We start from the raw sequence: 72089 nt of genomic DNA on the forward strand, positions 1-72089 counted from the left end.
CTCCAATCTGAAAAACAATCGTCCACTACCACTCTGTCTTCTCCCACACAGCCAATTTCGAATCCAGTTTACAACCTCTCCGTGGATACCTAGTGTCTGAACCTTCTGAACTAACCTCCCATGTGGGACCTTGTCAAAGGCCTTACTAAAGTCCATGTAGACAACATCCACAGCCTTACCTTCATCTACTTTCTTGGTAACCTCCTCAAAAAACTCTACAAGATTCGTTAAACACGATCTACCACGCACAAAGCCATGCTGACTATCCTTAATCAGCCCTTGGCTGTCCAAATACTTGTATATCCGATCTCTCAGAACACCTTCCAATAATTTACCCACTACTGATGTCAGGCTCACCGGCCTGTAATTACCTGGCTTACTTTTCGAGCCTTTTTTAAACAACGGAACAACATGAGCTGCCCTCCAGTCCTCTGGCACCGCACCCGTGGCTAAGGACATTTTAAATATATCTGCCAGGCCCCTGCAATTTCTACACTAGTCTCTCTCAATGTCCGAGGAAATATCTTGTCAGGCCCGGGGGATCTATCTACCTTTATTCGCTGTAAGGCAGCAAGCACCTCCTCCTCTTTAATCTCTATATGTTCCATGACTCTACTGCTTGTTTCCCTTCCTTCCATATCCACTATGCAAAAAAACTGTTTAAGATCTCCCCCATCTCCTGAGGCTCCACACATAGACGTCCACTCTGATCTTCTAGGGGACCAATTTTGTCCCTTACTATCCTTTTACTCTTCATATCCTTGTAGAAACCCTTCGGGTTTACCTTCACATTATCTGCCAAAGCAACCTCATGTCGTCTTTTTGCCTTCCTGATTTCCTTTTTTTAGTATTTTCTTACATTTTCTATACTCTTCAAGTACCTCATTTGCTCCTAATTGCCTATACCTGCTATACACCTCTCTCTTTTTCTTAACCAGAGCACCAATATCTTTTGAAAACCAAGGTTCCCTATGCTTGTTAACTTTGCCTTTAATCCTGGCAGGAACATGCAAACTCTGTACTCTCAAAATTTCGCCTTTGAAGGCCTTCCACTTACTGAGCACATCCTTGCCAGGAAACAACTTATCCCAATCCACTTCCCCTAGATCCTTTCTCATTTCCACAAAATTGGCCTTTCTCTAATTTAGAACCTCAACTCGAGGACCAGACCCGTCCTTATCCATAATTAACTTGAAACTAATGACATTATGGTCACTGGACCCAAAATGCACACCTACGCATACTTCTGTCACCTGACCTGTCTGGTTCCCTAATAGGAGATCAAGTATTGCATTCTCTCTCGTTGGTACCTCTATATATTGATTTAGAAAACTTTCCTGAACACATTTGACGAATTCCAAGCCATCCAGCCCTTTCACAGTGTGGGAGTCCCATTCAATATGTGGAAAGTTAAAATCCCTTACTATCACAACTTTCTGTTTCTTACATCGGTCAACTCTCTCACTACAGATTTGTTCCTCCAATTCTCTCTGACTATTGGGCGGTCTATAATACAACCCTATTAGTGTGGCCACACCTTTCCTGTTCCTCAGCTCCACCCATATGTCCTCAGTAGACGAGCCCTCCCGGCTGTCATGTCTCCGCACAGCTGTGATGTTTTCCCCGACTAGCAATGCCACTCCTCCCCCTTTCATCCCTCCCCCTCTATCACGTCTGAAACAACGGAACCCCGGGACATTAAGCTGCCAGTCCTGCCCCTCCTGCAACCAGGTCTCACTAATAGCAACAATGTCATAATCCCACGTGTCAATCCACGCCCTAAACTCATCTGCCTTACCTACAATACTCCTTGCATTGAAATAGATGCACCTGAGAACATTTCTATCACGTACAAACCTTTGATTTCTGTTTATACTTGCAGTCCTCACATGACCTTTTTCCTCCTCCACATCACTATCTGCTCTACCATTCTGGTTCCCCTCCCCCTGCAAATCTAGTTTAAACCCCCCGGAGCAGCACTAGCAAACCTACCCGCAAATATGTTAGCCCCCTCCAGTTCAGGTGCAAACCGTCCTGTTGGAACAGATCCCACCTTCCCTGGAACAAAGCCCAATTGTCTAGAAACCTGAAGCCCTCCCTCCTGCACCATTTCCTTAGCCACGTATTTAGCTGCATGATCCTCCTATTTCTAGCCTCACTAGCTCGTGGCATGGGTAGCAACCCTGAGATTGCAACCTTGGAGGTCCTGTCCTTCAACTCTGTACCTAGTTCTTTAAACTCTCTTTGCAGGACCTCCTCCCCCTTCCTATCCACGTCATTGGTCCCAACATGGACCACGACATCTGGCTGTTCACCCTCCCTCCTGAGAATATCAAGAACTCGATCCGAGATATCACGGACCCTGGCACCAGGGAGGCAACAGACCATCCCGGATTCTCGATCTCTCCCTCAGAACCTCCTATCTGTCCCCCATGACTATCGACTCCCCTATCACTACTGCTCTCCTCTTTACCCTCCTTTTCTGAGGGTCCCATCTCAGTGCCAGAGATGTGACCACTGCAACTTGTCCCTGGTAGGTCGTCCCCACCAGCAGTATCCAAAACAGTATGCTTATTGTTGATGGGAATGGCCACAGGGGTGCTCTGCTCTTTCTGTCTATACCCCTTCCCTTTCCTGACAGTCACCCAGCTACCTGCCTCCTGACTTTTAGGGGTGACGATCTCCCTGAAACTCCTGTCTACGTCTGCCTCATGAATGATCCGAAGTTCATCCAGCTCCAACTCCAGTTCCCTAACTCGGTTTGTCAGGAGCTGCAGCTGATGCACCTTTTACAGGTGTGGTCATCAGGGACAAGTGTGCTGTCCCTGACTTCCCACATACTGCACACAGAGCACACGACTGCCCTAACTGCTGTCATCACTACCTACTTCTAAGTATTTAAAATAAAGAAACTTACCCGGCCTTACCTCTCTGGGTGCAAGCTCTTCCTCAGCCTCTGCTCGCTGAAGCCTCTCGAGCCAAAGCCTCAAGCTCCACTCCTACCCTGAGCCACTGACACACTGGCCGCTCCTCTTCAGTTACCCCTCCTTATATTTGTCCCTGTTGATTATCCCTCTAATTAACCAACCAACACTCTGTTTTAAATAATCAGCCCCTACCTGCTAGAGACCTGCTGCTCCAACGGCTCCCGGGCTGATCCCGTAAGGGAAAAGCCCGCGCAAAAACTGTTTAAATAATCAGCCCCTACCTGCTAGAGACGGTGCTAGAAACTTCTCCAACACTGTGGCTGATTTTATTGCCAGCTTTTATTCCAAATGATTTAATTAACAGAATGTAATTTCTCCTGCAGCTGCAGTGGGAATTGATCTTACTACCGGATCAGTGAGATAACTAGTACCCTACTACATCTTGTGGCAAGCCTCGTCTCATTCCTGCACCACTCTCCACAACAGTGTAACCCCTGCCAATGTTACAGTCCAACTTGGCCCCCATGCAGAACCACACAAAATATGCTACCTGAATGATGCAGAAGTTTGGCTGAACACATCACGGTCATTTACTTCCACGAAGAATATAAGAGCACAAAAAATAGCACTGGATCAGGCCATTCAGTCCCTCCTCCTCCTCCTCCTCCATTCAATGCGATTATGGCTGATCTCTCTTAGCCCCTTGCCATGTGTCCCAGAGTCAGAGAACAGAAACAGGTCATTCACCCCAACCCATCCATGCCAACCGAGATACCCATCCAAGCTGGTCCCATTTGCCCATGTTTGGCCCATATCCCTCCTATCCATGTACCTGTCCAAGTGTCTTTTAAATGTTGTTAATGTACCTGCCTCAACCACTTCCTCTGGCAGCTCGTTCCATATACTGACCACCCTCTGTGGAAAAAGTTGCCCCTCAGGTTCCTATTAAATCTCTCCCCTCTCACAAACCTATGCCCTCTAGTTCTTGATTCCCCAACCCTGGGAAAAAGACTGAGCGCATTCACCCCCATCCATGCCCCTCATGATTTTATACACCTCTAAAACATCACTCCTCATTCTCCTACGTTCCAAGGAATAGAGTCCAAGCCTGCCCAACCTCTTCCTATAACCTAATTAGCATCTCAGCAACATCCTCGTAAATCTCCTCCGCAATCTTTCCAACTTAATGGCATCTTTCTTTTTGCAGGGTTACCAAAACTGAACATAACACTCCCAAGTGTGGCCTGACCACCATTTTTTATCACTTAGCTTCCACAAAATCAACCTGTCTTGAACATATTTCCATACAACATAAAACGAGACCATTTTGTCCACGAGTCTACGCTATCTCACAGCGCAATCTTTTCCCCCAGCAATTTTCCTGGTAACCTTTTCTCCCCTCATTCCCATCAACTCCTGCCCCCCCACCCCGAATTCTACCCCTCACCTACACACTAGAGGCAATTTACAGTGGCCAACTAACCAACCAACCCGTACACCTTTGGAAAGTTCAGTGAGGGAGCTTCCACAGAGCTTTGGTAGAGAATTATAAAGATTGACCACTCTCTGGGATAAGAAATTCCTTGCCATCTCTGCCCTGAATGGCCAGCCCCTTAGGTTGTGTCTCAATCTCTGGTTCTAGACATCTCAGCCCTGCATCTAGTTGAACAAGCCCTGTAAAAATGTTCTGTTTTTGAATACTTTGGCTTAAACTCCCTCTTGAGATTGGATATTTGTTATGTTAAACCACTGTTCAATATTAAATATGTATATGTAGATCATGTTTCTGGAAGTTAAAAAGTTTGCAGTTAACTAGCATGTTAAATGAAGCACATCTTCCAGTCCAAAGTTAAGGTATTGGAGAGGAAAGACTATTGCAGTTAAGGGGGTCAGGTATTCAACACTTACATGAGAGAGAAGGTTCAGCCAAGGAGCGTGCTTCTGAAAAGGTTAGACCCAAGCTGTTCAAGTTGTATTGTGTGAAGGTGGCTTGTTGCTGATTCTCCACAGTCCTTACAATCAGCGCGTTGCCATGGCAAAATGGAACACACGCAGCTGGGTTTATTTTTACACAGCAGCTCATGGGCAGTTAGATCACTCGCCATAGATGGAATAAATTTCATACACAGAGTAAACATCCATTAATGTTGTGTACACTGCATGTTCTAATGATAGCACAGCTTTCTCACAATTCCATAAATAAATCTTACTGCAGTTCCTTATTCATGATTTAATAACTAACAGTGAGTCATCATTTCACCATTGAGCAAGTCTATGTGCAGCTGGAAACAAAATTGGTAACAAACAGAATCAGTGAGGAAATACTGCACAAAGTTTGTGTCATTTTCATCTGCAGGTCCACCTTGGTGATTTGTGATTAATTAAACGTCAGTTCACTGTCTTAAACTGTGTCAAGTTTTGGACAGACGATCTAAATAAATATTTCTGGACTTCAAACTGCAGCCTAACCTTCAAGGGCACTGCATGGTAAGGTGATAGCGGTGACGTTATTGCAATCGTAGCCCAGAGCATGGACAACAGATCTTGATGAGATGCAAGTTCAAATGCCCCAAGGGGATCTGGGAAATTCAGACAGTAACTCCAGACATGAATGAGGTGCAGGAGGAAGCCCACCAGCCTGCTCCACCACTGTTGGATCAGGGCTGGTCTGATGGTAAACTCAGCTCCAGATTGCCATCTCCCCACTGCCATCTTGCACCGCCCCAGCTCTTGCTCATCAAGGGTCTACCTACCCATGCCTTAACAATACTAGAAGATTTTCTACCACTCCTTTCTGAACTCACCAGGAGAAAATATTTCACGTCAGCTTTGTCATTAATGGGCAATGCCTGATTTTTCCAACAGTGACACCAGACTAGGCTCGAGGAACATCCTCTCCCCATCAACACCCTACATGTTCACTCTCTCTTTTCTAAACCCTGCAGAACACAAGCCCAGCCTGTCCAACTGTTCCTCAAAAGATAATCTGCCCATTCCAGGTATTAGTCTAATCAATAGAAATTGACAGAAGTTTAAGATTATGAGAGGAATAGATAGAGAAGACAGCCAGTATCTTTTCCCCAGGGTCAAAATGTCCAATACCAGAGGGCAGGCATTTAAGGTGAGAGGGTGCAAGTTCAAAGGAGGTGTGCGGGGCAAGGTTTTTTTTACACAGAGAGTGGTGGGTGCCTGGAATGCACTGCCAGGGGTGGTGGTGGAGGCAGATACAATAGAGGTGTTTAAGAGGCTCTTAGGCACATGACTGTGCAGAGAATGGAGGGATATGGACATGTAGGAAGAAGGGACTAGTAGTAGGCTTTTAGTTACTAATTTAATTAATTCAGCACAACATTGTGGGCTGAAGGGCCTGTTCCTGTGCTGTACTATTCTATGTTCTATAACCTTGTCTGAATTGCTTCCACTGTATTCACATTCTTAAATAAGAGACCAATGTTCTGCGGTGAATCAGGTGTGGTATCGTGCCCAACACAACTGAAGCACAAGCTGTCTGCTTTCGTATTCAAGACTGAAACTAGAAGTCAGTATCAGTAATGGTGATAATGAAACTACCGGATCGTCATTAAAAGTCTTGTTTGTTCTACCATGGATGGCTCTAGATCCAAGAGCTCAGCAACCCACTCAGGTCAAGGCTCAATCAGCAGTCTCTACAATCACATGAAGAAATGTTAAAGGATCATTTGTATCTTGAGAATATTTAATGGTTGGCCACAAGTAACAAATAAATTACACCAGGCAGTGCTTCAGTAATTAAATCACTTAAAACCACAGAAACACATTACACCAAAATGCAATCTGTCAGTCTAGTTTTTAAAATGACACCTTCAGAAGATAATTTCTTGACCTTATGACACTTTTTCTAATACATAGAGACAATCACTACGTTTAAGGGGAATTTCGGCAGGCACTTAAATAGGCAAAGCACAGAAGGATCACAAGATCACAAGACAAAGGAGCCGAAGTAGGCCATTCGGCCCATCGAGTCTACTCCGCTACCTCACCATGAGCTAAACTATTCCCATCTAGTCCCAATTCCCGGCCTTTTCCCCATATCCCTCGATACCCTGACTAATTAGATACCTATCAATCTGCTCCTTAAACACCCCCAATGATCGGGTCTCCACAGCTGTACGTGGCAACAAATTCCATAAATCCACGACCCTCTGGCTAAAGAAATTTCTTCTCATTTCTGTTCGAAATGGGTTCCCTCTAATTCTAAGACTGTGCCCTCTAGTCCTGGACTCACCCACCAAGGGAAACAACTTAGCCACATCTACTTTGTCCAGTTCTTTCAACATTTGAAATGTTTCTATGAGGTCCCCTCTGACTCTTCTGCACTCCAGTGAGTACAGTCCAAGAGCCAATAATCGCTCATCGTATGTAAGCCCTTTCATTCCGGGAATCATCCTCGTAAATCTTCTCTGAACCCTCTCCAACATCAGTATATCCTTCGTAAGATATGGGGCCCAAAACTGCACATAGTACTCCAAATGAGGTTTCACCAGTGCCCCACAGAGCCTCATCAACACATCCTTACTTTTATACACTATACCTCTCGAAATGAATGCCAACATAGCATTCGCTTTTCTTACACTTTTCTTAATGTGGGCAAATGGGATTAGTGAAGATTGACAAAAGGGTTGGCATGGATGTTGTGGGCTGAAGGGCCTGTTTCTGTGCTGCACAACTTCATGACTATCACTCACCTTGAAAAGTGCAGTCAGCAACTTATTTATTCTGCAATGTTCTAATCATGGCAATCAATTTTTCTTTCTGTTAACTCCTAAGTTGTAGTTTACAATAGAGCCTATAATTAAATACAAATAATGTGGGTGAATCATATATTGCACCATTTATTCTCAGCAGGTATGATTTGGTCAAAATCACTAATATCACTAACAATATCGCTAATTACCTGGCTGTTATCACATGGCTACTGTTGTGGGATCCTTCTGTGTGTAAACTGGCTATCTCATTTCCTAACCACTGCCCATACATCAAAAGTACCTCATTGCTTCTAGAAGAGTGTGATAAGCACTTTACAAATGCAAGCATTCTGATTTTCTTTCACTGAAAATGTACAACCTCATTTATGAAAATAAGAAGCTGTAGACACTAGAAAGCCAAAATAAAAACAGAAAATGCTGTAAATACTCAGCAGGTCAAGCCACATCTGCAGAGAGAGAAATGAACATGTGAATATGAACTGGTTCGCTTTCCACAGATGCCGCCCAATCTGCTGATTCTGCGCATTCAGCTTTCATTACAGCCGAGCTAGCTGGATGAAGACCCATTGTTCAACAGCACCATCTTCAGGTTCTCAGCAATATTACCCAACAGCATTACATCAGGAAATGTTAACATCTCTACTCATGAAAAAACAAGATGCTGGAGGAAATCAGGAGGTCAGGCAGCATCTGTGAAGAAAAGCAGACAGTCAATGTTTCGGGTCAGGACCCTTCTTGTGCTGAAGAAACAGTTCACAGGTGAAGTTCTATTCATCTTGAGCTAATGACCACCAACAGTCCTGAAGGAGCTTGTGTACTTTGCAGATCCACAAGGCTGCGTCCTCAGCCCTCTAGTCTACTCCCTATACACTCATGACTGTGTGGCCAGATTCTGCTCTAACTCCATCTACAAGTTTGCAGATGATACCACCGTTGTAGGCCGTATCTCAAACAGTGATGAGTCAGAGTACAGGAAGGAGATAGACAGCTTAGTGGAATGGTGTCATGACAACCTTTCCCTCAATGTCAGCAAAAGAGCTGGTCATTGACTTCAGGAAAGGGGGGCAGTGTACACGCACCTGTCTACATCAACGGTGCTGAGGTCGAGAGGGTTGAGAGCTTCAAGTTCCTGGGAGTGAATATCACCAACAGCCTGTCCTGGTCAAATCACGTGGAAGCCACAGCCAAGAAAGCTCACCAGCGCCTCTACTTCCTCAGGAGGCCAAAGAAATTTGGTTTGTCCCCTTTGACTCTCACCAACTTTTACAGATGCATCATAGAAAGCACCCTGTGCTGGATGTATCACGGCTTGGTAGAGCAACTGCTCTGCCCAGGACTGCAAGAAACTGCAGAGAGTTGTGGACACAGCCCAGCGCATTATGGACACCAGCCTCCCCTCCTTGGACTCTTGTCTTTACCTCTCACTGTCTTGGTGAAGCAGCCAGCATAATCAAAGACCCCACCCACTCGGGTCATTCTCTCTTCTCTCCTCTTCCATCGGGTAGAAGATACAGGAGCCTGAAGGCACATACCACCAGACTTAAGGACAGCTTCTACCCACTGTGATAAGACTATTGAACGGTTCCCTTATACAATGAGATGGACTCTGACCTCACGATCTACCTTGCACCTTATTGAACTGCACTTTCTCGGTAGCTGTGACACTTTACTCTGTATTGTTATTGTTTTTACCTGTACTACATCAATGCACTCTGTACTAACTCAATGTAACTGCACTATGTAATGAATTGACCTGTACAATCAGTTTGTAAGACGCGCTTTTCACTGTACCTCAGTACAAGTGACAATAATAAACCAATTCCAAACAGGCTCTTTGGCTCGAGACCACATAATCAACAACACATTTAAATGATTCTCCCACGTTCCCATCAACCCTTCCACATTCTACCACTCACCTACAAACGACAAATTACAGTGGTCAATTGACCTACCAACCCTCATATCTTTGGGATAGAGTCATACAGCACGGAAGCAGGCCCTTCGGCTCAACTCGTCCATGCCAACCAAGATGTCTATCTAAGCTAATCCTACTTAGGGATCTTGGGGTCCACATTCATAGATCCCTCAAGGTTACCTCGCAGGTCAAAAGGGTTGTTAAGAAGGCGTATGGAGTGTTAGCCTTCATTAGTCAAGGTATTGAGTTCAAAAGCTGCCAGGTAATGTTGCAGCCCTATAGAACTCTGGTTAGACCACACTTGGGAGTATTGTGTTCAGTTCTGGTTGCTTCATTATAGGAAGGATGAGGAAGCTTTAGAGAGGGTGCTGATAAGATTTACCACGATGCTGCCTGGATTGGAGAGCATGTCTTATGAGGATAGGTTGAGTGAGCTAGGGCTTTTCTCTTTGGAGAGGAGGAAGATGAGAGGTGACTTGATAGAGGCGTACAAGATGATAAGAGGCATAGATCGAGTGGACAGTCAGAGACTTATTCCCAGGGCGACAATGGCTAACGTGAGGGGACATAATTTTAAGGTGATTGGAGGAAGGTATAAGGGGGATGTCAGGGGTTAAGTTTTTTATTCCCACACAGAGAGCAGTAAGCGCATGGAACGCACTGCCAGCAGAGGTTGTGAGGGCAGATACATTAGGGACATTTAAGAGACTCTTAGATAGCCACATGAATGATAGAGAAATGGGAGGCGATGTGGGAGGGAAGGGTTAAATAGATGTTAGAGCAGGATAAAATGTCGGCACAACATTGTGGGCTGAAGGGCCTGTACTCTGCTGTAATGTTCTATGTTCTATTTGCCTGCATTTGGCCCATATTCCTCTAAACCTTTCCTGCCCATGTACCTGTTCAAATGTCTTTTAAAATTATGTTATTGTACCTGCCTCAACCACTTCTTTTGGCAGCTCATTCCATACACTGACCACCCTCTGGGTGAAAAAGTTGCCCCTCAGGTTCCTATTAAATCTTTCCCCTCTCACCTTAAACCAATGCCCTCTGGTTCTTGATTTCCCAACCCTGGCAAAAAGACTGTGCGCATTCACCCTATGTCCCTCATGATACACCTCTATAAGGTCACCCCCCATTCTCCTACGCTCCAATGAATAAAGTCCTAGCCTGCTAAACCTCTCTCTATAATTCAGTGCCTCGAGTCCTGGCAACATCCTCGTAAATCTTTTCTGCACTCTTTCCAGCTTAATGGTATCTTTCCTGGGTGGCCAAAACAGAACACAATACTCCACACACGGCCTCACCAACGTCTTGTACAACTGCAACGTAAATGTGGGAGGAAACGGGTACACCCAGGAGAAATCCACGCAGTCAGGGAGAATATGCAACCACCTAGGATCGAACCCAGGTCACTGGAGCTGTGAGACAGTAGCTCTAACAGAGGCATCACTGATATACATTAGTATCCTGTGCACTTGAGCTACTATATACCAGGGCTCTAACTGGATCCAAAGCACTACGTCCAGTATATTTACCTTCTTAGGGAAGTTAAAAATTGAATCCATAATACAAAACCTTATACAATTAACCTTACAGATTATTTCCAGCTCAATCACAGGGATATAATAGGCAACAGGAAGCTTATCTTTGTCACAGCAGCAACCTTTGTCCGTTGCACACTGCTGGTTGTGTGCTACTGTAGCTTAGCCAGTGGCAGCCATGATTCAGTGGATTTCACCGTCGCCTTGCAGTCCGAAGACTGCGGATTCACTTCCCTTTGCAGGAAACCAAAGCCGACAGTCTGTTGCAGCACAGCGTGTGCTGCATTCTTGGCACGGCTTCCTTATGGATGAGCTGTGAAAACGTGTCCTTTCAGGTGAAGCAAACAAAACGAAAATGCTGCAAAATGTCAAGTCAGGCAGTATGTATGGAAAGTGAAACAGTCAACTTTTCATGTCTGTAACTGTTCCAATGAAGACCCAAAACATTAACTGTTCTCCTTCTGCAGATGGTCCCTGACCTGCCGAGTTCTTCCAGCATTTGTTTATGCTTCAGATTTCCAGCATCTGCATCTCAGATTTTCATTCTTTTTTCAGGTGAATGTAAAAAAGACTTGTGTGGAGTTATTTTCAATATATTCCCCAGTATCCTTAGGTCAGTATTTGTCCATCAACCCTAAACAGATTTCCTGGTGATATTGTATTGTTTTGATTGTTGGAGGTCAATCATTCCAATCCCAGGACATTCGTGTGGAGTTTGTCAGGGAAGTGTCCCAGCACTCAACCATCTTCAGCTGCTTCATCAATGACCCTCCTTCCATCAAAAGGTCAGAAAAGGGGATGTTCACTGATGACTGCACAATGTTCAATTCCATTCACAGTTCCTCAGCAAGATGTCTGCCTGCAGCAAGATTCAGGCATGGGCTGATAAGTGACAGGTAACATTCACAACACAAAAGTGCCAGGCAATGACCATGTCCAAAGAGAAACCAATCATCTACTCATGAAATTTCATGGGATTACCATCACCAAGTTCCCCACCATCAATATCACCAGGTTACCACTGGCCAGAACTACCATGGCTGGGGTGAGTAACTCAAGCCCAAAGCCTTCCCACTACATATAAGGCACATCAGTTGGATGGAAAACTTTCCACTTGTGTAGATGACTGCAATGCCAACAACTCTCAAGTAACCCATTTGACTGAGACCTGATTCAACACTTATTCCTTCCACTAATGGTGCACAACAGCTGGAGGGTGTGCCATCGACATAATGCACAGTAGTTTCTCATCCAAATGCAGCTCCAAGCACACGACCTCTACCACCAAGGATAAGGGCAGCAGGTGCAAAGGAACACCATTGCCTGCAGGTTTCCCTCAACTTGCGCACCATCCTAACTCAGGAATATATCACCAGCCCTTTATTGTTACTGGTCTAAATCCTGGTACGTTGCCGAGCTGTACTGTGGGAGCACCTTCACCAGAGGGACAACAGCAGTTCACCCCAACCCTCAAAAGGGCAATCTGGGATGGGCAACAAACATTGGCCTTGTTGGTGATGCCCAGGTTCCATAAAAAATATGACTGTTGTAATGTTGAAATGACAATGCTTCCAAAGAATAAGTTTGCTTTGGGAACCTGAGGCTGTGAAGACAACACAGGAATATAAATTCTAAGTTTTGTTTCATACATTCTTGTAGTACACCAGGATAGTTTCTTAACCAATCCGAGGATACAGGTCATCCCTGAGTAATGAAGAGGTTCCATTTTACAGATAGCCTTTAGTCAATGTTATCATTAATGCACAAAAGTCACTCGATATGGTCACCATGCCTCTACAGTATTGTGTTGAATGGCATCAAAAACACACGACTAATAAGAAAGAGCAATTTCTAAAAGTGGGGAGAGAAACGAAACCAATTCAGTGGTCATTAGAAGGAACGTATGCATGTACGTCGGACATACGAATTTAATAATATCATGGGAGCTCATTTGTAGGTGTGTCTGTTAGTCAGGTGTTCGTAACCCAGGGACAGCCTGTACAGAAAACATGAAAAAACTGACAAGTACATATCATGTTTTAATAAACATTTTCTTTTAATCCTTTTCTTGCTTGTTCTGAATGATGTGAAGCAGACACAGGCACTAGTATTCCAGTAGCTCCAGGCCACCAACCTATTTCTCAAGCCACTGAATTAAGAACATTCAGTCCTGTTGGGCCACCCAATCCTAAACCGTGACATTTCTACCCAATCCTAAACCGTGACATTTCTACCCAATCCTAAACCGTGACATTTCTACCCAATCCTAAACCGTGACATTTCTACCCAATCCTAAACCGTGACATTTCTACCCAATCCTAAACCGTGACATTTCTACCCAATCCTAAACCGTGACATTTCTACCCAATCCTAAACCGTGACATTTCTACCCAATCCTAAACCGTGACATTTCTACCCAATCCTAAACCGTGACATTTCTACCCAATCCTAAACCGTGACATTTCTACCCAATCCTAAACCGTGACATTTCTACCCAATCCTAAACCGTGACATTTCTACCCAATCCTAAACCGTGACATTTCTACCCAATCCTAAACCGTGACATTTCTACCCAATCCTAAACCGTGACATTTCTACCCAATCCTAAACCGTGACATTTCTACCCAATCCTAAACCGTGACATTTCTACCCAATCCTAAACCGTGACATTTCTACCCAATTCTAAACCGTGACATTTCTACCCAATCCTAAACCGTGACATTTCTACCCAATTCTAAACCGTGACATTTCTACCCAATTCTAAACCGTGACATTTTCATCAAACATTTTTCCCATTTCTGCAACTTCCACACCCTACTCACCTACCAAAAAGATAAAACATTTGGATAACTTACTAATACACTGCCACACAGAGCAGATCTAAGTGGGTGCACACACGTTTTTGGAACTTGATGGGGGAGAGACGCAGAATTTTGGCGAGGTTAGTTAACTTTCTCAAGCAGAAATTTGGAGTGTTGTGGATAATTCATTCCCCTCACCTCTCTCCCTTTCTCTAACACTGCTTTGATGCTTAGGACCAGCAATGTGCGGTTGCTTCTCAGCTCAGGGCAGTTTCAAACTTGTAGCATGGTCATAAAAAAGGTACAAAATAAAGATTCTATGTATTACATCGCCACCTCCTTCCCTTCCTCACGCTGTGTGTACTTCTTCATCTAAGCTGATGGTGTGGTGTAGAACCTGATGGTCCCAGCCAGCTGTGCTGAGTAGATTGGAATTCAGAGGCGACCAGGATACACTACGAACGAAGTCCTTGTGCGATTTATTCCTAAACCTAGAAAGAATTTAAATAAAAGGATCAATTTTGACAATTTATGGGCAAGCACAAGCAGTTAAAGCAACAGATTTCTGCACAGGTTCTTCAAGTACTTACACTTCTGAGAGGTTCGTGTCAACAACGGCCAGAGTACAATCCTCACTGACTGAAGCCAATAGGGGAGAGCTGCAAAGTCAACGGATGAAACATCACTCACTCTCAAAGTGTTTCCACTTCACGTTTCTCTTAGACACTGACTGGAGACCATCTATTAGTATTTAACATTTGCGACAAAGTTCTCACAATCAACTTCCGGGCATTTGTATTGCAAGATATTAACCAAAGAAACCATAGAACAATACGGCACAATACAGGCCCTTCTGCCCACCATGTTGTGCTGCCAAACAATAGCATTTTAGGATTTGCATTTGTAGTAATAGCATTAATATGTAAATAATATTAATAATTTGCTAAAAATAGCAATAATTTGTAATAGCAATAATAACATTTGTACTGTAAAATATTAATTAATAGCTTTTCAATAATGATTACTTTAGGAGGATACTACAGATGCTCCACAGATTACAAACGCCTGACATATGGACAGCATCTGGGACAGAAGGAGAATGGATTTGCCAGCTGCTGTGAGGCTGTGGAGTCGGGTTATGACCAGTTCTCAGGAACAGAACCCTGACATAACCTGTGGAGGACCTTTAGTTACTATTGAAGAGAGAAGCTGCACATTTTTGGGATATCACCACCCTGATGTACTTCCACCTAAACTTAAATAAAGGTCAGAACAGAAAGATCTTAATCAAATCTGGTTCTGCAGAAAAAAAGTCAGAATGCAGAGATCTTAATTAAATCTGGTTGCACAGAAAGAGGTGACAGCAATTTCTGACAGCTGTACCGTTAGATTGCTTGAGCTTGTGTTCGACAAAGCTCTGATTCAGTCATTCCATTAGCTGGTGGCTTGGGCCAAAAATAGAAAGCAGAGGGAAGTGCATTACTGCCACCTCTTTCTGTGTAACCAGATCTGATTAAAATCTGTGTGTTCTGACCTTTTTAAGTTTAAGGAGCGAGTACATCAGAATAGAAAGAGCTCAAAAATGTGTAATAATGCCAGTTATTTCCAAGAGCTTGTCATCTCTTTACAATAACGATTCTTCTCTTAAAATACAAATATACCACTGCCAGTAATCAAGCCCTAGCCTTGCTTTCACCAGCACAAAAGCACAAGTTACAGGTGCTGTTATGTTCATGTTATGAATTATTGATGAGCCACTGAATACTTTATCAAAGTACCCACTTGTGAGAGGAATACTGCAGACCAGACACTGTCCGTGAATGCACCGCAGAGCTCTGAATGGAATCCACCTGATTGTGTAAACTTTTTACACCAACAATTCCATTTTCAGTCCCTGTTAAATTAAAACAAAACATTGATTAGTGTAAGTAAAATAATCATAGAATTGGTTACCCAGATCTATAAGAGGAAAATACACGTAGTGTAGCAGTTAGCATAATGCTAATAGAGCGCCAGCAAACCGGGTTCAATTCCCCCACTGTCTGTAAGAAGTTTGTACGTTCTCCCTGTGTGTCTGCGTGGGTTTCCTCCCACATTCTAAAAGTTAGGAAGTTGTGGGCATGCTATGTTGGCGCTGGAAGTGTGGCGAGACTTACGGGATGCCCCCGGCACATTCTCAGACTGTGTTGGTTGTTAATGCAAAAAGACACATTTCACTGTGTTTCGATGTACATATGACTAATATATAAATATTATTATATTATAAATTATTATAACATTATTGTAAAGCTCTCTAAACTTGTTGAATAATGTGAACTTTATTCCACTTTTTTTTGGTTGCAACTAGGATAAGAATTTTATCCAGACAGTACATGACAAGCAGATTAGCTCATTTTCAGCAACTTCACACCTTAATCAATTACTTATTAAATCAGGGGGCAATGTTTTTTATGTAACTTCATGGCAGAGCACAGACCAAGAGGTTACATGGCCTATTCCCACTTCCATTTCTTACATTTTACAATAATCATGTTTAAAATTAAATACATTTTTGTGGGTTTAAAATGATGCAGATGTCTGAAGCACTGATGGAGTGAATGGGGTTTTACAACAGCAGATTAACATTTATGCAATACAAAATCCTGGATCAGGTTTGAATTTCAATAATGCATGAAAATCAGAGTCGGGGTGCAAAGTCTGAGAGGCCCTCAGTTACAGGGGCAAAGGTGACAATATGGATGGGTGCCCACTGGTCAGTATGGACGTGGTGGGCTGACTGGGCTATCTCCCTGCTGTGTTACCCTATGGCTATTACCCCCACTGTGTTAGTCATGGGCAAGTTACTGAACTAGTATCCATAGCCCTGGAATTCAAATCTCACCTCTCAGCAATTGGTTGTTTAAAGCTAATTTAAACAAATGTTTCAACCAGCAATGGTAACTCATAAAACCACTGGATTGTACTAAATGCCCCAGAGAAGGGTAGCGGTTAGCGTAACGCTATTACAGCGCCAGCGACCCGGGTTCAATTCCCGCCGCTGTCTGTAAGGAGATTGTACATTATCCCCGTGTCTGCGTGGGTTTCCTCCAGGTGCTCTGGTTTCCTCCCATATTCCAAAGATGTACAGGTTAGGAAGTTGTGGGCATGCTATGTTGGCGCCAGAAGCGTGGCGACACTCGTGGGCTGCCCCTAGAACATTCCACGCAAAGATGCATTTCACTGTGTTTTGATGTACATATGACTAATAAAGATCTTATCTTATACAGTCTGGCCAAACATGGACATGGACGAACATCGAGCAAGGCCAGTTTCTGAGGAGTTCTGTAACTCTATGAACATAAAACCCACCGATGTATTTGTCTCTTAAAAACTCTCTGAAATGGCCCAACTAACACCTACTTCAATAATGAATGGACAATAAATACGGGCCTTACTGGAGACAAACAAATGCCATAAAAGTAAAAATATTCTCAGAATTACAGATTTAATTGTTGATTCAATCCTTCTCATCTATTCATTGAGAATGAATTTAATAGTTTAGTGAATTAAGAAAAAGTCACAGCAATGAAAATTAAAGTTTAAATGAATATTCATAAGTAGAAAGAATAAGTTTCACAGGATATTACCACTGTGACTGGTTTACTAATACACCACTTCCATTAAACCTCTAACACCCTGCCTCCTCCCTATTAACTCAGGGTTTACATGAATAAGTTCAAAAATAAACACAAACTAAAGATGTGGAATCACGTTACCAAAGGCAAAGACTTTCTCGTTCTGCGGATGCCACGTAACAGTGGTTGGACAGCAGTGCAATAATCCCATGTCTGAAACCAGATGTAACATTCAGAAAAACAAACAACGATCAGGAACTTTGATAACAGTTAAACTTATATTTCAACAAATCCCCTCTTCTACGGGTTAAAATTATCCAACTTGTTCCTAGTCAGGATCAAAACTTTTCACTCTTCCTTGCCCTTTAACAGCCGAACCTGACAAGGACTAATCAAGACTTCCCAACTTTTCCTTCAACCTGCACCAAGAACATTTGGCCTTTTCTTTGGAATTCTCAAAAGTATAATAACACCTGTAAATCCAAGATCTGGACCCGTCAGGCTAAATGGCCTTTCCACAAATTTCTATGATTTTATAACTCTCTCAGCCGATCTCCACCAACTGTGGAAAATAGTACAGTTATATTAACCAAGAACAAAAATACATACTACTTTCTGAAAGTTTGTGTTAATAGTTTCTTAATGCAAATACTGGTAGACAGGAATTCAGATCCTTGAATGTAGACCTAGAAGCTATAACATTCCCATGTCTTTTAGACACTACATACTAATATGAAATGCAGACAGCAAGCTTGAAGTTGAAATTATTATTGATCAAACACAGACATCACTAAATGGAGGCAAGATACACACCGATCCGCAATGCTGGTTTGGAATTTCTTCTGTCCCATAGTAAAAGTCTCCTGTCCTGAAAAAGGAAAATCAATCGAGAAAGAGGGATCGGTTTACTTAAAGTACTTGCTAAGTTATCATCTCTTTTGCCAGTCGGTGTTGACCGATGACAGGGATCAGGATCTACTCCTCCAATGACATGGTGTTGGTTAGTTCGATATGTAAAGGTTTCAGTCCATACCTTTGACAAACTAATATTAACACAACTCTTTATAACGGTTATTTTACTAACCATAGCTTCCATAGTTTCTACTAAGAAACAATGAACCTTTAACAATATGTTATTTGACAACTTTGCTTTATTATAACGTGCACTATGGATCTCACATAAAATCTCTGTAAATAATCAGGATGTAGCATGTACATTGAAACCTAATGCTAAATTAGAAACTGATAAGTTAGTATTATCAATCACATTACAGTAAGTACTACATGCTCTTCACAATGGGTGTTAGCTCCTGAGACATGACACCAGACATCAAAATGTCAATAAAACTATTATAGCTCAGTTATAATTTCCACCAAAAACGTGATGATTCATTTTCTCAACATGCTCAAGTTAACAATTCATACTGACACAAAAGACGGCAGATGCTGTAATCTGGAGCAACAAACAATCTGCTGGAGGAACTCAGCGGGTTGAGCAGCATCTGTGGGGGAAGGAATTATCGACCTTTCAGGTCAAAACCCTCCTTCAGTGCTGATGCAGGATTTTGACTCAAAACATCGACAATTCCTCCTCCCACCCCACCCCCCACAGATGCTGCTCGACCCGCAGAGTTCCTCCAGCAGATTGTTGATTCATATGAACAGGTTTTACATAAAGAAGTGAAATTTCAGGAAGCTATAAACGCACAGTAAAAAGCTATAACCTTTGCCAAAATATTCTCCCTTTAAAAGGAATACTTAACAGCCTGCTCAATTCATTGCCTCAATATACAGATTTTAAGTCCCTTGATGATTGCACTTATAAAGAAATATGGGTGGAAATCTGGAGCAATTATTTAGCAGAATTTGACTCCATTCATAAACATTGCTTATATGGGACTGGCCATACTAACTGGGAAGAATCCAAATCTATGCTAAGTTACTGACATCTGTCAGGACAGCAGACCGTGCAGTAAAATTAGTCTCTACCAAAAAGAGCAATGACAGAGAAGGTATCATATACCTTATATAAAAAACAAAAAAATTAAAACCTATTTTTTCTTTTAATATTTAAAAATGAATTACAATCCATATATATATAGCCAGAAAGGCTAATAAGCAGTAATTATAGCTTAATGCAGCACTAAAAACTCACTTGCACTTTATGCAACAAATCATAACATTTTCAGTGTATTTTACAGTGAATAGCACGTAGAAATCTGAAGTTCTCATCAATTCACCGATTTCTGCAGACTACACTGAAGACTACAAAACAATGCAGCCCGTGCAGAAGCAGGGAATCACTGACAACTTCTGGGTAATTGTAGTTAAACACACACATACGTAATCCAGAAGCTTGTCATCTTTAGGGCAGTAACAGTGAATATTGACAGTTTGTCCATCACTACAACTGGAAAATCTGTGCAGAATATCAGTCATAATCACATTGCTGGGTGGAATTTATTTTATGTAGACAAGTTTTAGTTAATTTTGTTCAGTATAACCGAGGAAAGAAAGAAAGATCAAAGTTCTCTGTATATTTACACTTCTGCAAGCAGAGAGATGAAGTTCAGAGAGCTACAAAATTTACTGCGCCTTTTTGTGGATTTATATATCACAACAGAAGTTGAACTTTATGAAAGGGATTTGTACTTATTACATAGTTTGCACTGTAAGGGAACATTTCTGCATAAACAGAAGACAGATGGACTTTGCAGTTAATAAGTAAATACCTGAGCACACGACAGGAACAGATTCACATTGCTGGGACATGCAGCTACACACATCACAGACCCCGAATGAGCTGCAATTACAAAACACCCAATGAGTTCACTCTGGACCAAAGCAGGTAATCGTCAATAATTTTAAATGCAGTTGCTCTTGCTCACATCAATGACACTAAAACCTTTTCTCCTAAAAATTTCAAACTAACTTTTGTCTTTTGCCCTTTATAGTTGAGCAATTTAGCCTACAACTAAATGCCTGTAAGAATTCCCTCTCCCCACCCTATGAAAAGAAACATACCATTAGAAAAGGACCCAGATCCTTAGTTTTAAAAAGAAACAAACTACAGCTGCCTGACATCCATCTAAGCACTGAATACTATATAGTGTATAACATGGTACAGCACCAGTGAGCAATATCAAATTTAGACGATTGGCTTAAATGAGAACAGTGGCTGTGGTTCATAGCTGTACCAGTTGGCAGCTGATTACAAAGCCTTTAGAAGTGATTAATATGTCAGATAACCAAGGGGTTTATAACCAAGTGAAACTGATTGAAACATGAAGGAATAAGGTTAAGATCTCAGACAAACATTAAAAACTGCACATCCTTACTCCCAGCATCAGTGATGGAAAACAATTTTACTGTGAGGAAGTTTATGCTCAATGTGTGACTACTACAGTAAACTTTTAATCTTTTTACAGGGTTTATACCAGCTGATTGAGCCTCTGTACAGTGTGAAGCTAATAGCTTCCAGCATTTCTCTCTCAGGGAAATCACTTAAGTTCACACATACCCCAATCTCATTTCAAAGAATAACCACATCCTACTACCAATGCAGTGCTAATCTTTTCTAAATCAGGAAATCTTAGAGCTGAAATAGAAACAGAAATTGTTGAAAAAACTCGGGTCATGCTACATCTGCGGTAATAGAAACACTTCAGGTTGAAAACTCCCAGTTCTGACGACTGATGATGAAGTTTCTTCGACCTGAAACTTCAACTGTTTCTTTCTCCACAGATGCTGTCTGACCTGCTGTTTCCAGCATTTTCTATTGTTATTTGAGATATTTGATCATATACAAGATCTAAAAAACTGTAGATGATGGAACTCATGATAGTTATGTACAAGGTCTTTGCCATCTAAAGGTCTGATGTACAATAAATATTCACTTTTTCATTCATAAGTAGCATCAAAACACCACCCATCATAGACATCAGCAAGAATTCCATTCAAATTAAAAGGCACATTTGAGACAGGGTCAGGAATTGCTCGGGAGTGACAAACCAGTTCATCTCACAGCTGTTACTACTCACCTTGGTAAGATTTCAGCACCATCTTCTGCTCTAGGTCCCAAACCTTCACACTAATAAATCAAAGTGCCTGGTTATTACAGGTTAAGGTAAAACTTAAGTAATTCAGACTATTTGTAGCATTTAATCTTAGCCATATTCAAATTTTCATGGTTAAATGGTGAGTATTTCACATGAATTATTGTTGTTAAACTTGTCTCTTTTTATAATCCTTTATATGGCACATTAAAAACTCATCTTCAGATTTCTGAATGCAAATTTTATTATTACAGAGATTATGCATAGGATGAGGACAAGTACATTATGGACACGAATATACACGTATTTGTTTAACACAGCCCTGCAAAAGCAGTTATTTTACATCCCTGCACGTGCCTGGTTGTTATGTGTGCAATCTGATTCTTCTTAAGTAATAAAATAAGCAAGACCTTTACATTATACTCAAAAAAAAAATTCAGTTGACTCTTAATGAATGGAACATTAAGGCAAGAAATAAACTAACAACTACTTCCATTTATATAGTGCCTCAAACAAAATGAGAAATGTCTCATGGTGCTTTACAAGTTATCAAATGAGGACTATATGCTTAGCCACAAGGAGAAATTAAGGCAGGTGACCAGAAGTGTGAATAAAGAGAGAGGCTCTATGCAGCAAGTTAGAGGAGGAAAGAGAGGGGAGAGGTGGCGGGGATTAGGGAAGAAATTTCAGAACTTAGAGCCATTGCAGTTAATGGTACGACAAGTGATTAAATATGGAGATTACCTAGAGACCAGAATTGCAGAAGCACAGACATTTTTAGGTTATAAAGTTAGGAAAGATCTTAGTATCAGTGAATGTTGAATGCCCCACAGGCATTCATTATTCATAAAGTACAACAATGAAGGATGACTGAATCAGCAAGAAGCAGACTGAGAAAAGCAAGGTTAGATGGTTCAAGGAAGATGATATTACAAACCTGCAATCTAGACTGCTGCTAACCGCTTGTGTTTCACCAGATAGCACACTCACTTTAGTGACAACGTCATCGTGTTCATATTTACAGAACTTGCTCACCATCAGCCCTTCACTTTCTGCCACCTCCCACAACTCCACAGCACCTGCACAAGTAACACAGTTTATAGAGAATCAAGTTAATACGAGATCTCTGGCCAAATGAAGATTCGATCAACATGTTTGAAATGCACCCCGTGATATCTCAAATTGAACAGTGTACAGTCAGTATAAAATGATCCTGAGACGAAACAAATTAGCTTATCATGCACCAGTTTAATTGAATTGAAACCATTTTGCAAAGTATAATACCCAATGAAAATGATCAACCTGGTTGAGTAAAACAGCTGAGGGGTGACCTAATAGAGGTCGTCACAATTCTGAAATGTTTTGATAAAGAAATATTTCCAATTTTGAGGAACAGCATAACTAGAAATAATTAATGACAAAAAATGTCACCATGAAATCCACTAGGAAGCTTGAGAGGAAGTTCTTTATCCAAAGAGCACTGAGAGTATGAAACTCACTCCTAGAGGGAGTGACTAAAGCAAATAGTACAGATGCTTTTTGGGGTGGGAAGGGGGGATGGGACAAGAACACAAGGTATTTCATTGCAACCCAGTGTAATATGACAATAAGCTACTGAGCCTGATGGACACAGAAGGTCACAGTGATAGATTTAGATGAGAAAAGACAGGCAAAGGCTCAAGTAAAGTATAAGGTATGAACTAGTTAGACTGAACAGCTTGCCTCTGTACTGTGTCTATCCACGAAAAAGCAATCAGTGATGGACAACATGCTGAAGTTGTGTAAGACGTTGGTGAGGCCGAATTTAGAGTATTGTGTGCAGTTCGGGTCACCTACCTACAGGAAAGATATCAATAATCTTGAAAGAGTGCACAGAAAATTTACACAGATGTTGCCAGGACTTGAGGACCCGAGTTATCGGAAAAGGTTGACTTGGTTAAGATTTGATTCCCTGGAGCACAGGAGAGTGAGGGGAGATCTTTTTATGTATACAATATCACGAGGGGTATAGATCGGGTGCATGCAGGCTTTCCTCACCTCTTCTCCCCCCCCACACCCCAAGGTTGGTTACAGGACTAGGTTTATAGGTTTAGGGTGAAAGGTGAAATATACATAAGAGGAAAACTTCATTCAGAGGGTGGTGCGAGTGTGGAATGAGCCGCCAGCAGAAGTGGTGGATGTGGGTTCAAATGTTACATTTAAGAGAGGTTTGGATAGGTACATGGATGGGAGGGGTTTGGGGGGGATATGGTCCAGGTAGATGGGACTAGGCAGAATATCAGGTCAGCATGGACTAGATAGGCCGAAGGGCCTGTTTCTGTGCTGTAGTACTCTATGACTCTACAACAAATGCCAGTGGTGCCGAATCTCATTAATAAATAAACTTAATTGAATACAACTTCGAAACCCATATGTTCGGATAAGATATTGGAAGACTGGAGGGTGGCTAATGCTGTGCTTTTATTCAAGAAACACCAAGGACAAACCAAGGAACTACAGGCCAATGAGCTTACTATCAGTGATGGGAAGGTTACTGGAGGATCTGAGAGACAGGATCTACCAACATTTGGAAAGGCAAGGACTGATTAGGGATAGACAGCATGGCTTTGTGCATGGCAAATCATGTCTCATGAATTTTTTTTTGAAGAGGTGACCAAAATTAGAGTCATAGAGCTACACAGCACAGAAACAGGCCCTTCAGCCTAACTCATCTGTGCTGACCAAGTTGCCTAATTGAAGTAGTCCCATTTGCCTGCATTTGGCCCACATCCCTCTAAACCTTTCCTATTCAGGACTGATGAGAGAAGGCCGGTAGACATGGTCTACATCAACTTTAGCAAGGCTTTTGATAAGATCCTGCGTGGTAGGCTAGTCTGGAAAGTTAGATCACATGGAAGCCAGAATGATCCAATTGGACACAAAATATGCTTGATGGGGGGAGAAGGTTGAGGGCTGTTTTTCAGACTGGAGGCCTGTGACCAGCGGTGTGCCACAGGGATCGGTGCTGGGTCCTCTGTTGTTTGTCATCTATATTAACAATTTGGAAAACAACGTTGTAAACATGGTTAGTAACTTTGCGGACGACACCAAAATTAGTGGTGTAGTGGACAGTGAACAGGGTCATCTAAGTTTACCAGGGGATCTAGACCAACCTGGGAAGTGGGCCAGAGATTGGGAAACGAAATTTAATTGTGACAAGTGCACTTCGGCAAATTAAACCAGCACAAGACTTACAAAGTAAATCGTAGGGCCTAGGGAAGTGTTGTTGCACAGAGGGACCTAGGGATACAGCTACATAATTCCCTGAAAGTGGAGACACAGGTAGACAGGGTGATGAAGAAGGCATCTGGCACACTTGCCTTATCAGTCAGGGCTTTGAGTACAAGAGCTGGGACATCATGTTACAGCTGTACAATACATTGCTGAGACCATATTTGGAATATTACGTGCAGTGCTAGTCGCCTGGGTACAGGAAGGATGTCATTACGCTGGAAAGGGTGCAAAAACGATTCACGAGGATGTTACCAGGGCTGGAGGGCTTGAGATACAAGGAGAGGCTGGATAGGTTGAAGTGTAGGAGACTTACGGGTGACCTTACAGAGGTTTATAAAATCATGAGGGGCATAGTTAAATTGAATGGTCAGAGTCTTTTTACCATGGTAGTGGAGTCTAAAACTAGAGGGCGTAGGCTTAAGCTGAGACGAGAAAGATTTAAAAGCGATCTGAGCAGCAAGTGGGTATATGGAATGAGCTGCCAGAGGAAGTGGTAGAGGTGAGTGCAATTTTGCTTAAAAGATATTTTGACATGTACATGGAGGGTAAAGGTTTAGAGGGATATGGGCTAAATGCAGGGAAATGAAACTAGCTCAGGTAGATCAGCAATGGACAGGTTGAGCTGAAGGGCCTGTCTCCATGCTGTATAACTCTATGATTTTAATTAGTTCAGTTTTTAGTAGCATGCATAAATTGCCAATTTAAAGTGTTCAAAAATATAGCAGTGCTCTTCATTATAGCAGTACTTTATTCATGAATTTGAGATGTTTAATTGAGTATACAGCACATTAAGGTGTGCAAAAACATACATTGGGAAGTTAAAAGAACAGGTTTTATACGACGAATTAAACCTGAAATACCTTAGCACCAATGAGTATTGAGACAGACAAATGTTCCAGAGGAAGAGAAATGTTGCAGGGCCGGTTCTCCTGGCTAGAAAGTTCAGAATCACAGGGCACATTCACAGTATGAGGTTAGAGAGAAATTTCTTAACTCAGAAAATTGAAAAATCCTTGAAGTTCTGTAGCCTGGAGGGCTGTGTATACCAAGTCATGGCTGAGATCAACAGATGTTTGGACTCAAACAGAATTAAGAGTACAGAAAGCCCATTGGAAAGTGAACGAGACAGGTGGTCACCCACAATCCTATGCACAGCTAACTCCAAGGCTAAGTCCTTAACTTCTGCTTCTATTTCTTGTCATCTTTGGTTGTTGGTTTTTTGCAATTCAATTAAAGTTTAAAAGATGATAAATACTACAGTACAGATCAGAGAAATAGGATTACTCTGAATAATGGCAGATAAAAATTTTCCACCAGTGATAACACCAAAGTCTAAACAGTCTCTTAATTCCTAACATTGAATAAAATATTAAAATTCATCCTTACCCGAATCAGATGCGACAAGGATTTCTCTGCCAGAAACCCAACATGCATCCACCACTCCTGCCTGTGTTTGGATGCCAACTGTGCAGAACTTTTCATTAGGAGCCTTAAATGGGTCTTTGAACAACCAGATAGATCCTAACCAACTGCGCCCAGATAACGTTGAGGCTCCGAGTAACAGCGCTCCATCTGTAACCAGAAGCAGATAAAGAAACCCAATTATAGCTGGGAATTGAAACAGGCAAGTTAATTACTGTGCAACAACAAACCAATGAGTAGATAATATTAAGCACTGCAAAAATAAATATTAACATGAACACTTAAAAAGAATAAGATTAATTAACATTAATGCACAATGCTTGTTTGTAAAGCTGCTGAATGTGAGGGTAAAAATAAAGCAAATATTTTCTCAACAGTTACCAAGATGAAACATTCTTATGTGAAGTATGACAGAATGAGCCCTGAAATAAAAGTATGAGTTGGGAGTTGCAATGATGAAACAATCAGAGCCATAGATCTGGGACAAAAAAATAAGTCTTGCTTTGAAAAAAGCAACTTCAGAGATGCTTACAATTTGATGATTTGAGAAATGATTTCACATTAAGTGAAAGTCTCACAAAAAGGGGCATTTTGAAGCTAACAAAAATGAAAAATAAACACTGAAGGTTGTTGCAAGAGTTTAAAATGATGAAGTAACATTTCACGCTGTTACCCATCCCTCTCTATCCTACCATTTTCTCATGCACTCCTTGGGTTTCCTTTGACCCAACCAACGTCCACCCTTTCTCCCCATCCTTCTGTCCAATCCCATTCCCTTCATCTTTCTAGAGTTCCCCACACACCACCTTCACCCACATCCCTCCATCTTCTCAAACCCACTCTCACTTCCAACTCCCAGCCTCATCTCCCCTCACCTCCTTAACCTGTCTTCAATATCTTCCTTAATCCAAACACACCTTCTCTATTCCTTCCCATACACCTGCCCTTGCACCAGCAGATGGGTGCATGAACCTTACACTCAGACTTGGCAAGTTAATTGGCAACTGCAAATTCCCTCCACCGCAAAGGTTCATTGAAGAATCTGGGGAAGTTGATGGGAAGTGGGGAGAATGGAGTAGGTACATGATGGAGAGTGCAGACTTGATGGGCTGAATAACCAGGGACATACTCATAGACTGATCATCCTTTCCTAGCCTCATTCTTCCCCATACCACCTCACACTCCAACATCCCACCTCCTCCTTCCCATCCTCTCCCCTCCCTCCCTCCCTCCCCCCATTCCCTCCTACTCTCCCCGTCCCCTCCCACTCCCCTTGTCCCCTCAACGCCGCCCCATCCCCTCCAACCCTCCCCGTCAACCTCTGCCGCTCCATCCCCTCCCCTATCCCTTCCCCTCCCCCCCCTCCCCTATCCCTTCCCCTCCCCCCTCCTCCCCCCCCTCCCCTATCCCTTCCCCTCCCCCCTCCCCCTCCCCTATCCCTTCCCCTCCCCCCTCCTCCCTCCCCACTCCTCCTCCCGCTCCCCCCTCCCTCTCCTCCTCCTCCCGCTCCCCCCTCTCCTTATCTCCTCCTCCTCCCCCTCCTCCCCTCCCTCCCCTCCTCCCCCCCCTCCCCTCCCCACCCCCCTCCCCCCTCCCCACCCCCCCTCCCCTCCACAACCCCTCCCCACCCCCCCTCACCTCCTCAACCCCTCCCCACCCCCCCTCACCTCCTCACCCCCCTCCCCTCCCCACCCCCCTCACCCCCCTCCCCACCCCTCCTCACCCCCCTTCCCTCCCCTCCTCACCCCCCTCCCCACCCCTCCTCACCCCCCTTCCCACCCCTCCTCCCTCCCCTCCCTCCCCTCCTCACCCCCCTCCCCTCCTCACCCCCCTCCTCACTCCCCCTCCCCTCCCCACTCCTCCCCTCACTCCCCCTCCCCTCCTCACTCCCCCTCCCCTCCTCACTCCCCCTCCCCTCCCCTCCCCACTCCCCCCCCTCACCCCCCCTCCCCTCCTCCCCTCCCCACTCCCCCCTCCTCACCCCCCTCCCCCCCTCCCCACCCCCCTCCCCTCCCCTCCTCACCCCCCTCCCCTCCCCTCCTCACCCCCCTCCCCCCTCCCCACCCCCCTCCCCTCCTCACCCCCCCTCCCCTCCCCACCCCCCCTCCTCACCCCCCCCTCCCCTGCCCACCCCCCCCTCCTCACCCCCCTCCCCTCCTCCCCCCCCACCCCCCCTCCCCTCCTCCCCCCCTCACCCCCCTCCCCTCCCCTCCTCACCCCCTCCCCTCCTCACTCCCCCTCCCCTCCCCACTTCACCCCCCCTCCCCTCCCCACCTCACCCCCCCTCCCCACTCCCCCCCTCCCCTCCCCTCCTCACCCCCCCTCCCCTCCCCACCTCACCCCCCCTCCCCACTCCCCCCCTCCCCTCCCCTCCTCACCCCCTCTCCCCCCTCCCCTCCCCTCCTCACCCCCCTCTCCCCCCCTCCCCTCCTCACCCCCCTCTCCCCCCTCCCCTCCTCACCCCCCTCTCCCCCCTCCCCTCCCCACCCCCCCTCCTCACCCCCCCTCCCCTCCCCACCCCTCCCTCCTCACCCCCCACCCCTCCCCCCTCCCCTCCTCAACCCCCACCCCTCCCCCTCCCCCCCTCCCCTCCTCACCCCCCACCCCTCCCCCTCCCCCCTCCCCTCCTCACCCCCCTCCCCTCCCCCTCCCCCCTCCCCTCCTCACCCCCCACCCCTCCCCTCCACCCCCTCCCCTCCTCACCCCTCCCCCCCCACTCCCCCCCTCCCCCCCCTCCCCTCCCCTCCCCCCCCACTCCCCCCTCCCCTCCCCCTCCCCTCCCCCTCCCCTCCCCCCTCACTCCTCCCCTCCCCTCCCCCCCTCACTCCTCCCCTCCCCTCCTCACTCCCCCCTCCCCTCCCCCCCTCACTCCCCCCTCCCCTCCCCCCTCACTCCCCCCTCCCCTCCCCTCCCCCCCTCACTCCCCCTCCCCTCCCCTCCCCCCCTCACTCCTCCCCTCCCCCCCTCACTCCCCCCTCCCCTCCCCTCCCCCCTCACTCCCCCCTCCCCTCCCCTCCCCTCCCCCCCTCACTCCCCCCCTCCCCTCCCCCCCTCACTCCCCCCCTCCCCTCCCCCCCTCACTCCCCCCTCCCCTCCCCCCCTCACTCCTCCCTCCCCTCCCTCCCCCCTCCCCTCCCCCCCTCACTCCTCCCTCCCCTCCCCCCCTCACTCCTCCCTCCCCTCCCCCCTCACTCCTCCCTCCCCTCCCCCCTCACTCCTCCCTCCCCTCCCCCCTCCCCTCCCCCCCTCACTCCCCCCTCCCCTCCCCCCCTCACTCCCCCCTCCCCCTCCCCTCCCCCCCTCACTCCCCCCTCCCCTCCCCTCCCCCCCTCACTCCCCCCTCCCCTCCCCCCCTCACTCCCCCCTCCCCTCCCCCCCTCACTCCCCCCTCCCCTCCCCTCCCCCCCTCACTCCTCCCCTCCCTCCCCCCCCCTCACTCCTCCCTCCCCTCCCCCCCCCCTCACTCCTCCCTCCCCCCTCCCCTCCCCCCCCCCTCACTCCTCCCTCCCCTCCCCCCCTCACTCCTCCCCTCCCCTCCCCTCCTCACCCGCCCGGTACCGCACGGCCTCCAGCTCCCGCTCCATGCGGCCCGCCGCCCCGCACCGACTCTCCATTCCCCGCCGCCGCTCTCGCCTGACCCCTGACCCCGCCGCTCTCGCGAGAAGCCCCGCGAGCTCCCGCCCGCCATTTTGCGCTGGAGGTCGGCGGGAGGAGAGTCCGGGGGAAGATCCGCCCGCAGCCCGGTCCCGCCGCCCGGTCACCCGGAGCCGCCCCAACATGCTGGCCCGCGCCGCTCTCGCCTCCGGTAAGGCTCGGCCCGGAGCGCGGGTCACTGAAGGACACGGGCGGCGCCTCCGGGGGACGGGGCGGGAGGGGCGGGGGGCAAGGGCCCTGGGTGGGTGGGTGGGGGGCGGAGAGGCGGGGGCTGTGCTCTCCTGGGAAGGGGTTGGAGCCGGGCGGAGGGACCTCGTACCCTGGGGTTGGGGTTCAGGGAAAGCTGCGTGGGGGGTGGGCCGGGACCCTGGGGGTGGGGGGTGGGATTGGACCCCGGGGGTGGGGGTAGCCGGGACCCCGGGGGTGGGGGGGGATTGGACCCCGGGGGTGGGGGGGTGGACTGGACCCCGGGGGTGGGGGGGTGGACCCCGGGGGTGGGGATAGCCAGGTCCCTTGGGTGGGTGTGTAGCCGGGACCCTGGGGGATGGGGGGCTGGGACCCCGGGGGTGGGGATGGGCGTGACCGCAGAGGTGGGGATAGCCAGGTCCCTTGGGTGGGTGTGTAGCCGGGACCCTGGGGGATGGTGGGCTGGGACCCCGGGGGTGGGGATGGGCGTGACCCCAGAGGTGGGGATAGCCAGGTCCCTTGGGTGGGTGTGTAGCCGGGACCCTGGGGGATGGGGGGGTGGGGAGGGGTAGCCAGGACCCTTGGGTGGGGTGCAGGAGGGAGCCCAGGATCTTGGGTGGGAAGGAACTGGGGCTCTGGAATCATGGGGAGGAGGCCGGTGGTGGACTTTGCTGAGTAACAGAGTAATTTTGTTTTAAATTTTTGTTTTGTTCAATTTTTCTTAACCCTGTAGCAGCAGTAGGAAAGTAGTGAATGGAGTTGACACGTAACCTATCCACCAGTTAATTTGGCAATCAGCTGGAACTGCTTGATTGAAGTTACTGGAGGATGACAGTACCTTGGAGTCAAAGTCGAGTTTATTGTCATCCGCACAAGTTACATGTGTGCACAGGTGCAATGAAAAACTTGCATCACAGGCACATAGCATCATATAAGCAGCATTTACAAGAAAAACATAAATTATACACAAGCTTTACGAGAAAGAACACAATTAGAACAAAAGAAAACCAAGTTCATTTTAGTCCAAAGTGGTCATAGTGTTGCTGAACTATCGGGATTCAGGTTTTGCCAGTTGGTTTAAGAACCGAATGGTTGAAAGGAAGTAGCTGTTCCTGAACCTGGTGGTATGGGACTTCAGGCCTCTGTACCTCCTGCCCAAGGATAGATGCGAAAAGAATGTAAATCTGTGGTGGAAAAAACTGCAGATGTCGGAAATTTGAAATATTAAAAAACAGAAAATGCTGCAAATACTCAGGTCAGGCAGTTTCTGTGGAGAGAAATATTTGCAGGTCAATGACCTCTCTTCAAGTCAAGGGAAAACATACCCAAAAGTGGTGTGGAGGCTCAGTCACAGAAATGTTTAAGATCAGTGGATATTTGGTGATTAGTAGATGTGGGATCAATGCAAGGGGTTGCTGCTGTGGTAAAATATCAACCATGACATTGTTGAATGGTGGAACAGACAGGTAGAGCCAAATCTCCTACTGCTTCTATTTCGTGTGAGTGTGGGGGAGAAAATGAGCTGGGATCCTTGGGAGTGTTGTGCTGGATGTATTGGGTGGGTTGTGGGGGTGATGGTGCTGGGGTCACGAAGGTATTGAGGCACAGTGGTCCAGCTCGTGGACCTGCTGCCTTGCAATGTCAGAGACCTGGATTCTCCCTTTGTGTAGATTTCCTCCAGATGCTTGAGTTTGTTTTCATGTCCCAAATGGACGTACAGGTTAACTGGTCATTTTGAATTGCTCTTGGTGTGTAGATGAGCATCTGGGGATAACTGGAAATGTAGGGAGAATAAGTCACAGGGAAAAATTATGGGGTATGGGATTGCCCCATGAACCATCAGAGGCTTGATGGGCCAAACGGCATCCTCATGCCATATGAAAATATGGAGGACAGGAACAAGAGAGCTAGAATCTAAAGTTAGTGGCTGATGAAGAGTCCAGGGCTCGTCTACAGGCAGTAATTCATTCCCTGCCTCGGCTTGTCCTCCGCTGAAATCATCATCCAATTGTCCTTTGTCCAGACCATTTCAAAACCTTTGGATTTGACTGTTCCAGCAGCCTCTTCCACTCTGAATCCTGCAAGCCTTTTTCCTGGTCTGCATTGTCCATCAGTCTGTGGTCACTGACCTAAGTATTGCCTCAATATTGAAGTTTTCACCCTTATTTTCTAAATCCTTCTGTAGTTTAAATTTCCCCTTTCTCAACTCTCCATTCTAATAGTTTCACCTTCCTAAAATCTGTGTTCCTGTAACTCTGGTCTCTTCATCACCCCATATTTAATCACTCTATACCTTCAGCTGCTCTATTCAATTCCCCAGGTTTGTTCCCACTTCCGACACTTTTTTTTAATCATTATCCAGTTTCATATTAGTCTTTGTGCCTTCTTCATCTTCAGTCCGTGTCCCTACTCATGACTGTGTGACACAGGTGTGTACAGGGGACATGGGGCTACTACTAAAAGAAGAAAGTTAGATTCCGCACACAAATTTTCAAACATTTTAAAAGTCTACTCGGCATCTGCTCGAATATTTTGTGTAGCTTAGTGTAAATTTGTTTGATGGTAATCTGCTGAGCATTTTGTAGTGTTAAGGACGTGTATAATTACAAGTGGTCATGATTCATGATTGTCTAAACCCAGAACTAAAATAGGAACCTAAAGCAAAATTGGTGTCAGAGTTGGAATGTGTTCTACTTTGAAGAACATTGCTTGTGGAAGTTAATTGTTGGGTAGATTCTCATTTGCTTTATAGAATTATACAGCACAGAAATAGGCAACAAGTTGGGCTGGACTATTTGAGCTCGTCCCATTTGCCTGTGTTTGCCCCACGTCCCCCTAAACCTTTCCTATCCATTTACCTGTCCAAACACCTTTTAAGCCTTGTAATTGTTCCTGCCTCTTCCTCTGGTAGCTCATCCCACCTACCCACCACCTTTTGTATAAAGAGAAAAACTTGGCCCTCAGGTTTCACAAACCCATGCCCTTTAGTTTTAGACTCCCCTACCCTGGGGAAAAAACTGTGGCCATTCACCTCCTTATTTTATAAATCTCTATAATGCCAACCCTCAGTCTCTTGCGCTTCAGGAAAATGAATACAGCAAGGATACAGGCCCTTCAGCCCAATGAGTCCATGCCGACCACAGTACCCACCCAGCTAGTCCCAATTTCCTGCATTTGGCCCATATCCCTCTAAGCCCCGCCCCTCCATGTACCTATCCAAATGTTTCTTAAATGATCCTATTGTACCTGCTTCAACCACTTCCTCTGACAGCTCATTCCATATACTCACCACCCTCTGCCTGAAAAAGTTGCTCCTCTCACCCTAAATCTATGCCCCTAGTTTTGGACCTCTGCTCTGGGGAAAAGACTTATCATCTATCTTATCTATGCCTCTCATGATTTTATAAACCTCTATAAGGTCACCCCTCATTCTCCTACACTCCAAGGAATAAGACCCAGCCTGGCCAACCTCTCCCTATATCTCAGGCCCTCGAGTCCTGGGAACATCCTCGTAACTCTCTGCACTCTTTCCAGTTTGACCATATCTTTCCTATAACAGGGCGACCAAAACTCTACACAGTGCTCCAAGTGTGGCCTCACCAATGACTTATATCCTATATTCAGTGCCCTGACTGATGAAGCCCAGAATGCTAAACACCTTTTTCACTACCCTGTCTACCTGTGACACCATTTTCAACAAACTATGCACTTGTACTCCTAGGTCCCTCTGTTCCACTAAACTCCCTAGTGCCCTACCATTCATAGTACAAGTCCTACGCTGGTTTGACTTTCCAAACTACGTCACCTCACACTTGACTGTATTGAAATCCGTTTGCCACTCCTCGGCCCACTTCCCCAACTGATCAATGATAACCTTCACTATCAACAACATCTAATTTCATGTCATCCACAGACTTACAGATCAAGCCTTGTACATTCGCATCCAAATCATTTATATAAATAACAAATAACAAGGGTCCCAACACCGACCCCTGCGGCACACCACTCGTCACCGGCCTCCATTCCGAGAAACGACCTTCAACCACCACCCTCTTGCTTCCTACCTCTGAGCCACCTTCCTACCTAGCTCTTCCTGTAACTTAGTCCCTCCAGTCCTTTTCTGCACCCTTTCCAGCTTAATGACATCCTTGCTATAGCTGGGCAACCAGAACTGCACACAATACTCTGTGTGGTCTCACCAACATCTTGCAACATGATGTGTCAATTCTTGTACTCAATACCCCAACTGATGAAGGCGAGTGTGCCAGACTCCTCCTTCACCACCCTATCTACATGTGTTGCCACCTTCAGGGTACTATGTACTTGTACCACTAGGTCTCTAATCTACAACGCTCCCCAGGGCCTTGCCATTTACTGTGCATGTCCTGCCCTGGTTTAAATTCCATCTGCCATTCCTTAGCCCACTTTCCTAATCGATCTAGATTCAGCGGAGGAATGAACAGTAAAGTGCACATTCATGGGCATTGTCTACACACTGGGTTGATAACTTAAATTGGGGTGACCTTAATTCTGGAGTAGAGGTGATGAAGGTCAAACAGTTTCCCATTTGTCCTGTAGATTAGTTCCACTTCAACGAGAAACTTTCTAGAGATGCAGCGAGGCAGTGAGAAAGATTATGAAGGGTGTTGAGGTCGAAAACGCAGCCTTGATTGATGCCAATCTACATTGAGAATAAATCTATTGTGAACCCATTGGTTAAGGTTAATGATTACATCAAAAGGGAGGGATTGTTCTGAAAAGCACCTTCTCTGTACAGTGAAAATTGCCAGGTCAAAAACAGCTAGTTGGTCTCCATTTTAAACATGGGACCAGCTAGACTCTCGGCAAGTGTCTATGGCCTTTCCCGAGCAGTAAACGTTACAGGTGTGAAATCCAAGCATTACTTTGATATACAAGGGCATGTAGTGGGCACTCTCTCACCTATAGACAATGGTGTTGAATCTGGTTATTGTCTATCGATTGTGTATGGAACAACTTTAGGGAGTGTTGAAACGATCTCCAGTAGTTGAGACCTTGCATAAAGTTGCTGGTATATTTGACTTGTCACACACTGACTGGCAAACTGAATCCTTTAATGATCAGAGCCTAGGGGTCTAGGATGTGGCCATTGGCTGCCTGTATCAGGTAGCTTGCATTTGCTAATAGCTACCGCCACATTTAAACATTAAAAAAAATCTTATTATTGTTTACTAACTAATTTGTTCTCGAATTAATCATTTATATATAATTTTGTTTCAGGGTCTTTATTGAAGACATCTGCCCCTATCAGTGCAAGGTTAGTAATATCTCTATATTGGCCCCACAGCTGTGTTTATATACTACCATAATTGCATTTTCTTTCTTATTGTTTGAGTTTTCATATTTTCACACATTTTGTCGTCAATCTGTATTAAATCAATATTAATCTACTTTGAAAAGATCAAATATTGAGATTTATTTTTTCTTGAAGAAGGAATATTACAACCATTATTGGTACCATTGCTACCATTCTACCCTGAAATCATCGAAAATAAAAGACATAAAAGTATCTAAAGTTGTGGCAATTTGCTAACTTCACACTGAAATCTGAGGTCAATTTATTCTTCTTCCAGTTTGGTGCCAGTATCCAGGACTTTCCATGCTAGCTGCCAGTCTCGGGCACCAGTGCCTCCCCTACCTGAGGAAGGAGGCAAGGTGCGCTTTGGTCTGATTCCAGAAGAATTCTTCCATTTCCTTTATCCCAAAACTGGAGTTACAGGTCAGCACAAAATAGCTTTGCAATTTCCATTGTTGTATGGTTTTCTGCTTTCAAAGTTGCTTTATTCATTCTGTGAATGATGCATAAACATGTTTAAAGTAAAAGGTATTCGTTTACACTGTTTGACCTAAAAATAGATTGTTTGCATGTTTTATTCTGGGGTCATTACTATAAAGTCAGTAAAGTTTTCTAATGTGTTAATACATGAAGTATATTTTCAAGTTCAGTACCATCTGCAGGATTGACTAAAAACTGTAAAGTGTAATTTAATGTGTTGGCTGTAAAATATTTAATGTTGCTGTATTAAAAATATTTGTTATTAGTGCTTGCTTTTATTTGAAAGCACTTCAGACTTATTTCTGCATCCCTGGAAACAATTTGTGTAATGTTTCAAGGTTCACACAGGATTCTGTCAGTTTGTAATGATGAACTGTATTCTGGAGGTTGGAGGATATCAATGACTGGAAGGAAATTTTCTAACTTTGGACACTTAATAATTTGTATTTCCTTTACTCAGGACCTTACATGTTCGGTACTGGGCTGCTGACTTACCTTCTGTCAAAGGAAATTTACGTCATTAACCATGAGACATTTTCTGCTATTTCCATTGGCATTCTTATCCTCTATGGTGTTAAGAAGTATGGGAAGGATGTGGGAAAATTCGCTGACAAGTTGAATGAGGTATTTTGAGATTTAACAAAGGAATCTAATCCAAAAATGGCTGTCTTTGCCAGATTGCATTCTGCTTAGCTCTGTGATAATTTTAACGTGGAAAAACACCATGAGTTGCCAGTTATGTGAAAGCATTGTCTGGAATACTGTGGGAACATTTAAGATGGTGATTGAAAATAAGTCTGTGGCATTTGGCCACTGGTTAAATGTGCCATGTAGAGAACTTCAGAGCAGAGCTTCTGACTAAGCTTAACTTTTCACAGAAAATCATGGATATATCCATGAATGATTTAGCTGTAAGCTCTATTGTCAATTTTGTTTCACAATAATAGGAAAAAGTTGAAAAGGCACAAGAAGTGAAAGACCTTGCCATTACCAATCTGGCAGAAGCCATTGAACAGGAGAATAAGGAGCAGTGGAGAATAGAAGGGCGCCATCACCTCTTTGATGCAAAGCGGGTAAAAAAAATAGTTTTTTTTAGTAGCACTTCATGTGAACTCTTTCTGTAATCCTTTTTCTGCTATGATTTATAAGTATCAATTTAGAACAGAGAACAGTACAGTACAATAACAGGCCCTTCAGCCCACAATGTCTGTGCCGACCATGATACCAAATGAAACTAATCCTATCTGCCTGCACATGGTCCATATCCCTCCACTCCCTTCATGTGTCCTGTCTGTCGTGCCTGCTTCTACCTGTGAGTGTGTTCCAGGCATCTACCACTCTCTGTGTAATAACAAATTTGCCCTGCACGTCTCCCATCTCCTTTAAGCTTTAGCCCCTCTGACTTCTAGTATTTGACATTTCTACCCTGGGAAAGAGACTCTGATTATCTGTACCATCTTTGTCTCTTATAATTTTATAAACTTCTATCAGGTCTCCCCTCAGCCTCCGATGCTCCAGAGAAAATAATCCAAGTCCATCCAACCTCTGCTTATAGCTTGGTTACAGGTCATTTCCACTCTGCTTTCCATTCCCACACCGACCTGATAGTCATTGGCCTTCTCCATCAAAGGTTTTCCTGAAGTCCTTGTAGACCATGTCAACCACGCTATCCTCATTAGCGCACTTAGTCACATCTTCAAAAGATTCATAGTCACATCTTCAAAAGATTCAATCAAATTAATCAGACAGGATTTTCCCTTCAAGCCATGCTGACTTTTCTTTAATCTATGCGCCTCCAACTGCAGATGAATCAGGATTTTTCTGATAATTTCCCTACCACTGTAATGTTTGACTCACTGGCCTATAATTACTTGGCTTATCCCTGTTGCCCTACTCGAGTATGTTGCTGAGGATGTGGGCTGCCCTGTTAATATATTTGATATCTTGGTCTTGAATTGATTAGAGAGGATAACATTTCGTACTTAATGGGGAAAAAAAACAGAAAATGCAGGAAATGCTCAAGAGGAACAAAGGGCTGCAGATGCTGGAATCTAGATGAAAAACACAATGATGCTAGAAGAACTCAGCAGGCCAGGCAGCATCCATGGAGAAAAGCAGGCAGTCAGCCAGCTGTGGCACAACCAGTGTTTGGTACCGAGACCTTCCTGCTGTGATACTCTATGCCCTGCCTAATGAAGGCAACCACCCCATTTACCTGTGCTACCACTGTCAGGGATCTTTGCACCGGAACACTGGATCCCTTTGTCAATACTCCCTAGGGCCCCACATTCATGGTATATGTCCTACCCTTTTTGACCCTCAAAAATGCATCACTTCCCACTTATGATTAAATTGCCCCGCCCAATTTACCAGCAGAACATCTGTAGCATCAGACTACCCTTCTCAATATCTACAACACCGCCAACTTTCATGTCATATCTAAGCCGTTATCTTGCTGTCATGACTCGGTCAATATCTGGGTCAGATTCTACAAGTACAGAATGTATGTAATATATAATATAATCTATATTATCACTTAATTACACTGTGTTCAACAGTACGAGGCTTTTAAAGCTGAATCTGATGCTGTGTTATCCTGTGAGTACTTGTGGTTATAATTTTACGGTTACAAGCATCACTTAATACCCAGTGGTCTTGCCCAGTTCTGCTTTAGTCAGGTGAGACAAAAAATAAATTTGAGCCAAGTAGCAAGTATGCAAAGAAGTTGCTGGCATGTGCAGACTCCAAATCATTCTGAAGGGAAAAGCCAAGTGATATTCAAGTTGCAGCCCTTTATAACAGCTACTGTGGAATGAATGGAGATCAGTGGTAAATTGATGTTCATTTATTTGGAACAGAAGAATATGTTTGCATTTGTAAGTGGATTATTAATTAATTCATTCTGTTATTGTCTTAATTTGATCACCTTGATAGTTGTACTTGCACATTTGTCATATTTTTCTATTTCCCCTTGATTCTTTTTCTTTCCTGCACTGTATGTTTTATAATATTTTCCAGTTCTGATGGCTGGTTCAAGCTTGAAACGTTTTCTCCAATACTGACTGACTCTTGAGTTTTAAATATTTCACTTGTTTTTCAACCAAGTTATTGCTGATGATACCACAGAAGTTTCACGACAGCAACTATACAGGAAAATGAGGTGGGGAAACTTTCGGGGCAGGCTCAAAGTCCTGTAATGATCTAAAAGATCAGAGTTGGTAGATAGTTGCCTGACAGTACATATATTTAAAAAAATAATGGCTAAAGTGTCAAGTTACAAATGTGATTAAGCAAAAACATAGCTGCAGGCTGTTGAACTGCTGCTTGTTTGTTCACAGAATAATGTCGCAATGATGCTGGAAACCAACTACCGTGAACGTCTGCACATGGTGTACGATGCAGTGAAGAAGCGACTGGATTACCAAGTCAGCCTCCAGCACCTGCAGCGACGGCTTGCTCAAGAGCACATGGTTAATTGGGTGGAGAAGAGTGTAATCCAGAGCATCACCCCACAGCAGGTGGGTGGAGGAGTGAGGCAAAAGAACCACTGTGTTACACAGAATCTCCAAGAATTAATAGAGCAAATCCCTGGATCTGGTGTTGAGTGTAAATCCATGTATTGGTGCACCTTCAGTGCTGATGTTGCATCTTTGTACGGGACAGCTATAGCTTTTGGGAGCTATACACAAATTGTCAAACCCACCTGAGGAATAAGAGGGCTGATCATGTGACTGTTTCTGAACAATTACCTTTCCACAGGGATTCTACATTTTATCTTGTTTACAGCATACATTATCATGTAAATCACAGCAGCCAATGCATTTGAAATTGCCACATTTTATTCACTGTTTACCAGATGCAAATGATGTCTGTGGGCAATCATGCCCTGGTCAACAGTTGTAATTTGGTTACTTTGTTTTCAATTTTAAGACACAAGCCCTCACCTGATCTCCCATTTACTTTTCCTTCTCTGGCCCATCTTTCCCACACTGAGCTTTAGGTCTCCCGAGGGAAGTTGAACTGTGAGCACTAGAAGCAGACCATTGACCTAGGAGTGAACCATTGGCCCATTCGGGTTTGGTTGATGATCCACCTCAGTACCCTGTTTCACCCATCCCTCAATCCTTCTTGCATTAGCTGTATGTTCAAGAAAAGGGAGTGGATATAATTAGTGGCCTGGATTTTGCAATTGCAAAGCACAGAAACTTGGCGCTCATCGTTGTTACACAGTGCGCTACTTGGGCACTTGAAATTTAACAAGCACCTGTTTAGTTCACTCTAAGCTCAATGGCTGTCCAGTATACAGGCACAACACTAGCAGAGAAGGTGCACCAATACAGGGTTTTACAGCTAGTTCTTTAGTGATGTCCTGTTCTCTCTGCAGTATATTCTGTTGAAGTCCTCTGAAGTTTTTATTAAAACCAAGCGTTTCAAATTTGAATTATTGCAATGAACAGCTTTAGGAAATGTCCCATTGAATGGAATGTAGCTGAGATTTTAAGCATGTACTAAGCCCTTAACAGAGCCCTGAACAGTGTTGGGCTCTGAAAGATTTTGTACGGGGAAACCAGTTCTGAATTTTTTCAGAATTCAACAATTATTATATCATAAAGGTAATTTAAGTTTGTTTGACTTTTCAGCTTTTACCTTAATCCAATCTTTATTCTCTCTGAAAATGTTTTTAAAATGTTTAGGAATTAAAACTTCTTAGTTGGTTTGAGAATGCTTCCGTGAGATGAGCTGCTCAGCCTGTTTGTTTGATGCCAGTGTAAAGTTAATGTCTGGGATAGGGGAGTTCCAAGCTGCAGATATGGCAGGAACTTGGTCTGAATGTCAGTGGTGAATGTCATCCCTTCACTTCCAACTTCAGGCAGCTAGTGAAAGGTGGGAACTTTCATCTGGCATTCAAATGTCCTGCATTTGTTTCTAGAAGAGTGGTAATATTTCCCAGTAGCACCCTCCCTCGCCACATCCCCGCAGGCCTGGCACGCCGTAAGTAGTTACTGCTTTCCACGTTCTTAAGGTTGGCTAACTCAAAACGGATAGGGATCTTTCTCGTCATGTTTTGTCTTTCCATCACCAGTTCCTGTTCTTTTTTAAAATAGTCTTCTTGTAGTGGCTCAAAAGAATTGTTGCTAATATCTTGCTTGCTTTATCTCTTCCTAGGAGAAGGAGAGCATTGCCAAGTGCATCGCCGATCTGAAAGTACTGTCAAAGTCTGCTCAAGCAAATGCCTAACGTCAGTCCCGAGTTACTATCCATGTAATAGACTTACTCTGTATGTGTAACTTTGAAAAGGGTCTAATGTCCCAATGAACTGCATTGACTGAAATGTTCTTGTAACCTGAAGAAGAAACATTAAATGCAGTACTGATAAATCTGCACATCGCTCCTTTTACTTATTTTTCATTACTGTTTATTTGGCATTAATAATTGCAAATAGTAAACGATCCGTGGCACAAAAAGGAACACTCAGCAGGTCAGGCAGCAACTGTGGAGAGTGAAACAGAGTTAATGTTTTGGGTTAAAGATCCTTTGTCAGCATTGCAAGATATCTGTGACAACCTGTGGTCAGAAGACTAAGTTAATTGAAGTGTCAAGGTCCAGTTTCTGAACCCATCTACAATGCCACTTGTGCCTAGGTTTTCCATTGGTCCTTTGATCTGTTAACTCACCAACTCATCAGGTATAAGAGTGGGATTTGTATGTGAGCTGCAAAATGCCAGCAGGTGGATAATGTAGCAGAAACGGCAGCAGGTTCACACAACTGTAATAGGATAATGGGTTCTGTTGGGGATGGGCTGTGGTGCAGTAAGTGGCAAATAGATTTAAAGTAAAAAAAACTTGGAACATTAATTCACCTGCTTCAAAATATTTATATATTTAAAATGATTGATTTGTTGAAATCCATGAATAATAATTGCTGGTTTTGGTTTTGGCTGAATTTTTCATGTGTACGATTCCAAGTTTGCCATTTTAAGTAGTAAATGTTTATAAAGATTCCTTGATGTAACTGCTGCTCTGCTCTCATCTCTCAAACTGCACTCCAGCAGTTAAAGCACGTCATGTTTGCCCGTGCAGCGGTGAGTGTGCTGCCATGTCTCCAAGCCTTTTAAGCCAAGACTCTCCAAATATACCAGTTCAGCTAGGCATAAAGAATTTTGAAGAATTAACCCAGTGCCTTGGTTAGCAATCAATCCTTGATGCCACTGCTAAAACTTGTTAGTCTTCTATAATATTGCTCTCTGTGGGAACTGCTGTAGCAAATATTGTGCGCTGACTTTGTGACCACATTTGGCTCTGTGGACCTTACAATATCTATTGTGACTGATAGAATCAATCAGGTTTATTATCACTGTCTTATGACATGAAATTTGTTTTGCAGCAGCAGTACAGAGCAAAGACATAACATTACTATAAATTACAAAATAAATAAATAGTGCAAAGCAAAAGGAATGACAATGGACCGTTCAGAAATCTGATGGCGGAGGGGAAGAAGCTGTTCCTGAATTGTTGAGTGTGGGTCTTCAGGCTCCTGTACCTCCTCTCCGATGGTAGTAATGTGAAGAGGGCATGTCCTGGGTGGTGAGAGTCCTTAGTGATGGATGCTGCTTCCTCGATTCTGTGCAGTTATAGTAATCAGATATAATTTGTTTTCTCATTTTTATAATTTGATTTACACTAAGTAGTACCAAAATTGTGACATTGGCCATCATAATTAAGTGAAAGCTTCACTAAAGGTTCGGTAGTGGTTAATTTACCGGACTTGCAGCCAGAGCTCTGAACCGTTGATCCAGTGACATGAGTTTGAATTCGATGTGGTGTTTAAATTCAAGTAATTAAATATAAGAAAAAATAGTGGTCTCAATTACTAGTAGCAATGACTTGTAAAAATTGCAAAAAATCCATTTAATTTACTAATATCCTTCAGGGAAGGAACAATTCAAACCTTGGCTATTCTGGACCATATGTGGCTCCAGAACATGTAATGCGGTTGACTTTTAACAGCCACTGGAATTAGGGGATGTTCAGATGTGAAGAATTGCAAGTCACAATTGATTTAAAAGGGACCTGAGGGGCAACTTCTTCACGCAGAGGGTGGTGAGTGTATGGAACGAGCTGCCAGAGGAAGTGGGTGAGGCAGGTACAACAGTATCATTTAAGAAGCACTTGGATAGGTACATGGAGGGGATGGGGTTAGAGGGATATGGGCCAAATGCAGGAAATTGGGACCAGCTGGGTGGGCATGTGGTCAGCATAGACTGGTTGGGCCGAAGGGCCTGTATCTGTGCAGTCTTGCTCTATATCTCTTGCCAGTGATGTCCACATTCCATGAATAAAAGAATTGGCTTAGGGTTAGGTGCCAGTTAGTATTATGGGGTGGAATTTTTCACTTTATCTACAGTTGCCTGTCACCACCAACCAGTTCAGTTTAACAAGGTGAACGTTTCACTTTTATTGCAATTGCGGACTTCAAAATCTTCCATCTATCAGCACAATCAGGAGGGGTTTTGCATGTAACTATTTATTTTCACTTGCATTTAGAAAAACTGTTTACAGAGTGGTAACCCAGTACATATTTATCCCTCAAAAGATTTTTAATTATGGTCCAACATTTAATTTTGAAATAGTTGAAAATGACTAAAATATTTGTACAGATCCATCTACCAATTCCATCTACCCCGTGTCCAAAGAACAATTGAAGTTCCACTGGCGCAGTTTTACCATCTGCAAAACGTACTGCAGTTACTCACCCAGCACTCTGACAGCACCTCGCAAACATACTACTGGGATGGACAAGGGTAGTAGGCACAGCAGACACCATCAGCTGCAGTTCCCCTTGGAGTCGGACACACCATCCTGACCTGAAATATATTGCTGCTCTTTCATCACTGCTGGGTTTAACTCCGGGAGATCCCTCCCTAGTACTGCTGTGGGAGTACCTTCAGAGAGGCTGCAGCCATTCAAAGTCAGTTCACCACTTGCCACCAGGGCAATGTGGAACAGGTGATAAATGTTGGACTTTGGCAGGAATACCCGCAATTAGTAAAATGGATAAATAGGAGAAGTGCCCGTAATTATATCATCCTATCAAATTCTTGCACGGTTTACTTAGTGTGCAGTTATTAACACTGCTATGTTCTGTATCTTTAATAGTGAAGTTAGATAAGAACTTATCTATTTTTGTCCAAATTGGAGCTGCTTCCCTTCACTTCTGTAACAACTACATTGATTAATTATTTAACTGACTATGAAACTAGGTTTGGAAAAGCCCAAGCATCATGAACAATGCAATGTAAATGCAAATATATTGCAGAACACACCTTTAACATGCAATATCCTCGAATTTCTGGATAAATTGCTCAGATCTTGTCCATTGCTGCCAGTTTGTTGATATTTAATTCCTACTGTGACACTAGAGATTTGAATTGGGATTCCTTCAGGAAAGTGACAAACATCAGAATCTAATGTTTGGGTGATTTTGTAGAAATATAAAAGCGTGGAAACATTCCCAATATTAACATCCTGGATCTGTAAGTGACAGCAACAAAATAGTAGCAAATATGATCAAGTAAATTAGCAAGAAACACCCAGTAGAAGATGCCAAGAAAAATATATGTCAGTCAGTTATGTAGTTACGTCAGGTGTGCTTGAAAGCTAAGTGACAAATCTGTTCCATGTCCTCTGGCAAGTTGGAAAATAGCATCTTCCATCACAAGAAATGAAGGCAGCAGGGCAGTTTCCTGCCCTGTGACGATAAAATCTTTCTCCTGCAGGTACTCTGTCATCAGGAGATAATTTGCCTTTTTATATTTTAATTCTTCCAGTATTGCCAGTAAACAGTCAAGATCACGCCCGCTTCCTTGAGAATTTATCAATGACCCTTCCTTCAGCATATTATAAAATTTGTTTTTTCCTGGAAGAGCTGATGTGGACAGATGGGTTTTCCATGACAATGCATGCACACTGCAGCCTACAGAATCACACAGAAATAAAAGTTCAAGACACCATTCATGGCCTTCCCCAAAACACTTTGTAGAGAATGTAATATAGGAAATATAGCAGCCAGTCTTTGCACAGCAGAATCCCTGACATAGCTGTCGACTGAAGGATAAATATTTCACCTGGATTGCCCACTCTACTGCTCTTTGAAGTAGCTAGCTGGGAGTGGGATGGGGAGTTAAAGTGACAGCAACAAGAAGCTCAGACTCACTCCTGCAGACAGAACACAGGTGCTCTGTAAAGTGATCACTCAGCTGTCTCCTATCTTCACCATCCCCCCCCCCCCACCTGCTTGTTTCCCCTTTCCCCTCTCCCTCTGTCTGCCTCCATCTACCATCCACCCAGCTGCACCCCCACTCCCCTCCACTACCTGGCACTACCTACCTGTCATCTTACACCCCTCCTCAGTCCACCAATCGCCTCAGACTCCTTTCTCACCACTCCCCCTCTTTACACCAGCCATCTCCCCTCTCCCCTCTCCCCTCTCCCCTCTCCCCTCTCCCCTCTCCCCTCTCCCCTCTCCCCTCTCCCCTCTCCCCTCTCCCCTCTCCCCTCTCCCCTCTCCCCTCTCCTCTCTCAGTCCTGATGCAGGGTTTCAACCCAAGACGTTGACAGTTCCTTTCCTCCCACAGAAGCTGCTGGACCTGCTGAGCTCAGCCTGCATCTGATTTCTCCGATGTAGAGGAGACCAGAGAGTGAACACGGAATGCAGTGCATTAGATTGGAAGAAGTGCAAGGGAATCACTGCTTCACCTGGGATGACTGGATCCCCGGATGGTGGGAAGGGAAGAGATGAAAGGTCAGGTGTTGCATCTCCTGCAGCTGCATGAAAAAAATGCCATAAAACAGGGAGTGGTTGGTGGGGATGAAGAAGTGGATCAGGGAGTCAGGAAAGCATTGATCCCTTAAAATGCTGAAAGGGGAGGTGAGGGAATGTGTTTGGTAGTGGAATCTCGTTGGAGCTGGCGGAAGTTGTGACTAATACCGATGAGGACACAGAATCTGATTCTAACCGCTATATCAATGCATCTGGTCTCACCCAATCAGAGAGACTCCTTTTGTTCCACCCACCCCTCCCCAACCTTCACTGCTACTGAAAACTAACTGGTTCAGTAGGTGTGACAAAGGTCCAGGGCCTGAAACATTGACTCTGTTTCTTTCTCCACAGATGCTGACTGACCTGCGGAGAGTTTCCAGCACTTACTGCTTTTGTTTCAGATTTCCAGCATCTGCAGAATTTTTGCTTTTCAGACTGGTTGACACCGTACCACTGCAGTTGTTCTCGTCCCCCCCCACCCCCACCCCCACCCCAACTCTTATCTTTCATCTCCTCTGAGACCCAATACCTTTCCCAACATTTTATCCCCACTCATCCAGTCCACTCACTGGCCCTCTTAGCTCGAGCCTCTGCACTCTCCACCATCTCAGGGCTTCTATTACCTACTGACAAGCTCTAGAATCATTTTGCTTTCTCTCTCCCCTATTTCTATCTGCATTTCCAAGGTCCTCGAGCACATTATGGCCTTCCAATTTCTACCTCTCACTCTGGTTGTACTCTGTCTCTTCCCTGGTCCCAGATGAATTATTCTTTCTGAGACAGTGACCCTGTCCAAATCCACCCCACGTGCCTCCAGAAACATTCTCCTCTCACCCCCATGACTACACTCACTGACGTTCCTAGTTTTCATGCTCCCCTTTGACGAGATTATGTCCAACGCACATCAGGATACCTCACTTTTTCAAGACATCCCAATCCCATAAATGTCAAAGTTAAAGTCGAGTTTATTGTCACACACACGTCCATGTGTGCACGGGTGCAATGAAAAACTTACTTGCAGTAGCATCACAGGCACATAGCATCAGATAAGCAGCATTCACAAGAAAAACATAAATTAACCATAAATTATACACAATTTTTACAAGAAAACACAATTAGAACAAAAAAAAGTCCATTTTAGTGCAAAGTAGTTAAAGTGTTTCTAAACTCCAGTGATGGTAGCTGTGAGGAGATGGCATGACCCAGATGGTGGGGATCTTTGATAATAGATGTTGCTTTCTTGAGGCAGCACCTCCTGTAGATACTATCGATGGTGGGGAGGGCTGTGTTCATGATGTATTGGGCAGAGACCACTGCTCTCTACAGCTTCTTACATTCCTGCGCATTTGAATTGCTGTACCACACCTTGAGGCAACCAGTCAAGATACTTTCAACTGTACATCTGTAGAAGTTTGGCTTTATGTTGTCTGCATTCTGAAGCTACAACATGGATGTTCCAAACTTTAATCCAATAAAGTATTGGAAATGCCATAGTCTTTATGGCACTGGCTTGCCTCTCCTCCACAACCAACAGCTGAGATGTTGGGACACCAGAACTGAGCTTCCAACCAACATCCACAGCCAAACATGTGTTACGGACTCAGTGAAAGTCCCTTTAAGATAGAGAGTGTGTGTGTATGTGTGTGTGGGGCGTGCTTACGTCAATAGAAGATAAAGGACGTAATGACGTTGTTGAAGAAGTTAGAAGAAGAAGAGAGAGAGAAGGGAGAGAGACACCAGCCTGCTTGTTTTCTCTATCGATGGATGAGAAACAATAACTGTGTTTGCCACTGAAATCCATGTATGGAAGTTGGAAGTAATCCGGTGGAGTTCACTTTGTTGCTGACCTGTAGAAGGAAACAGGTATTTGTGTGTGGACGACCACGGTTCGGATGCTTTTCGGGGTGAGGAAGTCACTACCGAGTAAACACTGAAGTGTTGTTTGGGTTCCATCGTGGAACATTTGGATTTCGTATGTACTCTCTCTATGTTTTTCTACATCTACATCTTATCTTCAGACAACGGTGGTTGTTGAAGAAGCCCTTGCTCATGTTTCACCTTATGGCTTGCGGAACTGAACTTTAAGAACCATTCAGGAACTGGGAGTTTTGGACTTTGTCACACACACACACGAAGAGTTTAGTTTTGGGGTTAACGTTCGAGGTTTAACATTTTTGAATTCTAACATACTAACATTTTTACTTTTATTTTACGTATTATCATAAGTAGTGATTAATAAAATAGTTTTTAACACTAAATCATGCTCAGTGTGTTTCTTTTGTTGCTGGTTCGTGACACATGCTTAACTCCTGAAAGGACCTTCTGTGCCTCTGTCGGATTGATACTCTACAGTGTGAGGCAAGTTTGGATAGGCTGGTGGTGCCTCACAACTCCAAGCTCCCGGGTTCAATCCTGACCTTGGGTACTGTCTGTGTGGAGTTTGCACATTCTCTCTGTGACTCTGTGGGTTTCCTCCGGATGCTCCAATTTCCTCCCACATTCCACAGACCTAGAGATTGGTGGGTTAATGGACCACTGTAAATTACCCCAAATATGGGTGGGTGATAGACAAAACATGGGAGAGGAAATGTTACAGGGAAGATTGCGAGGGATAGCACCGATGGGATTGCTCCGAGAGAGCCAAATGCCCTCTTTCTATGCCATAAGGGAATACTAAAGGCTGGTCTTGTTCTCTTTGGAAAAGAGGAAGCTGAGAAGAGATTTAATTGAGGAGTATAATATTATGAGAGGTACAGGTAGAGTGAGAAGCTATTTCCTCCAGCTTAGGGTCAAAATCCATAGTTTTAGGCCAACTGGGAGAAGGATCAGAAGGAAGATAAGGAACGGTGTGGAACTCAAAACTGAAAGGGTGGTGGGGACAAACCTTCATTAGATGTGTACATGAAGTGCTGTAAGCTGCAAGAGTGTGGACCCAGTGCTGGAAGGGAGATTAGCTGGTCAACTCTTCAACTTGCATGGATAACATGGACTTTCTACTTATTTTCTATGCTAATCTTTGTACTCCGTAACTGTGACACTATTCTGCATTCTGTTACTGTTTTCCCTTGTACTACCTCAATGCACTGATGTGATGAAATGATCTGTATGGATGGCATGCAAAACAAAGCTTTTCACTGTGCCTCAGTACATGTGACAATAACAAGCCAGTTACCAATTGTAATGTGCCTTATTCAACATACACCAGCCGACACAGAAATTTGAAAAATTAACACCATTTTATTTCAATAAGAACATCACAGCTTGTAACACATTGAGGTTTGAAACAATATGTTTATGCTGATATTTATTGACTACAATAGCCTGACTAAAAATAAGCAGTACAATATGTACTTACTGGGTCCCTACTCATGTGTAGACATGAGATACAGTATGTTAGACATGTTCTAGCAAACTCAATAAGGAGCGTCTGCAGTAATCAATATCCATTCAGTATCAATACACGTGACAAATGTGAGAAGAGAAACAGAGTTAACATTAAGATCAAAGACCCTTTCCCAGTTCAGTCGAAGGTTCTTGAACTGAAAAGTTAATTCTGGTTCTCTTTCAACCACAGATGTTGGCTGACCTGCCGAGTGTTTCCACCATTTTCTATTTTTAGTTCAGATTTCCAGCATCTGCAGTTTTTTATAATTTCTATGTCACAAATATGTTGCGTTAAAAATTCAATGTCTATCTGATCATTCAAAGAATGCACACTGCTCACTACAGTCGAGCCACAGCACATTGTGGAGGCTGCCGATAATGTAGCAAAACTGAGCATAAAATAAAACAAAAATGTAAAACAGTTGGAATATACCCGTAAGATCAGGGAATCAAGGACTTTAAAAAAAAGCACAATTTAAAATTAATTCCAGCAACTGAGTTCTGATGTTTCCGTTACTGGGAGCATCTTGGCGATTGCTAGCCCGAATCCCTTCAGACTCTGCTTATTCGTGGTGGGCCTGTTGCATCCAATCAATCAGAATGTCAATTTCACCAATTGCTTTAACAGCTGCAGCATTTAACTCCATCTGAAAATGGACAGGTCTGTTGGTTAGTATGAGACACTCAGGCAAGGCAGCCTGCCTCTTTATTACAGTGTTATATTACATTGCTGTTTGAGAGAGTTTACTGCGTACAAATTGGTTATTGAGTTTGTTTGCTAGTAATACTGATTTGGTTGTGAAGCAGTGTGGGGCATGGTGAAAAGTGTGTGCAATCTTCCCACTAGTCTCCTTTCCCTTTTAATCTGGAGGACCCAGTGCAATTGACTCTCACTGTCCATGGACCAGGGTCCCAGTACGCATCCTGGAGTCCCACTCACCTTCTCAAAGCACTTGCTCTTTTAGGGTGGGCTGTTCTGAGACTAGGGCCCAGTAAAACATGAACTTGGGCCTACCCTTGGCCTCACACTTGCAGCTGAGTTTCACTCTTCCCACATCATTTAAATTACAGTCAAACCCATGGCTGCGCTTTGTCCAGTGAGAGAGAAACTTCAAGGAGCCACAGGGGTTGGGAATTTCACAACTACCTTATTTTTCATGAATTTCAAATATTTCAGATGTTGCACCAACAGTGATTAGCACTTAACTATCAAAATCATAAGATTTTTACATCATGGAAGGGGAACATTCAGCCCATCTCATCCATGCTGGCTCCTAGTAGACTGATAATCCAATGCCCCGCCCTTTCTCTGTATCTCTGCAAACTATTCTCCCTCAATCGCCTATCCAGATCCCCACTACCGCTCCAGCCTGTGGCACCAGGTCATTACCGAGCCCTGCACAAACAAAAATTCCTCACATCCCCTTTTTACCTTTTGTCCAAAAGTTGACGTCTGTGTCCCGTGATCCTTGAGCCACTTGCTAATGTGAACAGCTTCCCTCAATCTCTCCGTCTACACCTGTCCTGATCTTGTTCACCTCGATCAAATCTCCTCTTCATCCTTAAGGAGAACGGCCCCGGATTCTCCACTGTAACCTCAGTCTAACCCTTCTAGTAAATCAGTTCTATGCCTCTATTGGACCCCTGCATCCTTACTAAAGTGGACACAGAGGCTAGTGACATTGTGGCCTAAAAGTGGTGCTTTAAACAAGTTACCTTTGTTACGTTAAATGAAACGGAAGCGATAGCAACAAACCTTTTCAAAGGTGGTTTGGATCAAATTTATCTTTTCCCTGGTTTCTTCTCCACAGTGACACTTCCTCTCTTCATGCTGCCCAATGAAGAAGGTAACAGTGAGTTATGCGTCTGACCACCATGAGGCAGCCAGAATACAAGAGCTGACACAACATTACAAATACTCACAAAGCAACATGTAACACTGCCACTAAACATTAAAAGCCATGGGGATTGCTGCCAGCGTTACCACTTACGCATTGCCGGAGCAGTATCTTGATACTGAGGAAGGAGTTGGCCAGACTGCTGGTTCTCCTTTCAATGAGAGGGCTGGATGGGGTGTGGTGCTTGAAGACCGTCTCCACATAGAACCTCAGTATGTGGCGCAGAAAACAGCAGCTCTCCTGGGCCTGGAACGGAGCAAACGAATGGGGTTAGTGACTAAAAGCTCAGCCAGTCCACAATTACACAGGTAGACAGGGTGGTAAAGGCGGCTTATGGAATACTTGCATTTATTAATCGGGGTATTGAGTATAGGAGTCAAGAAGTTATGACGCATCCCTATAGAGCCCTGGTTAGGCCACATTTAGAGTATTGCGTGCAATTCTGGTCACCTCACCCCAGGAAGGATGTCGAGGTTTTAGAGAGGGTGCAGAGCAGGTTTACTAGGATGATGCTGCCTGGATTAGAGGGCATGTGCTATCAGGAGAGGCTGGACAAACTTGGGCTCTTTTCTCTGGAGCGGCCGAGGCTGAGGGGTGATCTGTTGGAAGTGTATAAAATTATGAGGGGCATAGATAGGGCGGACAAGCAATATCTTTTTCCCATTATTGAGCGATCCAATACCAGAGGGCAGGCATTTAAGGTGAGAGGGGGTAGGTTCAGAACAGACATGAGGGGTACGTTTTTTACCGAGAGAGTGGTGGATGCCTGGAATGTATTGCCTGATAGGGTGGTGGAGGCAAACTCATCGGGGGCTTTTAAGAGGGGCTTGGATGGGCACATGAATGAGAGGGATATGGGCATTCTGTAAGTAGGAGGGAATGGCTATGTCAGCACAACATTGAGAGCTGAAGGGCCTGTTCTGTGCTGTACTACTCTATGTTCTACTAAGTCGGGGATGTGCTCCAGCTGGTGAGAAACCACTGGAAACGTTATTATTGGCCAGTGGTTAACAAGAGCTCACAAACCCCAGCACCAGATGAGGTATATTATTAAGCAGATTGTGTCTTGGTTATAGGGAGAAGGGATGGCAGGGGAACTGGTGTTAAAGGTACAGCCAGACACTACACACCTCAATGCTGTTGAATGTAGATCTGGTGAGAAACCTGATGTCATCAGTTGCATCTTCAGCTTGCTGTTGAGACAAAACAGGGGCAGAATGATTAGCTTTTCCAATTACAATGGGCAATCATTCGTAGAACACGGAACAGCACAGGTAGGCCCATCGGCCCACCATGTCTGTGCCGACCACAAAGCCAAATTAAACTAAACCTATCTGCCTGCAAATGGTCCACATCCCTCCATTCCCTGCATAGTCACGTGTCTGTCTAAAAGCCTCCTAAACACCACTGTTGTGTCTGCCTCCACCCCCACCCCCACCCCTGACGGCCTATTCCAGGCACTCACCACTCTCTGTGTAAAAAATTTGCCCCGCACATCTCCTTTAAACTCCCCCCCCCCCACCTTAAACTTATGTACTTTAGGATTTGACATTTCTACCCTGGAGAAAAAAGACTCTGTCTATGTTGTCTGTACCTCTCATAATTTTATAAACTATCAGGTCTCCCCTCAGCCTCTGCTGCTCCACAGAAAACAACCCAAGTTTGTCCGACCTCTCCTTATAGCACATGCCCTCTAATCCAGGCAGCATCCTGGTGAACCTCTTCTGCACCCTCTCCAGAGCCTCCACATCCTTCCTGTAATGGGGCAACCAGAACTGCACACAATAAAGGTTTATACAGCTGCAACAAGACTTCCTGACTTTTATACTCAATACCCCGACTGATGAAGGCAAGTATGTTGTACACCTTCTTTACTGCACCCCCCCCCCCACTGGTGTTGTAAGTAGAAGTACAGTTCAGAACAAGACCAGACAGTGGTGGACCAGCCAACCTTTACTTACTATGGCCTGCTTGATATCCAGGAAGGCCTCCTGGATCCGAGCCATGCTGGCTGTCACTGTGCACCTGCCAAAGTTCAGTCTCCTACCGTGGGCAGCGCAGGGGTGAGAGGTGAGCAGAGCAGCCAGGATGTAGGCAGCACCCAGAGTCTGCATGGTGAAACAGCGAGGAACCTGCAACATAGACAGGACATGGTGCCATCAGTGGCCGCACCAGAGGTGGGAATAGAGACCGGTGTCCCCGGAACACTGTGGGTAGTAAGGGCTGGGATTGCACGAAGTCCCTCACACCAGCCATTGGTATCACAGACCTTAATGTGACCAGCTTTACCAGTGAGAATGGAATGGTCTGTTTACACCAAGAATGCATGGGTACAGAACTAATGGCAAATCTTCAGTGGCAACGTGACATTTACCCAGTGGGGCTCCGGAACTGCCCCAGACACAGCACAAACACAAGCCCACCCCAAACACAAGCCCACCCCTGTTAATGAGACATGATCACCCCTCCCGGACGCCTTCTATCCCGTTCCCTACCGGTTTAGCTCACAGATTAAACACAAGGTTGGGCGAACAATCCTATTTTGAAATCCCCCCGAAGCAGAGAGCTCCGAAATAAAAACAGAACCTGCTGGAAAGACTCAGCAGGTCGGGCAGCATCTGTGGAGAGAGGGGTCGGGTTAATATTCCAGCATCACGGTGGTCGAAGGCGAGGAAGCGGGGCCCGAACTCGCGGCCGGGTGCACCTTACCTGAGCCATCTGAAGGGTGTGTGGTCTTCCCCTCTGCAGCTGTGCCGAGCTCTGCACGGCGGCTCCCTTAAATACACCCGGGCAGCGGCGGGGAGCCCCGCTGAGGATGACAGGCAGCCGCCCGATCCCTCCGGCGACACATTTCATTTCCTCAAGTTATTTGCATAATTCCCTTCACCTGCTCTACCTGAAACCCCGCCGCTTACGGCAACTTCTCTCCAAGTGGCTCCATTTCCCTCTTTCGGGAAAAATAAACTTTTTTTTTCAAATGTACCGGAATGAGAAGCTGGAGCCGGGCTGGACACAATCTGTGCTGGTGGAGACCTCCAGCTCTGGGTCTGAGACCAGATGTGCTTCTGTAGTCTGCTATGGCTCTCTGGACAGTTGTGGTGTCTGGGCAGTTGTGGATCTTTGCCTGCTGTGTTTTTTTGCCCAGCTGTTTCCCTGCCCAGCTGTTTCCCTTTGTCCAGCTGTTTCCCTTTGTCCAGCCTCTTGTCTCTCAGGCAGAAGGTTGTGTGACTCCCTCTGCGGAGACTTCAACGCCGAGGAAGTGCTGCATTGTGATAGAATCCGGACTGTACCAGCTGGTCCCCAGGACAGTATCAGTTGCTGCACATTTTCCTAAGGAAACGTTTTTACTCTGAAGTGAACTATGACATTTTGTAAAGTAAATACTGCACTGTACCTTGAGAAATGCACCCTTTAAGCTGAAATATTTGAAGAAAGTTCCTGTGAGCCCTCAGTGGTCACAACTTATACAATCAGTCACATTATCTACCCATTACAACACCCGTCTGTGGGAGCTGCAGTGCATGGTCTGGATGGTGCATTTCCCAAGCTACAACAGTGACTACACGTTAACTACACCTTGTTGCTGCCTCAGCTTATAGAAGACACTGTATAAGTTGTTGGGGCGTTGAGTACAAAAGTCAGGAAGTCACATTACAGTGGCATAAAGCTTTGGTCAAGCCTCACTAGGAGTATTGTGTACAGTTCTGGTTGCCCCATTACAGGAAGGACGTGGAGGCTTTGGAGAGCGTGCAGAAGAGGTTCACCAGGATGCTGCCTGGATTACTGAGTTTTAGCTATAGGGAGAGGTTGGACAAAGTTTGGTTGTTTTCTCTGGAGTGTCGGAGGTTTAGGGGGAGACCTGATAGAAGTTTATAAAATGATGAGAGGCAGAGACAGGGTAGACAGAGTCTTTTTCCCAGGGTAGAAATGTCAAATACTAGAGGACATGCATTTAAGGTGAGCGGGGGAAAGTTCAAAGGAGATGTGCGGGGCAAATTTTTTTACACAGAGAGTGGTGGGTGCCTGGAACAGGCTGCCAGGGGTGGTGGTGGAAACAGATACGACAGAGGGGTTTAAGAGGCTGTTAGATAGACACATGAATGTGCGGGAAATGGAGGGAGATGGACCATGTGCAGGCAGATGGGATTAGCCACATTGGTATTATGGTCAGTGCAGTCATGATGGGCCAGGAGGTCTGTTCCTGTACTGTACTGTGTGAGGTTCTATGTTCTATAAACACAAGCTTCTTCTAACTGACCAATTAACCTTCCACTTCAGACTGCACTCGACCTGAGCTGCAAGCTGTGAGAAATGCAAATTGTCATCAGTATCAATGTGAATGTCACATCTCTGACCCCAGGAATGTAGTGCCCATTGGTCAGTCTCCTTACCAATGAAACAAAAGGATAAAGGTTGGCAGGAATACCCAAAGAGGAATAAGTACAGGAGAGGAAGAGGAATGAACAGCAGCCTGAATTACGTTAGCTTTGTTAACTTTTAAAATGTGTATACAGTACATATTTTCTCACTTTCTTTGTATTGGTCTCAATTATTCAAAGAAGCAAAATTAATACGATGACACGGTGAAGGGGGAGATGGAGGGGGTTGGAAAAGGCAGGTGAAATCACAGAAACACCAGCATGAAGGGAACAAGGGCGTACCTATGGACATTCACATGGGACCCAGCTATGCCTGCCTCTTCATTGGCTACGTTGAACAGTCTCTGTTCCAAGCCTACTCTGGCCACATTCCCCAACTCTTTCTCTGCTATATCGATGACTGCATTGGTGCCTCCTCCTGTACCCATGGGGAACTCGACAGTTTCATAAATTTTGCCACAAATTTTCACTTTGCTCTCCAATTCACTGGGACTATCTCTAACACCTCTCTCGCCTTCCTTGATCTTTCCGACTCCATCTCAGGAGATTCCTTATCCACTGACATCTTCTACAAACCCACTGACGCCCACAGCTACCTTGATTACAGCTCCTCCCACCCTGTCTCTTGCAAGGACGCTATCCTTTTCTCTCAATTTCTCTGCCTCATCTGCTCCCATGAGGAGGCTTTCCACTCCAGGACATACGAGATGTCCAACTTCTTTACTAACCATGGCTTCCCCCCGACTGTGGTCGAGAGAGCTCGCACCCGTATCTCTGCCATTTCCCGCACCTCCGCTCTCACCCCCACCCCTCCCAGACCCAACAGGGATAGGGTCCCCCTTGCCCTCACATTTCATCCCACCAGCCTATGTATCCAACACATCATTCTCCGCCACTTCCGCCATCTCCACCGGGACCCCACCACCAAGCAGATCTTCCCCTCCCCACCCCTTTCTGCCTTTCTCAGGGACTGCTCTCTCCATGACTCCCTAGTTCACTCCTCCCCTCCCCATCCCTCTCCCACCCCGGGGATTTTCCACTGCCCCCGCCATAGGAGCAACACCTGCCCCTACACCACCTCCATCACCTCCATCCAGGGACCCAAACAGTCCTTTCAGGTGAGGCAGAGATTCACCTGCACCTCCTTTAATATCATCGACTGCATTCAGTGCTCCAAGTGTGGCCTCCTCTACACTGGTGAAACCAAACACAGAAGAGGTGACCGTTTCACAGAACACCTGCGCTCCGTCCGTAACCGCGATCTGCATCTCCCCGTTGCCGGTCACTTCAACTCCCCCTCCCACACAAGCACTGATACGTCAGCCCTCAGCCTCCTCCGCTGCCAGAAGTCCAAATACAAACTGGAGGAACAGCATCTCATTTTCCATCTTGGAACCTTGCAGCCTAATGGCACGAACATTGAATTCTCCCACTTTAAGTAATCCCAATACCCGCCCCTTGAGCTTCCCCTTTTCCTATCTTCAGTCTTGAAGAAGGGTCCTGACCCGAAATGTTGACCGCCTGCTTTTCTCCACGGATGCTGCCTAGCCTGCTGAGTTCCTCCAGCATCGTCGTGTTTTTCATCTAAGTTACAACACCTTCACCCCTATACAGTGGTCCTCCTGCGGAAAAGTAACACTAATTACTGACACCACAAAATACTGTCACTAACACAGAGATAGGGTGAGCTTCCAGCAAGTTCTTTATTTCTTTTCATTGCTTCCTACAGTTCCATGGGCCACAGTCTGTCACTTATCCTGAGTGCAAGCTTTCAAAGACCCCTCATTTTTGAACAATCCTCCCTCTGTCACACACACATTGCCTTTCTTCTCTTCAACCCTCCCCATTCTCTGCAACTTAAGGCATGTTTAACATGTTTGATATTTAACTTTTCCCAGTTCTGATAAAAAGCCATTGACTTGAAACTCTTTCTCTCTTCACAGATGTACCAAAGGATCTAGGTGTCCAGGTCCACAGTTCCTGGAAAGTGGCCATGCGAGTTGATAGGGTGGTAAAGAAGGCGTACGACATACTTACCTTCATTGGTTGGGTCATTGAGTCTAAGAGCAAGGAAGTCATATTGCAGCTGTATAAAACTTTGGTTAGGCCACATTTGGAGTGTTGTGTGTAGTTCTGGTCACCTCATCACAGGAAAGATGTGGAGGCTTTAGAAAGGATGTAGAAGAGGTTCACCTGGATGCTGCCCGGATTAGAGGGCATGAGCTATAAGGAGTGTTTGGACAAAATTGCGTTGTTTTCTCTGGAGCGCTGAAGGCTGAGGGGAGACCTGATAGAAGTTTATAAGATTATGAGAGGCACGGATAGGGTAGACAGTCAGAATATTTTCGTAAAGGTAGAGATGTTGAATACTAGAGGACATCATTTAATGTGAGAGGGGGAAAGTTTAAAGGAGATGTGCGGGGCATATATTTTACACAGTGGTGGTGCCTGGAACGGGCTGCCAGGGGTGGGGATGGAGGCAGATACCATGGTTGTGGTTAAGAGACTGTTAGATAGACACATGAATGTGCAGGGAATGGAGGCATGTGGATCATGTGCAGGCAGAAGGAATTTAGTCTAATCTGGCATGGTTTAGGCACAGACATTGTGGGCTGAAGGGCCTGTTCCTGTGCTGTACTGTTCTATGTTCCAGAAGCTGCCTGATGTGCTGAGATTTTCCAGCATTTTCAGTTTTTGTTTCAGATTTCCAGCATCTGCAGATTTTTGCTTTTCTTATACTTCGTTAGTCCCTTACTTGGCAGCTCTGACTCCGCTTTTGATCAGTAAGGTCCTGTCTTGTTCTGAGTGGATGAACTGTTGTGAAAAAGAAATATGCGGCGTTCAAATTCCTGGGATTATTCTGGAGTCTAAACTAAATTTTCCATTTTTATTTAAATGCTTTTGTTCCTTCTTCTTCTTAGACAGTCCCTAGAGGTCGAGGGTGACTTACTTCCAGATCCATGGGGTCTGAGGTGGCTGATGAGGCCATTGTGGGACCCACAGACTCTCCCACAGTCGGGCAGGAGGTGCGAGGTTTGGGAGGTGATGCACCCCTTCCATCGCTTACACATGGCGTCAAGGATCTCAATAACATCTCAAATGGTTGCTTAATGGTTGCAGAAATATCACAGAGGCTGATTTACAGTGTAGGACATGGAGACGTGTTGGAGATCATAGAATCAACCCTTAGGAGAGACACCTGACCCCATAACGTGATCCAATCCATGTCAGTACAAACAGAGTCATGGAGTCATAGTTATACAGCACGGAAACAGGCCCTTCAGCCCAACTGGTCCATGCTGACCAAGTTACCTACCAGAGCTAGTCCCATTTGCCTGTGTTTGGCCCATATCTCTCTAAACCTTTCCTATCCATGATGTTGCAAGGGCTTGAGGACCTAAGTTATAGGGAGAGGTTGGACGGGATAGGACTTTATTCCTTGGAGTGTAGGAGACTGAGGGATAATCTTATAGAGGTATATAAAGTCATAGGGTGAATGCACTCAGTCTTTTTCCTGGGGTTGTGAAATCAAGAACTAGAGGGCATAGGTTTAAGGTGAGAGGGGAAAAATTTAATAGGAACTTGAGGGGCAATATTTTTACACAGAGGGTGGTGTGTATGTGGGATCAGCTGCCAGAGGACGTGGTTGAGGCAGGTACATTCTCCTATCCTTCTTCGATATTGTACAAAATATAGGAAATATCACCAAGGCTGTAGCAGGAGTATACTAAGCTACACGGTTTCTTCATGTCATAAACACCCAATTCCACTTTCACAGAATGTTGCATCAACTAAGGAATAGGCCTTGTCATCTTTAGAATGTGCACACATTTTCATTGACTTCAGTTTTACTAGGGCTCTTTGATGCCATAAAACAACACAATGCTGAAAATACACAACAGTCAGGTAGCATCCGTGGACAGATGATCAGGCAACCTCAAACATTGGCTCTGTTTCTCCTTCCACAGACGCTGCCTGGCCTGCTGAGTGTTTCCAGCATTTTCTGCTTTATTTCAGATTTCTGTCATCATGGGATTTTGTATTTGGATCCTTGGTGTCACATCGAACTGGTCCAAATCTACCTCCCCTCACTGCTGGGATCCACACTGTGCATCTGCACCGAGGTTGCGAGTGGTTTTGGTGAACCCCAAACTGGAATCAGTGAGCTGGTTATTGGTGAGTAAGTTCCCCTTTGACAGCACCGTCGATGGCAGCTGATGAGGTGCAAAACAGTTACTTCCCTTCATCATTTGGTTCTTGAACAATCGGCAAAACCCCATTCACTGCAGTTTAGCAGCACGATGACCACATTGATCAATCACTTTATCACTTTGCACTAAAATGGACTTTGTTTTTGTTCTAATTATGTTCCTTTTTGTAAAAATTGTGTATAATTTATGTTAATGTTTTTCTTGTGAATGCTGCTTATCTGATGCTCTGTGCCTGTGATGCTGCTGCAAGTAAGTTTTTCATTGCACCCGTGCACACATGGACTTATGCATCTGACAATAAACCCGACTTTGACTTTGACTAAGAGCAGGTGATTGGCTGGGAACTAGTGGGATTGGATACATCCTGCTTTTTTTTTGACTGCAAAGCTCCAAAGCACCTTTCCACACTGTAGGGCAGATGCGGGTGTTGTAACTGTACTGGAACAGTGTGGCTAGAGGCACAGCTGGATCTGCAGCACAGGGCTCCAGGACTACAGCTGGGATGTTGTCTGATTTCTAGTCTTTTGTTGTATCCAGTGCTCCCAGCCATGTATGAGGAGGAATTTCTTTACCCAGAGGGTGGAGAATCTGTGGAATTCGTTGTCACAGAGGGCTGTGGAGGCCAAGTCATTAGGTGTACATAAGGCAGAGATTGATAGGTTCTTGATTGGTAAGGGAGGTTAAGGATTACGGGGAGAAGGCAGGAGAATGGGGTTGAAATAAAGACCAGCCATGATTGAATCAACACACCAGAAATGCTGGAGGAACTCAGCAGGCCAGGCAGCATCTATGGAGGGAAATGAACAGTCGACGTTTTGGGCTGAGACCCTTCATAATGATGGAATGGTGGAGCAGACTCGATGGGCTGAATGGCCTAAATCTGCTCCTATATCTCATGGTCTTGCTATCAGGAAGATGGAGTTGTCTGGAGACTGAGGGTGGGGATCTCAGGAGGAACTGAGATATAGCCTGGTCTGAGTGATAGAGTCATACAGCACGGAAACAGGCCCTTCGGCCCAACTCATTGATGCTGACCAAGGTGCCTGATTATACTAGTTCCATTTGCCTGCATTTGGCCCATATCCCTCTTAAATCTTTTCTATCCATGAACCTGTCTAAATGTCTTTTAACCTTTGTAATTCTTATGGTCTTATAGTGATGCAATAGTTAAATTACTGAACTAATGAAATGCCCACAGTGTGAAGGAACAAAAACACTGATCCATTGGTTATGGAATCACTGGTTTTATCTGTAAATCGTGTCTGAGTTTTCTCATTCGGGGACTCAGCCCAGACTGAAAGCTGGAAAGAGTGCAGAAGAGACTTGTTGGGACTCGAGAGACTGAGTGATGGAGAGAAGTTGGGACTTTATTCATTGGACCGTAGGAGACTGATGAGTGATCTTATAGAGGTGTATAAAATTAAGAGGGGCATAGACAGGGTGAATGAACTCAGTTTTTTTCCCAGGGATGGGGAATCAAGAACTAGAGGGCAGAGGTTTAAGGTGAGAGGGGAGAGATTTAATAGGAACCTGAGGGAACTTTTTCACCCAAAGGGTGGTCCATATGTGGAACAAGCTGCCAGAGGACGTGGTTGAGGCAGGTACATTAACAACATTTAATAGGTATTTGGACAGGTACCTGGTAGGAAAGGTTTAGGGGGATGTGGGTCAAACGCAGGCCAATGGGACCAGCTTAGATGGGAATCTTGGTCGGCATGGACCAGTTGGGCTGAAGGGCCTGTTTCTGTACTGTATGACTCTATGACTCAGACCAGGCAAGGACATTACTTGCACAGTCAGCTGAATTGGTCAGCTTGGTTTACCGACACTAACATTTTATTCCAATTTATGGCCGACTCCCACTCCTTGGGCATAATTCTAAATCTGTGTGGTGAAATCACTTTGCCAGAACCTGCGTGGGAGATATACCATCAGGAAAATATAAATTGTAAAATAGAAATCTTTGTAAAATTACCTCAGCAAGTTCATTGCAAAGATGCAGCTGCAATAATGATGTCATAAATGACAGAACTAAACTCAGTTTTGGAAAATATGAAAGTCAGTGATTCAGCCAAGGTGTGTAAATGTGGGCTGAGCTTGCTTTACCGTAACATTCCTTCCCCACCCTCCTGGCACGTCCCATTTCACAACCTCGGTTTGGCCCCTCCCACCTCTATCGCCACCATGCTAAACACTTTCACTCTGCACTGTCCTCTGGGCAGCTGCTGCTAACATTGCTTCCCCTCTGCTTTTGGGCCAGGGATCTCTCAACCACTGGAATCTGAGGTCAAAGTTCAGCTTGAGATCTTGAATTTGATTTTAAATCTGGAGATGACTTCAGGTGAAGAACAGTCAGATGCATCCAATGTGCCGATTCACTGTTGTTTTTGCAGTAAGGAAGTCAGCCTACTCTCTCCCACTCACATGTGACTCCTGTCTCATTGACCTATTTGGCTCTGAAGTGGTCTAGCAAACTAGTATTTTGCTCCAGATTCCAGCAAGTTTGCCTATGATACCACCATAGTGGGTCGTATCTCAAATAATGATGAGTCTGAGTACAGGAAGGAGATAGAGAGCTTAGTGACATGGTGTCATGACAACAACCTTTCCTTCAATGTCAGCAAAACAAAAGAGCTGGTTATTGACTTCAGGAAAGGAGCCAGTGTACATGCACCTGTCTACATCAATGGTGCTGATGTTGAGAGGGTTGAGAGCTTCAAGTTCCTGGGAGTGAACATCACCAATAGACTGTCCTGGTCCAACCACGTAGATGCCATGGCCTAGAAAGCTCACCAGCCCCTCTACTTCCTCAGGAGGCTAAAGAAATTTGGCATGTCCCCTTTGACACTCACCAATTTTTATCGATGCATCATAGAAAGCATCCTATCCGGATGCATCACGGCTTGATATGGCAACTGCTCTGCCCAGGACCACAAGAAACTGCAGAGTTGTGGACACAGCACAGCACATCATGGAAACAAGCCTCCCCACCATGGACTATCCCTCTTGCTGCCTTAGTGAAGCAGCCAGCATAATCAAAGACCCCACCCACCCAGGACATTATCTCTTCTCCCCTCTCCCATCAGGCAGAAGATACAGGAGCCTGAGGGCACGTACCACCAGACTCAAGGACAGCTTCTACTCCACAGTGATAAGACTATTCAATGGTTCCCTTATATGATGAGATGGACTCTTGACCTCTTAATCTACCTCATTATGACCTTGCACCTTACTACCTGCCTGCACTGCACTTTTTCTGTAACTGTGACACTTTGCTCTGCATTCTGTTATTGTTTTACCCTGTACTACCTCAATGCACTGTGTAATGAATTGACCTGTACAATCGGCGTGCAAGACAAGTTTTTCACTGTACCTCGGTACAAGTGACAATAATAAACCAATACCAATCTGCAGTCTCTTGTGTCTCTGCTGTACTACTGCACCGTGAAGTCCCTTCAAGGTTTGCCAACTGTGAAGAAGATTTCTTCATCTTTTTGATGGGAATTCTGTGAGACCCTCTCTTACTGCTCCCCTTGTGTGATTTCTGCTGCTCTCTGCTCTTCAACCGCACCCTCCCTCAGACCTGCTCCCATCCACCTATCTTGCTCCACCGCTTCCCTCCAGCTATTTACACTGACTATCTCCCCTCTGCCTTTCAGTCGCAATGAAGGGATTTGACGCGAAACATCGACTGTCCATTTCCCTCCACAGATGCTGCCCGACCTGCTGAGTTCCTCCAGCAGCTTGTATTTTGGTCCAAACTACCTCGTCTTAGTCAGCATGGAAATAGGCCCTTCAGCCCACAGAGTCCGTGCTCACCATCATACACTCTTTTAGACTGATCCAACACTAATCCCTTTTTTTAATTCTCCCCACATTCCCAGATTCTACCAATCACCTTCACTAGGGGAAACTCACAGTAACCGATTAACCTAGCAGCTCACACCTTTGGAACCCGAAACCGGAGCACTCGGGGGAACCCACACAGTCACAGAGAGAACGTGCAGACCCCACACAGTCAGCACCGGAGGTCGGGATTGAACCCAGATTGCTGGAGTTTTGAGGTAGCGGCTCTACTGTGACTTAAGAAGGGCAGTCACCAGTGGAAAGGCGATCGGTGCCCACATCCCACACCCCTCAGTCAATCCTGGTTTGCTCTTAAATATTCCTCCAACTATCCTTCAGTTTCTACCCCACATCTGCTTGAACTCCTCTTCTTATTGAGTGCTGCCCATTGCCTTCTTGAAGCAGTGTTGCAAAAGTTAACTTTATTCTCTCAGAAGACTCTGCCAGAGATGGTGAACGTGCCCTTTGTATTTCAGAGTTTGTTATTTTACCATCTTGATAGGTTGAGTGAGCTAGGGATTTTCTCTTTGGAGAGGAGGAGGATGAGAGGTGACTTGATAGAGGTGTACAAGATGATAAGAGGCGTAGATCGAGCGGACAGTCAGAGACTTTTTCCCAGGGCAACAATGGCTAACACGGACATAATTTTAAGGTGATCGGAGGAAGGTATAAGGGGGATGTCAGAGGTAAGTTTTTTACAGAGAGTGGTGGGTGTGTGGAACGCACTGCCGGCAGAGGTTGTGGGGGCAGATACATTAGGGACATTTAAGAGACTCTTAGATAGACACATGAATGATAGAGAAATAGGGAGCTATGTGGGAGGGAAGGGTTAGATAGATCTTAGAGTAGGATAAGATGTCGGCACAACATTGTGGGCCGAAAGGCCTGTACTGTGCTGTAGTGTTCTATGTTCTATGTGTGTGCACAATCATGGCTGGAAGTGGTGGTGTAAAACAACTGAATAAGACTCAAACCCATGAATTAACATTTAACAATAGAATTAATTATCATGAAAGCAATGTTTAATTTGTAATAATATCCTTATAGACAAAGTACACCATCATAGCAAGTAAGGACAGGTGGTCTTGCCATTTCCGACCGGAAACATTGACTCTGTTCCTCTTCCCACAGGTGCAGTCTGACCTGCTCAGCGCTTCCACTATCTTCTTTTACAAAAACAAGTATATTGTAAGTATTACAACACCACAATAAGTCAAATAAACTACAACAATAACGTAACTTCAGCTAAACTAAAACATCGCCACCCTGATCCAGGATGCAATTTCTTCCCTGTGGTGCCCAACGGTCCAGGAACACCTCGGTGGTGCCCGTGGGTGACCTGTGTTCTTCCTGCATTTTCTTTTTGTTCTGTGTCAGATTTCCAGCATCTGCAACTTTTTTGATTTTGGAAGACGATCTTGCATTACAATAATGGTTCAAAAGTTAAAGGGGCGTTTCTGCTCTGGGTGGCTGGATGCTCATTTCCAGATACAGCTTGGGCAACCTGTTCTGAGCATTTTGTTGAAGTTATGTAATTGCATAACATGTTCTAGTGTGCACTGACGCACGGCTATCGGTACTGGCTTTTATTCAAAGTTTATCAATTCATCAACCTCTGTGAAAAGCAAAGTGAAAAAATGTTCAACAGATACACAAGAGACTGCAGATGCTGGAAAATGAAGCAACACACAAACCGCTGGGGGAAATCAGTGAGTCACGCAGCATCTGGGGAGGCAGGGGGAGAGTTGATACTTCAGGTCGAGACTATTTATTGCTCCAGATCCCCGCATCTTGTGTCTCCCCTGATGCAGGGTCTCGACCTGAAACGTTGACCATCCCTCTGCCTCCACAGATGCTGCTCGACCCGCTGAGGTCCTCCAGTAGTTTGTATTTTTGCTCAAATAATGCTCAACGTGTCAGGCAGCGCCTGTGGGGAGGGGGTCCTGCTCATTCCCACTGGTTTTGGCCAGAGATCTTGCTGCAGGGGAAGGGCAGGCACAGTAGTGTAGCAGTTAGCGTAACACTATTACGGCGCCAGTGACCCAGGTTCAATTCCCGCCACTGTCTGTAAGGAGTTTGTACGTTCTCCCCGTGTCTGCGTGGGTTTCCTCCGGGTGCTCCAGTTTTCTCCCACATTCCAAAGATGTACAGGTGAGGAAGTTGTGGGCGTGCTGTGTTGGCACCGGAAGCGTGGCGACACTTGCGGGCTGCTCCCAGAGCACTCTACGCAAAAGATGCATTTCACCGTGTGTTTCGATGTACATGTGACTAATAAAGAAATCTTGTAATCTTATCTAATACCAAGACTGTGCACAGAATCTGGAAACAGTACAGGGAAGATGAACGTGGAATCCTGGAACCTGCTTCCTAGGGTTCGATATTCCAGGGCAGAATCCCATGGGAAGGCTTTGGATTGTGGTCAGAGAGAGAAATGACATTTAAAAGATTTCACTTGGAAAGTCAAACATCATTTCATGGATTCAGAGATAAAACAACAGGGCTGGAATCTGCTGCACTGGGCAAAACAAAGATGCTGGAAATGCGCCGAAGCCTCAACAGTGAATGGACAGCAGAGTTTCAGCGTTGATCAGAACCACCCAGTTCAGGTGCGAGACGCCTTCCAGCACATTAACCTTTGACGCCTTTACACAACTGTGACAGTGTCAGGTGAAAGTAGGCTTCCCAGCCATGCCAGAACCTTTGTCCCTGGGATCTTACCGTGCTTTCTCATCCCCATTGGTTAACCCAGAGGGTGCTTCTGGCTTGTCCAGGTGTTGCCTGGGGACCTTCCACAACTGTGCAGATGTTCAGTTTAGTTTGATGAGACTTACTCAGCGGCAGCATCTGTGGAGGGAAATGGAGAGTCAACGCTTCTAGTCAAGACCCTTCATCTGGACTGGAAGATAGAGAGGTGGGGGGAAGGGGAGGGGCAAGAGCTGGCAGGTGATGGGTGGATCCAGGTGAGGAGGGGGGATAGGCAGATGGAGGAGGGGAGGGTGGGGATAGTGACAGACGCTGGGAGGTGATAGCTGGAGATGGTGGGATCTGATAGGAGAGGAAGGTGAAACATGGAACCAAACAAGGGAGGTGGGAGGGCAGTGGGGAACAGTGGGGGGGAGGGGACCCAGTTGCGGGGGGTGTGGGTGATGGGCGGATGGAGTTGATGGAGTTTACACTGTAGGTCGGGCAGCATCTATGGAGGGAAATGGACAGTCGACGGTTCGGATCGATTTAGTTTGTTGTTTGAAGCCTCTGTTGGGCATGGTGGGAGCCACAAGAGCCCAGGGACAGGCATATGGGTGGGTCAGAACACTGCCTGGATACGAGGCTAGGGTGGGGCCAGTGTGCAGCCCAGCTCTGCACCTACGGGTGGAGCCTGACTGACACAGACTGATCCCACGGCCAGGTCAGCCTGGCTCCACGCTGTGGCTGGGGATTCAGACAGAACCAGCTACCTGCACACGGCAGAGGGCAGAACACAGGCCAGATACACAGTCAGGGTGTGGCTGGAACACGGCACTGTTACACAGCCAGAAGTGCAACCCGTATACACAGCCAGGGTGGGTTACAAAGCACACCTGACACATGCATTACGTTAAGAATGCAGCCCAGTCACACACACACACACAAAACACAGCCCAGACACAGCCCTGGGGCTAAGAGCCTTTGGTGAGTTCTGTATAGTGGACACTCAGAGGCACTTTAAGGCCAATAATATTGTAGAGTCAGAAAATACTGAAATCCTCAATGATGGAACTTGGACAGTGATTCACTTAATGGAAATGGCAGATGCACAGCTCCCTGACCAGTTACCTAACCTCCAAACACAATGGATGTCTCTAGTGTAGATGTGGTGAAGAATTAAAGGAACTCTTCAACTCTATACCTTCAGGTAAGTTCAGACACCACATCGTTCAGTGTGGTGAGTCGACCCAGGTGTACATTGTGGCACCACAGAACCTTTCATTGTATCACAACTTTGGTGAGAACAGTGAGGCCGGTTCCCGGTTTGGCTTTGATGATCCACTTCTGAGAATGACCCAGAACAGTGAGGCAAATTTAACCAAGTCAGTTGTCATGGAGGCAGACATGAGGAGCACATTGCCACAGCTCATACGTGGTACCCCATCAGGTTAAACCTCACTACACGGGTGGTGGCAGGACGGGTGTTTACAGTGTGTGTACGATAGAGCAGCTAAAGATCACACAGAAAAGTCAGTAGTTTAAGACCTTTCAGGTTTCAATCTGGGGCAACACACACAAAGTGCTGGAGGAACTCAGCGGGTCAGGGACCATCCACGGAGGGAAATGAACAGTCGATGTTTCGGGCCGAGACCCTTCATCAGGAGCGGAAAGGAAGAGGGCAGAAGCCAGAATAAAAGGTGGGGGAGGGGAGGGGGAGGAGCATGAGCTGGTGGGTGATAGGTGAGTCCAGGTGAGGGGGGGTTGGTAGGTGGGTGGGAGAGATGTGAGAAGCCGGGAGGTGGAAAAGACAGAGGGCTGAACAAGATGGAATCTGATAGGAGAGGACAGTGGACCATGGAATAACGGGGAGGAAGTGGGGAACCAGAGGGAGGAAGGTGTGGGTGAGGGGCAGGTTGTGAGGGGGGAAAGAGAAGGGGTCAAGGGCCAGAGGGATAAGGGAAAACAGAAGGGGAATGGGGGGGGGAGTGGTTACCAGAAGTTAGAGAAATCAATGTTGACGTTGTTCCTCTAACCTGCGTTTAGCCTCAGCTTGGCAGTAGAGGAGGCCGTGTACAGACGTGTCGGTGTGGGAATGGGAAGTGGAATTAAAATGGCCAGCCACCGGGAGATCCCGGCTGTCACGGTGAATGGAGCGAAGGTGCTCGACGAAGCCGTTACCTAAACTGCGTCGGGTCCCACTGAGGTAGAGGAGGCCGCATCGGGAGCACCGGATGCAATAAATGACACGCTTGGATTCACAGGTGAAGCAGTGCCTCACCTGGAAGGACCGTTTAGGGCCCTGAATGGTGGTGAGAGGAGGTGTAGGGGGGAGGTTGCAACACAGCACAGTTATGGGGATGTGCCTGGAGGGGGATTTGTGGGGAGGGATGAGCAGCTAAGGGGATCAAGGAGAGAGTGATCCCTGCTGAAAGCTGAGAGGGAAGGAGAGGGGAGGGTAAGATTTGTCAAGAAAATGTACCAGCACCTCTACTTCCTCAAGAGGCTAAAGAAATTCAGCATGTCCCCTTTCACCCTCACCAACTTTTATCGATGCACCATAGAAAGCATCCTATCCGGATGCATCATGACTTGGTAAGGTAACTGGTCTGCCCAGGACTGCAAGAAACTGCAGAGTTGTGGACACAGCTCAGCACATCACGGTCACCAGCCTCCCCTCCATGGACTCTGTCTATACTTCTCATCGCCTCAGTAAAGCGGCCAGCATAATCAAAGACCCCACCCACCCCGGACATTCTCTCTTCTCCCCTCTCCCATCGGGCAGAAGATACAAAAGCCTGAAAGCACGTACCACCAGGCTCAAGGACACCTTCTATCCCACTGTTGTAAGTTCCCTAGTATGATAAAATGGACTCTTGACCTCACAATCTACCTTGTTATGACCTTGCACCTTATTGTCTGCCTGCACTGCACTTTCTCTATAACTGTAACACTTCATTCTGCATTCTGTTATTGTTTTCCCTTGTACTACCTCAGTGTACTGACGCGATGAAATGATCTGTATGGATGGCATGTAAAATAGTGTTTTTCACTGTACCCCAGTACAAGTAACAATAATAAACGAATTTAGCAATTTTAATTTAATTTACTTTAATGAACATCACTCTATGACCTCTTTAATCGACATCCTACAGCCGACCTGAGATGTGCTTCTAATATTTCAAGGAAGGTGGTAGGTTGGTCCAGGAGGAAAGATGCAGTGCACCGCCTGTGGCGTCATCCTCTACAGGACTGATGTCAGACGCCGTACGCTGAAATGTCCGGCTGCAAGTTCAACTGAAAGTTGTCAGCAGTACAACTAGCCTGGGTTAAATTATCTTGTGTGCATCATTTATGGTGTCCCATGGATCCAACATGTAGAGAACAAAGCTGTTGGCCACAATTGTTCAGCCAAGTTCAAAGTGTTATTGTAGCTTATTGCAAATGAACAGAGATTAACTTAAACAGGGCGAACACAGTTCTGTTGAATGGTTTTATAAATGGAAATGATGTATTTTTATGGGATGAGGAAGTCATGTGATATACCTACATTATAGCAATAATAGCAGTTAGTCCAATAATAGCAATATGGAGCAGTTAGTCCAAAAGAAGGGTTAACCAGTACATTGCCTAGGGGTTAAGTGTTAGTTAGGTGTCTTATGAGTAAGTCAGAATTATTATTTGATATCGAATGTGTCCGTGAGTGTTAACACTACGTATCGAAAGCATTACACTCACTAATGCCCCTCTGACACTGCAGCACTCCCTCAGTACCGCCCCTCCCGCAGGGCTCCCTCAGTACCGCACTGGAGAAAGGAGCTGAATTTTAACCTACATAAAACCGGTGTTTTATATTTCCCTCTTTAGTGGGTGATCGAGGAACAAACAAACCAACACAGAACCTAGTGATATCAACCTGCACTCCAGAACCACCAGTGCCCCTAGACGAGCTGTTCCAGTGCAGCACTGGCATCTTCCCAGCAACACAGAAAACTGTCTCTGTCCCGCCACAGAAATCAGGATCCAATCCAAATAACTACTGCCAAATCAGTCTACTCTCCATCACCAACAAGGTGTCGTTAACAGTGTTATCCCATGGCTTCTGCTCACCAGCTCAGTTTGGCTTTCAGCAGGACCACTCCCTTCCAGAGCTCATCAGAGCCTTGATTCAGACACAGACCAAAGAGCTGAACTCGAGGTGGGGAGAGAGTGACCGTCCTTGACATCAAGCAGCATTTGACCGAGTGTGGCATCAGGGAGCCCTGGAAACCTGAAGTCAATGGGCATTAAGGGGAAAACACTCCTGTGCTTGCAGTTGTACCTCACATTGAGGAAGATGGTTTTCAGAGGTCAAACATCCCAGCCATGGAGTCATACAGCAGGGAACAGGCCCTTCAGCCCCACTGGAAATGCTGACCAAGATGCCCATCCAAGCTAATGCCATTTGCCTGCATATGACTCATATCCCTCTAAACCTTCCCTATCCATGCACCTGCCCAACTGTCTTTTAAATGTTGTTATTGTACCTGCCTCACCCACTTCCTCTGGCAGCTCGTTCCCCATACCCACCACCCTCTGTAAGATAAAAGTTACCCCTCAAGTTCCTATTAAATCTCTCCCCTCCCACCTTAAACCTATGCCCTCTAGTTCTTGAATCCCCAACCCTGGGAAAAAGACCAAGTGTATTTCCCCTATCTATGCCCCTCATGATTTTATACACCTCTATAAGGTCACTCCTTAAGTCTCCTATGCCTCACCTCTCCCCATAAGAGGTTTTTCTTTAGAGGGAGATCTCTGCAGGAACTCCTCAAGGAAGTGTCCTGGACCCAACCACCTTCAGCTGCTTCACCAATGACCTTCTTTCCATTACATTGGCAAATTGTTCTATTATTGTCACATGTACCAAGGTCCAGTGGAAAGCTTGTCTTGCATACCGTTCATACAGATCAATTCATTACACGGTGCATTGAGGTAGTACAGGGTAAAGCAATACAGAATGCAGAATTAAGTGTTACAGTTACAGAGAAAGTGCAGTGCAGGCAGACAATAAGGTGCAGTCATAATGAGGCAGATTGAGAGGTCAAGAGTCCATTTTATCATACTGGGGAACCATTCAATAGTCTTATAACAGTGGGATAAAAGCTGCCCTTGAGCCTGGGGGTACGTGCTTTTGTATCTTCTGCCCGATGGGAGGAGGGAGAAGAGACAATGTGCGGGGTGGGGTCTTTGATTATGCTGGCTGCTTTACCGAGGTGGTGAGGAGTGTAAATGGAGCCCATGAAGGGGAGGCTGGTTTCCATGACATGCTGAGCTGTGTCCACAACTCTCTGCAGTTTCTTGTGGTCCCGGGCAGAGCAGTTGCTGTACCAAACCGTGATGCATCCAGATAGGATGCTTTCTGTGGTGCATCGGTAAAAGTTGGTAAGGGTCAAAGGGGGCATGCCAAATTTCTTCAGCCTCCTGAGGAAGTAGAGGGGCTGGTGAGCTTTGTTGGCCATGGCATCTACGTGGTCAGAGTGGGGATGTTTGTACAATCAATTCCATTCACAACCTCAGCAAGACCTGGACAACACTCAGGCACGGACTTAAGTGGTAAATGCCTCAGAGATGTCAGGCAAGACATTTCCAACAAGAAAGAATCTAACCACTTACTGTTTGTCTATACCATTACCAAGTCCTTCACCATCAACCAGAAACTTAGCTGAACCAGCCACACAAATACCATGGCTACAAGAGCAGGTCAGGGGCTGGGTACTCTGTGGTGACTGCCTCACCACCTGACATCCCAAAACCATTTCACCATCTACAAGGCGCGGCAGAGTGCGATGGGATATTCTCCAGTTGTTTGGATGAGTGTAGACTGTCCAGGACAAAGCAGCTCATCCATTATCCTCACCATTCATTCCCACCACCAGCAG

At 45.4% G+C, this 72089-nt stretch overlaps 3 protein-coding genes across 4 annotated transcripts in view; 1 reads left to right on the forward strand and 2 right to left on the reverse strand.

Annotated features, from left to right (window-relative positions):
* The first annotated feature begins 29844 nt into the window (after positions 1-29844).
* On the forward strand, positions 29845-41333 carry atp5pb (ATP synthase peripheral stalk-membrane subunit b). Its single transcript, XM_052034541.1, has 7 exons — positions 29845-30101; positions 35396-35432; positions 35749-35894; positions 36412-36575; positions 36899-37024; positions 39290-39469; positions 41118-41333. Exons 1-7 carry the CDS (start codon positions 29879-29881, stop codon positions 41187-41189), a joined length of 948 nt encoding a protein of 315 aa, XP_051890501.1. The 5' UTR covers positions 29845-29878; the 3' UTR covers positions 41190-41333.
* An 8385-nt stretch (positions 41334-49718) lies between these two features.
* Positions 49719-53909, reverse strand: LOC127581012 (interleukin-20-like). Its single transcript, XM_052035071.1, has 6 exons — positions 53763-53909; positions 53015-53185; positions 52184-52246; positions 51147-51299; positions 50912-50986; positions 49719-49802 (listed from the first exon to the last, which is right to left on the reverse strand). The coding sequence occupies exons 1-6, from the start codon at positions 53907-53909 to the stop codon at positions 49719-49721; spliced, it is 693 nt and encodes a 230-aa protein (XP_051891031.1).
* A 10584-nt stretch (positions 53910-64493) lies between these two features.
* LOC127581001 (interleukin-20-like) overlaps positions 64494-72089 on the reverse strand; it is a 17827-nt gene continuing 10231 nt past the window's right edge. Inside the window, exons 6-7 of one of the 2 annotated variants that reach the window (XM_052035050.1) lie at positions 66208-66333; positions 64494-64652 (exon numbers count right to left, since the gene is read on the reverse strand). In XM_052035050.1, coding sequence (XP_051891010.1) covers positions 66217-66333 — 117 coding nt within the window. In that variant the 3' untranslated portion in view covers positions 64494-64652; positions 66208-66216. Of the gene's footprint in view, positions 64656-66207; positions 66334-72089 lie in introns of both variants that reach the window. The other variant, XM_052035051.1, reaches the window with a different exon arrangement.

Source organism: Pristis pectinata, chromosome 20, assembly GCF_009764475.1.
Source record: "Pristis pectinata isolate sPriPec2 chromosome 20, sPriPec2.1.pri, whole genome shotgun sequence".
Lineage (NCBI taxonomy): Eukaryota > Metazoa > Chordata > Chondrichthyes > Rhinopristiformes > Pristidae > Pristis > Pristis pectinata.

Excerpts from the sequence above, each read along its gene's own strand:
- LOC127581012 (XM_052035071.1), bottom strand. The coding sequence starts at position 53,909 with ATGAAATGTGTCGCCGGAGGGATCGGGCGGCTGCCTGTCATCCTCAGC. Across the intron at positions 53,186-53,762 it reads ACACCCTTCAGATGGCTCAG|GTTCCTCGCTGTTTCACCAT; the intron begins GTAAGGTGCACC and ends TCTATGTTGCAG. Across the intron at positions 49,803-50,911 it reads TCCAAACCACCTTTGAAAAG|ATGGAGTTAAATGCTGCAGC; the intron begins GTTTGTTGCTAT and ends GTCCATTTTCAG.
- atp5pb (XM_052034541.1), top strand. The coding sequence starts at position 29,879 with ATGCGGCCCGCCGCCCCGCACCGACTCTCCATTCCCCGCCGCCGCTCT. Across the intron at positions 36,576-36,898 it reads TCGCTGACAAGTTGAATGAG|GAAAAAGTTGAAAAGGCACA; the intron begins GTATTTTGAGAT and ends TCACAATAATAG. Across the intron at positions 39,470-41,117 it reads AGAGCATCACCCCACAGCAG|GAGAAGGAGAGCATTGCCAA; the intron begins GTGGGTGGAGGA and ends ATCTCTTCCTAG.